This window comes from Canis aureus, chromosome 6, assembly GCF_053574225.1.
Source record: "Canis aureus isolate CA01 chromosome 6, VMU_Caureus_v.1.0, whole genome shotgun sequence".
In the NCBI taxonomy this organism is placed as follows: Eukaryota; Metazoa; Chordata; class Mammalia; order Carnivora; family Canidae; genus Canis; species Canis aureus.
The window spans coordinates 73,172,805-73,244,893 of NC_135616.1; the positions used below are offsets into that span (position 1 = coordinate 73,172,805).

Here is a 72,089-nt window from a genome sequence, read left to right on the forward strand (position 1 = left end):
GGCCATCCGCTCCCCTCTCCTGCTCTCTGTTCATTTCTCAGGCTACAGACCAGCCCATCTATTGTCATCTCTTTGATTTGTATTCCGTCTTCCTCTGACGCCTTGCTGTTTTCTCATCCTTGTTTTCTTTTTCTGCCTAATGGCAGGTGGCAGTCGCTTGGACGGGACTCAAACTACAGCTATTTCTCCTTCTGCATAGATTTCTTACATTATTCCTACCAAAAGCTATTAAATGTTGCTGTTGACATTTTCTTGTTGGCCACATGACAATAACAACATTCAGATCTCTAGCCAAACACCTGCTCAGGAAATATGTTGCTGAAAAACTTGAAGCCTTTCTTCTCTCTGTCATTCTTATCCCAAACCCCTGGGCAACATGGACTCCGGGACATGGCTCTAAAGTTCCCACTTTTTGGCCTGGCACTCACAGCGCAGGGCGAGGTAAGGAGCTGGGTCAGGACCAGAACCCGGCTCTGATTTTTTGTTCCATGTGAGTCTCTTTTCACCATCTGGTCTACCTGCAGCCTTCCTCTGCAGCCCATGGGGACATCTCTTCCTGATGATATCCTATAGCGTGCATTGCCTAGGCCTCTCCTGTGGCTTTTTTCTGAGGGAGGAGGTAATCTTATTTTTTTCAATGGTCATACAGTACAATTGACCTCTTTTTCTTCCAGTGTACAGTTTCAAGTATTTTATTTTTTTATTTTTTATAATAAATTTATTTTTTACTGGTGTTGAATTTACCAACATACAGAATAACCCCCAGTGCCCGTCACCCATTCACCCCCACTCCCCGCCCTCCTCCCCTTCCACCACCCCTAGTTCGTTTCCCAGAGTTAGGAGTCTTTATGTTCTGTCTCCCTTTCTGATATTTCCCACACATTTCTTTTCCCTTCCCTTCTATTCCCTTTCACTATTATCTATATTCCCCAAATGAATGAGAACATATAATGTTTGTCCTTCTCCGATTGACTTACTTCACTCAGCATAATACCCTCCAGTTCCATCCACGTTGAAGCAAATGGTGGGTATTTGTCATTTCTAACGGCTGAGGAATATTCCATTGTATACATAGACCACATCTTCTTTATCCATTCATCTTTCGATGGACACCGAGGCCCCTTCCACAGTTTGGCTATTGTGGACATTGCTGCTATAAACATCGGGGTACAGGTGTCACGGCGTTTCATTTCATCTGTATCTTTGGGGTAAATCCCCAACAGTGCAATTGCTGGGTCGTAGGGCAGGTCTATTTTTAACTCTTCGAGGAAGCTCCACACAGTTTTCCAGAGTGGCTGCACCAGTTCACATTCCCACCAACAGTGTAAGAGGGTTCCCTTTTCTCCGCATCCTCTCCAACATTTGTGGTTTCCTGCCTTGTTAATTTTCCCCATTCTCACTGGTGTGAGGTGGTATCTCATTGTGGTTTTGATGTGTATTTCCCTGATGGCAAGTGATGTGGAGCATTTTCTCATGTGCATGTTGGCCATGTCTATGTCTTCCTCTGTGAGATTTCTCTTCATGTCTTTTGCCCATTTCATGATTAGATTGTTTGTTTCTTTGGTGTTGAGTTTAATAAGTTCTTTATAGATCTTGGAAACTAGCCCTTTATCTGATACGTCATTTGCAAATACATCACAATACAAGCATCCATTCAAAAACTGGAAAGAACTCAAATACAAAAGCTAACCTTACACATAAAGGAGCTAGAGAAAAAACAGCAAATAGATCCTACACCCAGCAGAAGAAGAGAGTTAATAAAGATTCGAGCAGAACTCAACGAAATCGAGACCAGAAGAACTGTGGAACAGATCAACAGAACCAGGAGTTGGTTCTTTGAAAGAATTAATAAGATAGATGAACCATTAGCCAGCCTTATTAAAAAGAAGAGAGAGAAGACTCAAATTAATAAAATCATGAATGAGAAAGGAGAGATCACTACCAACACCAAGGAAATACAAACGATTTTAAAAACATATTATGAACAGCTATACGCCAATAAATTAGGGAATCTAGAAGAAATGGACGCATTCCTGGAAAGCCACAAACTACCAAAGCTGAAACAGGAAGAAATAGAAAACCTGAACAGGCCAATAACCAGGGAGGAAATTGAAGCAGTCATCAAAAACCTCCCAAGACACAAAAGTCCAGGGCCAGATGGCTTCCCAGGGGAATTCTATCAAATGTTTAAAGAAGAAACCATACCTATTCTACTAAAGCTGTTTGGAAAGATAGAAAGAGATGGAGTACTTCCAAATTCGTTCTATGAGGCCAGCGTCACCTTAATTCCAAAACCAGACAAAGACCCCACCAGAAAGGAGAATTACAGACCAATATCCCTGATGAACATGGATGCAAAAATTCTCAATAAGATACTAGCCAATAGGATCCAACAGTACATTAAGAAAATTATTCACCATGACCAAGTGGGATTTATCCCCGGGACACAAGGCTGGTTCAACACCCGTAAAACAATCAATGCGATTCATCATATCAGCAAGAGAAAAACCAAGAACCATATGATCCTCTCATTAGATGCAGAGAAAGCATTTGACAAAATACAGCATCCATTCCTGATCAAAACTCTCCAGAGTGTAGGGATAGAGGGAACTTTCCTCAACATCTTAAAAGCCATCTACGAAAAGCCCACAGCAAATATCATTCTCAATGGGGAAGCACTGGGAGCCTTTCCCCTAAGATCAGGAACAAGACAGGGATGTCCACTCTCACCACTGCTGTTCAACATAGTACTGGAAGTCCTAGCTTCAGCAATCAGACAGTTCCAAGAATTTTAATAGATGTTGAGGTTTGTGTGACTATCACCACACCTAGGATACAAAAGAGTTCTAGTACTCCCCTAAAAAATCCTTTGTTATCCTTTCTTATTGACATAGACACTGTATAAGTACAAGGCATACGACGGGTTGATTTGATATATGTTGCAATGTGATTACTCCCACCAGCACCTCTACCACATTACATAATTAGCACTTCTTTTTTTTTTTGTGGTGGGAACATTGAAGGTCTAGTCTCCTAATAGCTTTCAAGGATATACTGCCGCGCTGTTAACTATAATCACCATGCTGTGTGTTCGATCCCCAGAACCTACTCATCTTCTCCCTGCCAGGTTGCACCCTTTGACCAACATCTCCCCGGTTCCCTTGTCCCCGGCCCCTGGTAACCACTCCTCCACTCCAGTTTCTCTGCATTCATTTCTTTTAGATTCTCAAGTGACGTTGGAGCAAACGGTGCTCTGTATTCTCGGTTAACGTTGTCCAGAGCTGATGTTCAGCTGGCATTGTTCCAGCGTGGTCATACAGGTTGTGAATATATCGAAAGGCTTCTGTGGTGCTGTGTCAATAACCGTGACTTTGAATCCCTAAGTAGACTTGCCCCCACTGGCTGTACTGACCCCCCACCCCAGGACCTTCCCAGACCTCCTTGTCACCTTGCTATTAGGCTTTCACCCAGCCCAGTAAGAGGCTTCCAAACCCTACTCCAGTCCTGTGGCTGGTGTTTATTTTTACTGGTCGATGTCCCCGGCATTCGGGTCAATAGACATTTTGAACAACAGTCATGACGTTGTGTGATCATCATGTAAATAGCTGCAGGGCTCACCAGCCTGTGCGGCCAGGGAAATGGGACTAGTATGTACACCCAACTTGGGACTTTCTACCCACAAAGTTACTGGATTTCAGCAATACCTGTTTAGATTTCTCTTGCCCCCCCCCCTCCCAGAGCACTCTGAGCACAGGAGCCAGTCATCCAGCATACTGCTCATGCCACAGCCTTCACTCACCTCTTAGTCACAGCTCCATGAGCGTGTGCATTGTTACTGGTGCTGGTGCCTTCCTCAGTTTCCACCCTCCTCCCTTCACCCATCAGGGGCAGGGGTGACTGCCTCTGCTGCTGCTGCTGCAGTCAGACACGGCCAGCCACCATCCTGCCATTCTTTCTGGGAGTCTGCCCGAAGCTAATGTGCCCCATTCCCCTGCCACTGACCTTCCTCCTGTGGCTGCATGCACTTGTTCCACGTGGGCTGCCAGTGCTTGTCCATGCAGCGGCTCTGCCCACTGCTGCACCCCCTGAGCTGCTCCCTGGCGGTACCCCCTGTTCTAGATCTCCAGTTGTCACCTCTCACTACCTGCGAGGTTTCAGAGGTTAGCCACAGTGGTGTTGCTTGCACCTGTCCATGTTCACATACAAGCTTTTGTTTTCTTGGAATATGCCCGTGCATCCAGGGGGCTGAGTTCTCTTCTCTGGTCCCCTCGCCACGTTGCTAGAACCACCTCGTCATGCCAGACAGATTTTTTTTTCTTCCCTTAGAGTAGATTGCGTTCCAGGAGTGGATCCCATAGTCCTCCCTTGCAGCTTGGCCTTCATCAGCTCCTTCCTCAAACCCATCCCAAAATTTCAGAAAAGTGTCTTTCTCTCTGAAGTCCCAACACTGAGAAGTGAGGGTGTTTTTCTTCTGGAGATGGTCCCCATTCCCACATGAAGCGCCCTGTGGAAATGAACACTGGGGAAGGAAAACATCAGCTCTCATTGTTTAGTTCAGCTCGGATCTCCTCTTGGCTCCCTCAGACCTGTCGCTTTATTGGGGGCAGAGAAGAGGCTCCCCTGCCTCCTCATATCATCTAACATAGGACGAGGCGCCTCGTAGGCATTTAATACAACTTCATTGAGTGAATGCATGTGTGGATTCATTTCTCTGATGGGTGTCACCACTGCAGCTTATTACACTAGCGACTTCCTATCCTGGTGTGTGTCGTGTGGCTTCAGAGATCTCCTGAACCCCTTAAAATTATGAGCAAAGATTCTGTATATGTGAGGTTTTTTGAAAGGGAAGCTTATGTATATAGCTTTGTTCCCCCTGAGGATTTTCAGACAAGTCTATGCCTTTCTAGTTTTAAGGTAGATCTTAGGAATTTTCAAGGGGGGCGGGGTTTATTACTCATGAGAATTCATGATTCTTAGTGTCTCAAAGTCTACTGAGTTCTGGAAGTATGTGGGTGCCTAGGTAGGATTATTCTTAGAAGAAAGGACTCAACGCTTTGCGTACTTACGGGTCACATCTGGCACTCTGTCTTGGCCTGGGTGTTACTGATTTAGAATCTTTGTGGCTGCTGTCCCTTGTCAGCCTGGCAGTCCACCAAGTCATGCTCATTTCCTGGTCTGTCTGTGTCCCTGTTATCAGTGTCGCCATGAATTTTTCAAATAGGCTGTCTGTGCTTGCTGTTTAGATCATCTATTTTTGGGAATCCACAGAAGCCTCCCCAAACAACGGCCTGAGTCCTTTCCTCCAGAATTACACACACAGAGGGCACGGAACAACCACAAAAAGAGATAAGTCATGTGTAATGACATCTTGGGTTGAAAATATATTTGAGATTATCCTGTCGATGCCGTAGAAGCCTAAAAATCAGGATACCCTGAATCCGTGATGCTTTTATTAGACTAGGGTATTGTAGAAGTAAACTATCCAAAGTGGGAATGGAGATGGGGTCTTCAGTTATGAAGCGTTTCATCAAAATGATGTAATTAGAGTGCTTCTCACACGGGAGCTAGCTTCTCCAGCGTATGAGGTATCATGACCTGGCATTACTCCAGCCTTTCGAAGCAGCCAGCAACAGTTTACTTTTGCTGGCAACTAAAAACAGTATAAGGACCCCAAGCACTTCAGGAGCTGAAATAATCACAACTCCCTTCCTGTAATAATACCTCCAAATGGGGCTAGACATTCACAAGACTTTTCGCCATCCTTGTACTCACTGTTTGCAGGAGGGATAGATAGACACAGAAAAAGGGAGAGAGGGAGGTAGGAATTGCAGTCAAAGCTCTCAGCAGAAGGCAGGCCTCAGATGGAGCCTCCCTTCTTTTCTTCCCGGAGGATGCTATCTGGATTATAAATTACCAACCCCAGGGAATCAGCTTGTCCCTTTAAGGCTATTAAAGGGACCAAGATGAGCTGGATTCCCAAATGAGTTTAGAGGATTACTGGACCAGGTGGAAGGTGGCTGCCCAAGGGGGAGGGAGAGAAATTGGCTTCTAGTATATCATTTTGGAGTTGTCCAAAGTTAATCCCCCAGACTGATTTAAGCAGGAGGAATTTGAGATAGTAATGGCCAATTGGTTATTGCTGCTTCCTGATAACAGCTGGCGCTCTCACGACAGACGCTTAACCCAGGTGTGGGGAATGTGAAAGGTGGGAGCCTCAGATGTGGGCAAGATGATAAAGGAGTGAAGTGGGCGGGCCGGGGGTGCGGGGTCGGTGGGTTAGGTTTGGGGAATGCAAGGATCTTCTGCTTCTCTGTGACTGAATTCTGGGAGGAAAGAGCAGGCCTGCTCTTGTTCCTGAGAGGGACTACACAGCTTCAGGGCAGACGCCACTCTTCAAAGGCAGGAGCTAATTTTCTCCCTGGATTAAGGAGAAGATTCATGAGGTCAATGGTGTGGGCCGTGCAGCCCACTCAGAGGCCGTCCTGGAAGCATCCATCAAGCCGGGGACCAGCCGTCCAGTCTTGACCATTGGCAAATATCTATTTTAGGTTGACCCCATCCTCACTTGCTGGAGGCAGGAGATGTTATTTGGTATGTCAGGGAACTTATTAAACTACTAGATGGCAATTTTTCTAAGTTAACTTTTTTTTTTTTTTTTTCAACTCCTCCTTGGCATGTGAGCTCTGAGAGGATCTTAGTATGGGTTTTCTGACAGGTGGGAGCCCTAACACAGGCCTTTGGCTGGCTGGTTGGGTTAGAGGCTTCACTGGCCCTCACCGGGACCATCACAGTACCCATCTCACCCCACTGGCCTGGTCCTCTGAGCCCTCCCCACCCATACCAATGCCTCTTCCACACAGCCGCCAGTCTGTGCTTTCTCCAACAGCGCGGTGTGAAAGGCCTTTGCTTAAAAACCACCAGACACTCCATTTCTGTCCTTGCTACCGTCCTCATTCCTTAGCACATCTATTCCCTTTACTTACAATCCAGTTCCAACTTTCTTGTCCAGCCTTGTCTCATGTCACTTCTCCGAGAAGCCACCTGCTTTTCTGTGCCCGTGTGCCTCTCTTCCAAACATTTGTTCAGCTGGTCTAATCAGAATCCCAGCTCCTCTGGCTCTGCTCAGGCACCAGTTCCACTGCTAGCTCATTGGAGAAACCTCCTCTGTAACCCTCCCCAACCCTTCTCCTTGCCCTGCCCCGTTCAGGCAGATTTCACCCTGTTCTCTGCTGTTCTCCCAAAACCTTTCCAACAGATTTTGCTAGAACACGAATCCGGGCTGTACAGACTACATTGTAATTTTGCATTTACAGATGTGTCTTCTCCACATGTGTCTTCTCCACCACACGGGGGTGTACTGGGTCATCAGGAGGGGGTGTTTTCTAAGACCACTAGCAACCCAGCCTCAGCCACATTTTTTTCCCCAGCTTCAACACCTACTGCGCTACTTGGCAGAAAGATACGCAGGAAATATTGGAAGAGAACATGAATGGATGCTTGGGGGAATGTAGCAAGTGGGACGCTCACACAGAGGTTTAGCATTTTTAGACGGAAGGGACCCACCGAAGGTCACACCACCCCACCCCCATCAGTGGCCCTCCCTACCCCTCCCTGGGCAATTTGCACCTAGCCCTTTCTTTTTCTGTTCCATCATGTCTTGTTGCCCTCAGTTGCTTTCATCTGATGTTGACCCCCCATGGCAGGCAGATCAACCCCTAATCTGCCAGCACCTCAGTTTCCCTGGGATGTTTGAAAGCTCCTGACTGAACCGGAGGAGAGGCAAACTGTCAGTTCTCACTTGTCAGCTCTCTGAGCAGCCCGTCCAACGCTTAATTTGCACCTTGAAATCCCCCGAGGCCATCGGGGCTCTGATTGCTGGTTGAGGCCCCTTCAGTAGTTTCTCTTAGGAGATGAGTAGACAAGAAGGATGGAGGGTGGACCTGCCTCCCAGTTTCCTGCTGCATCTGGTGATGGGGCCCGGGGTGGGGAGACAGGGTCATGGGCCGGGGAAACAGAAAGTGAGCAAAGAACAGAGTAGTGTTAAGTTTCACATCCAATTGGCCTCCTGATGGGGGACATCAAGTGGGGACACATTTGAAAACCAGAGAGGGATCAATGTATACAGCAGTGGCCAAAAGGCAGCAAAACATCCGCACGCGAAGCCTGACTCAGTGATAATGAAGGAGGCCGCTAACGCCAAGCGATCTCCCCCGTCTGCCCGCTTTCTATCGCTTAATCAAAACTGACTCCAACTACTGCAGCTGCAAAAAAAATGTTCCCAACCTTCCATTAATTTCCATACAATAACCCTCTAATGGGGGAGCTGTTCAGGGGAGGAGGACAATCAATCTGGCCTAATGACACACCCGAGACCTGGGGAAAATGCAAACTTGGAGCGATTTCATGGCAGGTGCAACCTTGGAAAGCATTACCATTTTTCTAAGTTAATTTGTTCCTGATATGTTTGAAATCCATATTTGTACTTTAAAGGTCTAAAATGCGAGATGATTAAAAAATATAACCGGATTTTTGTAAACCTTTCAGCGGGAGCAGGTGATGTATTAGCCGTCTCCATCCTTCCCCTCCCCTGTGAGCAGGGACCACTTTGCCTTCTTTTATCCTCTGCTGTCATCCTAGACACTGTGGAGTCTGTTTTGTTTACTGTTTTTAGGTTCCCCCCTCTGGCTCTGCTGGCTACAGCCCTATGGTGCCCTGGGCAGAACCAATCCAAATGAGCTGGTTCTCCAGATGGGGTCCCAGGACCCCAAGGAGGAGGAGCCAGGAAAGCCCAGCCCCGGATTGGTTGCCAGGAGGCCGTGATGTCTTCTCCTTGTCTCCAGTTCAGACTCCTTAGCCCGGCTTTTCCTCCCAAGGAGGGTGAAGAAGGGTCCAAGGAAATGGCATCAAAAGTTAGCACTTGAGGGATCCCTGGGTGGTGCAGCGGTTTGGCGCTTGCCTTTGGCCCAGGGCGTGATCCTGGAGACCCAGGATCGAATCCCACGTCGGGCTCCCGGTGCATGGAGCCTGCTTCTCCCTCTGCCTATGTGTCTGCCTCCCTCTCTCTCTCTCTCTCTCTGTCTCTCTCTCTCTCTGTGACTATCATAAATAAATAAAAATTAAAAAAAAAATTAAAAAAAAAAAAGTTAGCACTTGACCTCCATTTAGTTTCTGGATTTCTTGGTTTCACTGGGTGTTGCCTGGCCTTGAAGCTGGTCAGGCTTGGCAGCTCGGAGCTGGCCTCCAGAGGCACACTTGCACCCTTCCTGGCAGGGAACCTGGCAGTTCTCTTTCCTCTTAGAGCTTGTCCTAGGAAATAAAGGACAAGTGCTCTGCTCCACTGAAATGTGCCTCCTCTCTCTCTCTCTCTCTCTCCTTTAAATGCCTATTTAGAATCAAATGATAATGTGCAGATTTCTGATCCCTAGACTGTCATCTTGCCAGAAGTAGCTGCAACTGGCTGTGTTTGTGGAACATGAGGTCACTTCTTTCTCTCCCATCGACCTTTGCCTGGGGAACCCCACTCTGAATGAACCCTTTCTAGACCCTCTGGGATTCCTCTTCCTGCTTTTTCAGTCACTTCTCCCAGTCCAAAAGCTCCAGGGGTGTCTCACTGGAGAGGGGGATCAAACAGCCAGAATCTTACAAGTTTATTCAGCCTTTAGAAATAAGGGGACATTTCATGCTTTTTAATGCTAAGATTTATGGATTAATCCAGAAACCCTTTGAGGATTTGGAGATATTGTGCTTGGAAATTTAGCTCCGAGGCTCCTGATGGTGATTAGAGTTCAAAAGTTGCAGGGTGTTTCACCCTGTAGTACCTTGTGCTCTCGGATGAGTTGCCTCTGGAAAGAAGCACAAATCTTTGAGAGCTAGAAGCTGGAGATAGTTTCTTTGGAACTTGCCTTAATTAGCTAATTATAATTTCTTGCTCAGAAAGAGAACGTTAACATTTGTCATGTACTTGGAAAATACTGTCTTTACTAACATGCATTAGTGCTATCCCTGCGTCATGAGAATTCTCATGCAGCAACCATGAGAATGTCCCTTGCAAATCCCCAGCTCCAGGGAGTGTGGTTGACCAAGAGTCCCAACTGCTAGACTCTGAGCTCCTTCGCTGCATTCATGCTAAGGCCACATCTCCCACAGGTGGCTCCTAGCTAATGACTGAAGGTGGCAGGGATGCCAGAGCAGGTTGAGCCTTGGGAGATACTGGACTCTTCTGATTTGGGCTTAGTGACTCTGATGAACCTTCTAGAGACTAGATGATGGTCTAGGACACTTCCTTCTTCTCTGCTTCCTTTGGAAATCTTAGACTTGCTGCAGGATCTGATGGCTCCCTAGTTCCCTTCCTATTTTCTCTAACAAAATTCCTTCCCCTTGTTTAACATCACTTTGGTGTCTCTTCCTCACAGGACCTGGATAAACAGACATAGTCACAGGCACCAGAGAACCATATCTCTTTCACTTGGTTAAAGTTCTATTTGCTCCAAGAGTTCAGGTGATATTATTCATTTTGCATGTAAACGTACAACCTGAAATATGAAACAGGGACCAAAGAATCTGCTGAAGTCCTAGACTTTTCCCTGGATTTCGGAACCTTCTATTTGTGTGCAGAATTCACTTTATTCCGGAAATGTGTTGCCTTTCAACTCCTCCCCATGTGATCTGTGTACGGCACTCTAGGTAACAGGAGTTGACATTTATTGCTAAACTTGCCTCTTGAATCACTCTGAGGGAGACTGTAAATGTCTCAGATGTGATTCCATATAGAGACTTAAAATGGCAATGTTATCTATATGTGCAATTATGATTCTCCTATTCCTTTCAAAAGATTACAGGTGCCGGAAAGAGGTTGCAATCTTCTTCCTTGGTGAGGCGGGGTAAACAGTAAATTCATACAAACACTGTAGGGTCATGAAAACATTATCCTGGTCCAGCATCTGGGACCAACCTTATTTATCAGGAACACTTCCCTAGATCCAGAGTTGAAATAATCTGGATTGATTCCAGGAATTGTGGTAGGTGTTCCATCTGGCATAGTTGGGGATGCACCAGTTTCAATGCTATCTTTTAACCTTTGCAGACCACACATGACCCAATTTTGGTTTGAATCCTACAGGAGAATCCAAGGTACTACTGTTAGCTGCTCTGCATATCTCTTTTGATATTTTACCATTTATTATCATTGCATGAAACAACAGACATGCAGATAGGGCTGTGGTTCCAATCTCTGTGTTTTTCTCTCCTTCCTTTTTCTGGAAAAAAAAATGTCTGATTTCACTGGGATGGGTAGTATTTTATTTTGTAGCAGAAGCCAATATTTGACCAGAATACTCAATCAGAGAAGTTTTATCCATTCATGGCTTCTTCCATTCTTTGGAGCAAAATACCTCTGACATAGTTTACGTCTTTGTAAGATGGAAAAATTTAAAAACAGCTTTCTCTTTGTTTTCTTATTATTAAAGAAGTATTGCATGTCTGATTTCCGGGTTCTAAAATATTAACAGAAAACAACTTTGTGCTCACTCTGAATGAAAGCATTGTGGCTATTGCTCTCTAAAATTATTTATCTAGAGGGCAGGCTTGAGATACCATGCACTCATTTGTCCTTTCTTCCACAAATATTTGTTTAAATTTGATCCAACAAATGTTTATTAAGCACCTGTCGTGTGCTAAGTGCCAGAGATTCTATAATAAACAAAATGAATAAAATTTCTACCCTCATTGAGCTTATTCCTAGTGGGAGACACAGACAATGAAGAAAAAAAATAAGTCTATAATCACGTAAGACCAACAATATTTCTGACGGATTTGCTGTGGGGTATTAGAAAAACGGGAGTCAGGGATGACTGCAGAGAGGGAATTTAGCTTAAGAAATTGGGTAAATTAAAAGAAAAAGAGAGTACTAAAGGAGATGCAAGTCTGGCAACAGGCTGACTGGGAGTTGGATCAAGAATCCTGTTTTGGATACGTGAAGTGGGAGATGCCTATGAGATAGTCTGGTAGAGATTTCATGGAGAGAGTTGGATGGATAAGTCTGGAATTTGGCATCTGGATTGAGACTGATGATATATATTTAGGATGGTACTGAAGGCTTTGGGATTAGATGAGAATCTCAGAAGTGTGTTGATGGAGGCAATAAGCATTCCAAAAACTAATTTTGGGGCTCTCCAACATTAGTAATCAGGCAGGGGAAACAAATTCACCACAAGAGGCATTACCATGTGCCAGGCACTAAGCTAAGTGGTGGAGTTACAAAGAAGAAAAGAGGTTAGCTTTCGGTTCTTTGAAGACAGGAAACGTGTATTATTTTCTTTAGAATTTAGCACAATACTAGCCACACGGGACTTTGCTTTACCAAAAAGATAGAGTGGAGGGACCATGCAGAGTTCAATGATGAGCCAAAGATCCTGAATTTAATTCTGTGTATGTGGGATTCTATTTTTTTATATAATAAATTTATTTTTGATTGGTGTTCAATTTACCAACATACAGAATAACACCCAGTGCTCATCCTGTGGGATTCTATTTGAAAAAAAAAAAAAGAGAGAGAGGGAGAGAGAGAGAGAGAGAGAGAGATCATAGTCCAGTGTGTGTGGGGGGGTTGCAAATAGGTGAACAGATAAGGAAACCGTTACAGTGCCACGTGATTGTTTTTCAAAAGGAATTTAGTATATTATGGGAATGTAAGGAGGGCAGAGCTACTTCTGACCAGCGCTGTCACCAGAAAAGGTGATGCTTCAACAAAAGAGAGGGAAATGGATTCTCAGCAGGCAGACAAAGCTGAGGACATTTGTCAAATTATTGAAACCTAACAACTTGGTCATATAGCGTGGTGTCATTGTTTCCTGGGTGGAGTGAAATTCTCCACTACAAACTTCCCTACATTTGCTGACTGTGAGCTCATCCTTGGCTCATTTTCCACTACAGTTACTGTTTGTCTCTTTTAAAAATGGATTTTAAACAAACGTTTATTTGGTGCCTATCTTATGCACAAAATCCCTCCCTGTCTTCAAGAGCTTCAAACAATGGGATGAAAAAATAGATGTTACCCATCAACAACAAGCCAAGGCAAAATGAGAACATTCTAAAGAGATAGGAAGACGTGCAACAGTCATGCATAGGCATGAAGAGTGGGTTCTGACCAAGGATAAAGGAAGACTACGGAGCGGAAGCAGCACTGAGCTGGTAAGTGGGGGTTTATGGGATGAGACCGTAGGGTTTATTTTAGGCTGAGGAAGCAGCATGAGCAGGAATAAAGGTAATACAATGTTCGGTGTGGGAAGAGCAGTGAGATATGATTGTTGATGTTTGGAGGGATGCTTCAGGGAGATTGGCTCAAATGTTGTTTGCCTTCAAGTCATGGAGGGCTTAGGATACCACACTGGGGTGTTTGGCCTTTAACCTATAGGCAACAGTGATGCTCTTTCAGAAGGAGAGAGAACTTTTGCACAACCCCTCAAATACCAAATCAATAGGAGAAAATCCTGGGTAAGTCTGGGAAATTTTCTTATAAATAAGGAGAAGAGTGAGAGCATTACAACCTCCCTCCACTAGGAAGAGTTTTTATAAATCATAATAATGACTTTTAAAGTTTCATGAACTCTTGTTTTTTGGTCAATTAGTTTGGGGGGTGTTAGGCTGACATGTTGAGTCATGGGATTCCCCATGTGCTCTCAGAGATATTCCTGTATCCGAGATTTACAAGTAAACCCTGAGCCCGGCCACAGGGCTTCTGGTAAATATGGTAGCTAGACAACACATTCATCTCGTCTTTGCTAAAGCCTCCGGAAACAACCACAAGGAGCAAGAGAACAAAGTGATTGAGGGAAGTGACTCTGGGTGGACAGACTTGAAAGTTCTATTTTTATTTACTTACATTTCCCTGGAATCTAGGACACATTAGGCAGGTGATTTTTGAATTAATGAAGAGGTGAAAAAAATAATTAGATAAAGTCATTTGCAACAGCAGGAGCTGATGGAGTGGTATCTGGACGTGGTGGAGAGGAGGTGGCTTCAAGCTAGGAACCTGCGGAAGGGGAAATGCCGATACTGGGAAAGATCCTGCTCTTTCTTGATGTCTTGCTGCCTCTCTAGGGCTGGAGTGTGTAATCCTGTTGCAGTTGTTAATCTTGTCGCAGTTCACCCTTAGCCAATTCAGTATGCTCCTTAGATCCAGAAACAGGCGTGCTATGTCCTGTGTATGTATCTGCGCCGCCCCATGACTGTCACTGCCGCCCAAGTCAAGAATTCACTGGATCCAGTAAAAGTTTCACATTCGGTCTCAGCCACACAAAAAAGAGAGAAGCAAGTTTTCAGAACTTGGGACCCGTGGGCTTTGCAGACTACAGGACACCACTGTGACCTTGAGCCTCTGTGTCCTTGAAGTGACTGGAATCGTGTGGCTGGCCACTCAGGGCAACTTTTTTTTTTTTTTTCTTCCTCATTATTTCCCTTCCAAATCCGAAAAATATGATTCTTCTTTGAGAGTTAAAATAGTGCAACCCATACACGAGGCTTACGAGTGTCCATCTTTTGAGGCAATGGGAACGATGTTCCGTAAATGGGCAGCTGAGCGACCCAGGGATAAAACTTGGAGGGGGAGGCTTTGGTGGGCTGACCTTGCAAGGCCCAAAGAAGTGAATCGATTCCTTCCTGAAGAGACCCTATAGCACGGTGCTCAGGAGCACAGCCTCAGGAATACAGGTGTAAATCAAATCCCTGCCAGCCTCGGGGAGGCTTTGTGTAGCCACTTACCCTCCATGGGAATCCGTTTCTTCATCAGTTAAATGAAGATAATTGATATGTCTCTGGGGTTGTGCACTGATGAATGAGGTGATATCTGTAAAGTGTTTAGCACGGTGCATAGTGCATTTAACAAGCGATCCTGCATGCGGTCGAGAAAAAAAAAAAAAAAGAGGACACCAAAGGACCGGAATTTGTCATCATTCATCTCACACATCCAGACGACCAAGACGCTGAATGCAAAGGAAATGAGCATTCAGGTCCCTGGAGGGTTGAACTCTTACGGGGCAGGAATGGTTTCTCAGGATTTTCTGTGGCCTCTAGGAGTCATCTTTCAAGACTCCCCGTCCCCCACTTTATATACTTATCAAAATAACACTGTGGTAAATTACTTAGCTTCCAGGTTTGCCGGGGTCTGGAAGAGGAAGCTCTAAATATTGGATTCCGGTATTCTGGTTACCTAGTAAGGGTAATTTTCCTTCTGAATGCATGAATCGTGATTTTGATTTATACATTAGTCTCTTGTGAGTTTAGTTCACATGAGTCACCATCTAATCTCCATCCTGTCTGGAGGTGAACTCCAGGGAGACCCGTGTAATCATAATTTTTTCCTGCAGTGTCTCTGTTTCTTCCCTCTATTTCTGCCCTTTCCGGGGATGATCTATGTCCACATGACATTGTTTTCTCTCTGTGGATTCTCCCACTGTTTATCCTGTCCTATTTTGCGGCAAGTCAGACCCTCTCTGGTATCTGGAGCCCCTGCTTGGTACCATATCCTTTTTTGATGTGGGGGCAGCAGCTGCTTCTATGGCTCGTTTGGCTGTGGGGGATCCATGTTCCAAAGGGACACCTTGAGCCCAAACAGGTCTGATACTTGGTGTGCCCAGAATGCACACATATTTCACTGATGTCTCCATACCTATTGTCTTACTGGGCCGATTCTTCCAAACCTGGTGGTTGTCCTCCTGTCGGAAAGAGGACGCAGCTCCTGCCTCTGGCCCTCTGCGAGCTCTCCCCCTCTCTTAGCCCATTAGAGCTCACAAAATTTCCCCAAATTTCCATTTTACTTTCCTACGTAAACGAATGTGATTCTACCAGAGGGTCGAGATCCACTGCCTAGGAAAGAAGAAATCCCCCAGCTTCCCCGAGATGTTGGCCACTGCCTCCTGTCTCCAGCCAGTTCCTTCTTTCAGACCTTACCAGAATTTGCTGCATATACCAGAATTTCATTTCTCGAATAAATATATCTTTTTCAGGGGAAGTCAGCTTCTTCCATGATCACTTTTCGTATCACATCCGGCCTTCCACTGCCCAGGACCCCAGATGTTTGTTCTCATTATTTTCTGGCCAGGCATGCAGATAGGTTACAATAGTTCGTCCCCTTTTGTTTTTTCTCCACCTGCCTGCTGCTTTTGAGATATTATTTACTCCCAGGAAAATTTACCCATTGAGCTGCACAGTTTGGTGAATTTTTGCAATCACGGATGATTGTGTAAACCATCACCACGATCCAGACAGGGCAGTTTCCCTACCCTACCACGTTTCCTTTTCCTGCTGCTTCTAAAGCTGGCTAACATCCTTGAAAACACCATGTACCTCATACTTAAGATCCTTTACAAGGAAATATGTTAGGGGAACTTTTATTTAAAGGCTTTAAAAAAAAATAAAAATAAATAAAGGATTTAAGCTGGTTGACAAGGTCAAAGTTCTGACCTGGGGACACTTCCAGGGCTGAAGTTCCAGTTGGATTTCTGAGCTTCCTCTCCTGGGTAAAGGCCACATTTGCCATCTACCTCTGCTGTCGATGTGGAATATTTTCACAGATGGCCGGTGTCTTGGGCAAAGACTCACCCACTGGCCTCATCCCCTCTCCATTCCCGCCAGCTGCTGTTTTAATGGTTCTGGGTCAGTTTCACATTTGAACCATTAATGTCTGGTCTTTCCCTCACCTATGGACTGAAAGAAGTGTCACCAACCTTAGCAGCTTTGGAAAACTGCTATCCAGAGATGGTATGCTCATTTCAGATCTCCCTAGGGTCTATCATTCCATTCACCATTCCAGCTCTTCTTTCGCCAAGAAAATGGAAGTGTTTGTTTTTTCCATGGTTCTTTCATTTCATACCAATATGATCATGTTTGACCTTAGCAGAGTAATGATGCCTCACCGCATCTCCATTTCCACTCACTTATTTGTTCATTCACTCGTCAATAAGCATCTGGTACGTGGCAATAAGTGGCTTGCATGTGGCAGACATCGGGCAGCATGGCACGTCATATTGCCATCTAATTGGATCCTTAAAACAACACTGATTTTGCACTTGGGGAAACTGGGTGGCTTGCGTAAGGACACTGATGACCAAGAAATGATAGTGCCATAACTCAACATTGGATTCTCTGTGATTGCCAAGATTATCATCCTTCCCGAGTTGGTTGTGTTGTAAGTGCGATGCCCTGGTGGAGATAATCAGTAGAGATCTGGCTCTCTGAGTCTGAAGTTCAACTGAGATATCTCAGAGACAAAAATAGAGATTTAGGAGTTATTGACATACAGATGATCTTGGAAGCTATACACACAGATAGGATCACCATTAGAGAGGGAGAGATGAGATCAGAAGAGGTGATCTGACTAGAATTATAGCGCAGACAAGGTCTACGCTCCTCTGGACTCCACATGGTTGTAGGATTGCTTGTCTTTGTCAACGGTTTATGCTAGTACAGAAAATCTAATCAGAGCAATAGGTATCCTTCTGTTGATCCAACAGACTTGTAATAGTTCAAGGTTGTGCTTCACTCACTCAAAGGAAGGAGAAGAATGCCCTGTTGGGTGCCCATCTTCTTAGACCCATACCTTACCCACTAAGGGTCTGTTCTATGCACCATTCCTCCCCACATCCTTTTCCATTGCTCAAGGAACCTTTTCCTGACCCGAGGAACTATTCCTCCTCTCCCTGATTGAACCTGGATGAAATTTGAATTTGCCATGGGGTTCAATTATTCTGGGAAACCAAAGTATGGAAAAATCCCAAAGCATAGACATGAATGCATTTTTAAAGTACATATTTTAGATCACAGTTTATTTATAATCAAGCCAGAGACTTGCTTATCTGCTCTTCCTTATGAAGCCCTTCCTCAAACTTTGCTCTTTCTCCCTTAACACTGTTTGCCAAGTCCCACTTCAATTCCATATTTGGAATTTTGGGGATTCTCTCTCCAACGCGTTCCTGTGGGAGCCCTAGATTTATCCTGTGTTGGTTTTGGGTTAATGAGAAACTTCTAGTAGAAGATGATTTTCACTTTTGTCTATCACACTTCAGACTCCCATGGCCCACTAATGAGGCTGTTTATCCCACCCATGTATATTACATGTATCCAGAGATGCCTGGATGTCTTTATTACCCGAAGGAGATAGCCTAGGCCAGGTGGATCCCCAATCCTGGGACCATGCTATGTGCATAATCAATGTTCCTCCTGCAAGAGAACTCCGTGAAATCGAGAATAGGAAATACGTTTGTGTTTCCTTAGAAAGACTTAAGTTAGATATTTAGAACTTTTGGATCCTGAGGAGGAGCAAAGCCTTCCAGCTCAAGGGACTTGTGGCAGTGCTTGTTGATATTTTTATTTAAAAAAAAAAAACAAATCCCTTTCCAAAGATAGTTTAAATGTCATCCTGCCTGGAGGAAAGGCAATGGGGCTAAATGACTTCTCAAGGTCTTTCTTAACCCATGGATTTTTATAACCACTCACCCAGAAAATGTGCTCCTTGTGTTAAAAACCAGCGAGCTGTGCTTTCCCAAGTAAGAACTCGAAGTCACTGTTTCTCTCTAAGTGTGCAGGTTTCGGTGGTATATGAACCCCAGCACCTTCTCTGAGATGCTGGATCTGCGGTCACCAATATGAGCAAACGCCCATTTCACTCAGACATCTGAGCGGCTCCCAGGCAACGTGGGGACAGCCAAGAGCTTTGGTGCTACTTCTCCAGCTGGGTGGCTGTGTGCCCTGAGGACCTGGGAGAAACATGTGAGACTGCTCTTTCTGGCACAGGAATGCCCTGGTGGCTTAAGGGCTCTACGTTAGGGGTTGGGAGACTTGAGGCTATGCCTGGCTCAGCCCCTGACTATCTGTGACACAAGTGTCTGCAACCCGGTAGAGGTCATGCTGCAGCGGTTAGGAGGCCAGGCGCTGGAATCCAGCTGGGTCTGCCACTTACCAACTGAGTGAGCTGGTCCCCACGATCCTTTAAATTTGGTTTGCAGCTTTGCCTGTCATAAAATTTTGGTGGCAATACCCACTTTCTAGAAGCCTGGTGAGGATCAGCGGGCATCATTTATGAATGTGGGGTGGACAACCACTTGGTGCAGTAGTAGGCACTCACCACCTGTTAGATGCTGTCATTAGTTTTGTTTTCTTATTTGTAGAACAAGGAGGCTGGGCAAAAGACAGGAAGTCTTTTTTCACCTAGGACAGTCCGTGAGGCAAATGCTACTTTGTCTACAGGGCCACCTACTTCATTTTCCTCCTCCATCTTCTTGGGGGACGCCAGTGTCCCCCAACCACAAGGTTGGCTGTCACATGGCCTGCTGTGCTGACTTCTCCCTTCCCCATAGCATGGGGCCCCTCTCTTGCCACTCACTCTTCCACATGGAGGTCCATGTGTTTGATGAAGGATCCTGTCAGGTCTACAAGTGTACGTTCTCCTCCTACTCAGCCATTAATCCCGTCAAGTGCTGAGCAATGGCCTTGCCAAGCCTTCCTCTCCTGTGAGCAATCTGCAAGACTGCCTGACATTCATAAGTTCCGGAGCTGTTTTTCCCACTGAAACAAAGTCATCTCCAAACTTTTACATTATAGATCATCCTGGGGCTTTATTTTCACCATCACTGAGCTGGAAAGAGGACTAAGATATCCCATATTTCCCTCCTCCTCAAAATCAAGCATCTCAAATAAAAACCCTTCTGATTCTCATCTTTTCCATTTGCTCTCCTAATGCTCAAATAAAAATGAGACTTTGCCTTTTGATTTTCACTCCTTTGTCAATTTTCCAGTGGCTGCCAACCCAAGACTGCTGGGGACAAGCCTCAGCAAGTCCTCATGGGCGAGAATGTGATGGTGGCAGCTCTGTCACCAAGCAGACAGGCAGCCCCAGTGTTCTCTCGGGACCAGTTTGACTAATACCCCAGGAATAGTTTGACCAAATATCGTTCCCAGTGGTGAAGTCTGTGAGGCGGTGTGGGAGCTAGACTATTCTAAATGGCATGAGGGCCATTGTGTGTGTATATATATATATGGGGTAGACAAGAAGCCAGTTTGAATTTCCAACTCCTCCTGGGCTTTTCTGTGGTTTTAGGATAATTTAACCTTCTGATCACTGGGAGAATGTAATCAGATGTCCTAATCTATGGAAAGATGCTACTAACTGATTGCGTTGACCCTAATAAAGGTATTTGCCATTTCAATGAGGACCACATGAAAAAAGTGTTTAACCTCCAATATGCTTCTCTAAAGATGCAATTTCAGGCAGTCTACTAGCAGATTGAGGGAGATATATTTTCCCTGGACTGTGTCCCTGGTGTTTCTCAAATTTCAAGTCACACATGTGTTTCAACCTGATTTTACAGACATGCACGTGCACATACACACACATACACACACAGATGCACACACACCTGCTCTGGGTGAGGATCTCTCCCCAGCCTGCCTGATACCCCAGTGGCCCAGACCGGCAAGAGCTTGTTTTATTACTACCTGATTATTAAGCTTTGTTCTTCCTTTCCTTTGAATGGTTGGGATATTGGTTTTTAGTCTATGTGGCTCTTCCCTGAAGGAAAGAGAAATTTATTTGGCAGGTGCAGTTCTTTGTTTTAAAATAGAATTGACTGTATCCTTTTGTCTTCTTCCCTGAGAAGCACTTATTTACATGTGTTCTCACTATTTCTTATTTCCACTTTCTTGTCTTTTTCATCATCCCTTCCTCTGTCTTCTCTCTTTTTTGTTCGCACATGTACACATGCAGTCACTTTCTTGGTTAGGTCTCTCTGGTTTTCATAGAAATAATTCCTTTTGCCATGTTCTGTAGCACTGATGCTGAAGTGATGTCAATTGATGAATTCTCTGATGACTGTTGGCCCCTTGGAGGAATTACTGTTCATGGTTAGAGAGGGCGTCTCTGGATCCTAAGATTCTTTCTGTTTCTTTCCCTTAGCTTAGACATCCAAGTTCTTTTGTGCTGGGAAGTTTCAGCTCAGGCTTTATTGACTCCTACCTTGGGATTTACTCTAATGGGGAGTAATGACTTGTATGCTTGAGATAGAAAACTTTGGCTAATTTTATTAAATGAGTTAGCTTGGCAATGCTAAAAGGTAGAAGTAGTCCAGATTTGGGTGGAGGGAGCCAAAGCTAATACAAGAAAATTAATTTAAAACTACCAATAAAAACATTATATGCAGGACCTTAATAGGGTTTCGTGCAAGTGAGGGCACAGAAGTTTAAACTTCACTCACTTCGTGATAAATTTGTTTCTTGTAAAATGGGGTCCTCATTGCCAGACCCTAAAATATTTTGCTCCTCCAAAAATTTTGTTTGCTTTATTATAGTTCTTTGCGATACCCTCAATCATCTACCTGCCACATACCCACTTCACTTAAAGACAAGAGAATCACCGTTTGACTTTTGAGCTTATTGTTCAGGACAACCTGAGTCATACTTGCTCCAGACTCATGATTTTGGCTTCAGCTTCTGGCCTCTCTGGTCTTGTTTATCTCTAGGTCCTATCACTTTCAACTCTTCCTTTCTCTAGATTTGGTTAAATTGTCCTATATTTCTGACTTCTGTAGAAATTTCCCACTATAATCTCAGCCCCAAGAATTCAAATCTCACTCAAATTCCATCCCCTGAAGGTCGTATCTAGATAGGCTAGATCTGTTGATCTGGGTAGAAGTGGGGGAGAGGTTTCAGACAGTTATAGAACTTTAATTACATCCATAATGAGTTCAGGCCTGTCTCTTGACTTGGCTCCATTGGTCAGCTTCTTCCACCATAATAAAGAAAAAAACCCCATCTTTTTCCCTTTAGCAAATACTGCCGTCTTATATTGTGCAAGGGCTAAATATCTCCTGTTGAATCATGCAATATGAAAAGTATGTCCAGGGATCTCTGGGAGCACAGGTGAGGGGAACTGAACCCATCGTAAGGATTCTGGAAGACTTCGTGAGGTGGTCACAGAAGACTGTGAATGCCAAGTCAACCAGCTTGAACTTTATCTTTAGGAAAATGGAATCCACTGACCAGGGTGGTGGCCTCACAAGCTTTTCCTTTCATAAATATCCTGCTAGCAGCTCATGGAATATAGGTTTGAGGATGTCATACTAAAGGCAGGAGAAGTAGTTGGTCAACCACTGAAGTCCAAGTGAGAGACTAAAACACAGTTGATGGGAAGCAAAAAGAAGCATAGGAGTTAAGAGGTATGGATTTGATAGTTAGGAAATCAAATAAGTAGAACTGATTAATTCAGAGCCTGAATTCTAAGTCACAGCCACTGGCAGGCCTACATGAAGGCCACATCTTTCCTGCCAACCTTGCTCTACTTCATCCCTTTTCCAGCTAAGACTGAAAGAAGATGGCAGAAGAATGGCATGTTTCCTTTTTGTAAGATGAACTGTGTTTATTTGATAAATTTTGTTATCAAATAAGGCCAGCGGCAGGTCTGAGGTGAGTGAAGGAAACTCTGCTCCAGGGGACCCCAAATTCTAATCAGCTGGAGACCTGCTTTAGCTGCCATGGCTGGGTGGCCTCCTCAACCATCTTCCCTGCCCAGCTCTTCTGTCTGGGTTTGCTTTCCCTCTCAGGCTGCTGATTTAAGAGAGCAGCCTTGCCTTTCACTAATGTTTACGACGGGTGAGACATGGGCTCTTGGGACTGAGAAGCACTGTAATTCACAGAGCTCGCGGCTCCCACTGGGTGAAGCTCAGATATATAAAGGCTGGCCGGGACACCAAGGCCTCCTGGATTCTAATCAGACAGGCCTGATTCCTCTCCTTCCAGTGGCTTTTATGACCCATCCTTGCCTGAGATGACAAAGTTCCTCATTGTCCACCAAAAGGTAAAAATCCGTAAGAGGCAATTCAATTTCACAGGTCATAAAGTTATATGTCCACTTCTCACACTTCTTCTTCTTGTTTATTATGGCAGAAAACTTCTGAGTTCACCATCTATATTTTGTCAGTGGATAGAAATTGTTTTATCCTACATGTTTCTCCTGCCTCCTGCCACCCTCTCTCCTCACCCTGGCCTTGCTTGTATCTCATTCTATTCCTTACCTAAGAGATCCCTTAAATCAAGGCTTGCCACTTGCTGGCAGATAAAAGCAATCTGCCTGTTGCTGAGACTGGGGATGCATTTCCTCTGGGTGATGGGATTTGTGGTGGAGTGAGGGGCAGAGAAGGTAAGCAAAAAGAGGGGCAGATGCTTCCTTCTCTGAGCTGCACCTAGGGTGACTGTATAGTTTTTCTTTTCCCCTGGGTCCCCACTGTTTTACATACACAGATATTGTGTTTTCATCCTGAATGCAGTAAAAATCTAGTTCCACATGTTTATTGATCCTTATTCTTTTTTAAACTTTATTTATTTATTTATTTATTTATTTATTTATTTATTTATTGGCTGTGCAAGTGAGGGGAGGGGCAAAGGAAGAAGGAGAGAGAATTCCAAGCAGACTCAGTGCTGAGCATACAGCTCAACAGGGACTCGATCCTACGACCTGAGATCATGACGTGAGCTGAAACTAAGAGTCAGATGCTTAACTGACTGAGCCACCCAGGCACCCCTGTTCACCTATTCTATACAACTGGTAACAAGGCATGTTTCATGGTATCAGTCTTGCATACAGCCCCTTGAGGGAGGAGCTTTATGTCTCATGTAGCTTCTTGCCCCCGTGGCCATGGCTGACTAAACCAAGAATAAACCCTGGGCCAGAAGCTGGCCAGTCAGCTCATTACCTGGCTGAGGATGTAAGACCTGAGCTAATCAGATTATCCCTTTTGAGAATTGAGGTGTTTTTTCCCCCCATAGTTTTATTATAAAAAGTTTCAAACAGATGAATCACTAAATTCTACACCTGGCATTACTAATACACTATATGTTAACTAACTTGAATTTAAATTTTTAAAAAACTAAATAAATAAATAATTTAAACATTTAGAAACATTGAAAGAATTGTACATTAATTACCTATAAACCCACTACTAGAGTCTATAATTGGCATTTCACCTTGTCTTCTCATGTAGCTATCCATCTAGCCATTCTTCTCGTGATCCATGAGTACCTAACAGTTTTTTATGCATGTCAAAGTAACTTGCAGAGATCACTACACAATGAAACATGGTACAGAGGCTGCTGTGAGTTGGTAGAGAGTATCGGAGCCACAAGGTCATGTAGAATGTAGAACTGGGGGCTGGAGGTGACAGGGTTTCAGTCATGAACAACTGATAAGTGGTGGATCCAGTTTGCAGAGAGAAAGAAATGGAGCAGTCATGTAGTGAAAAACAGAGGCTTGTAACCATATTGGGGCACAGAGATGCAGAGAAAAATTGCTTCAGTTCAGAAACTTCTCCAGGGCCAGGTTATAATTCCTATGGGGACCAGCTGTATTTATTTTTTAATTTTTGGTTCCTTAGATACAGTAAGACTTCAGGGTCCTTTATAGAATCTCTTTTTTAAGCTTTATTTATTTATTTTTATTTAGAGAGAGAGTGAGGAGGGGCAGGGGTAGGTAGAGAGAGAATTGTAAGCTGAATCCATACCCAGCGCCAACATGGGGCTCCATCTCATAACCCTGAGATCAGGACCTGAGACAAGACCAAGAGTCAGATGCTTAACTAACTGAGCCACCCCCAGGCACCCTTATGAAATCTCTTTTTACTTCGGCTACCTTCTGGCAACCTACAGACTCCCATTTTGAGCACCTTTTTTATTTCAACATAGTAATAGTAACGAGACTCCTATCATGGTCCAATGAGTGTTAGGCACTCTGAAGACATGGTTCCCTCTTCTTGAAAGGCCCTGGCTCCAGGATTCCATGACAATCAGCACCTGCTCTTCCTTTAGTGGCCCATTTCCATAAAGCCTTCCCTCACTGGCCAAGCCAGAAGGAATCAGTCTCTCGTTCGTGCTCCTTGAAATCCTTATAAATGCTTACACCACACTGATCTCAACATTGTGCCATCGTTAACATTTTATTTGTCTGAGTCCTCTGTAGATTATGAGTCACAATGTGATGTAGTCATTTTCATATCACCATGTGCTAACAATATTTAGCACACAGTAGACCTGAGATAAACGTAGCAAGGTTGGTGTGTATTTTCTTCCATTGGTATGACTAGAAAGCCTTCTGAACCTTTTACCGCTTGAGGGTTGCAGCAACCATGGAAGTGTACTGCTCAGATCTCTTGATCTTCTTAAAAGAGAAGCTTAAAAGGAGCACGGTGAGCCAACAGTCTCCAGCTGCAGTGTTTTGGGCTCTATCATGATGTATGAGCTGAAGACATGCATTCTTCTAGCAGCTCCTGGCAATGATTGAGAACTGGGGTATGTATATGAATGGAAGTAATGGGATCCACACATTTATGACCAACAGGGGGCTGGCCAGTACTTTCTCAGGACTGCTCTGCAGTCTGAGCCTCTTCCTACCCAATCCCCTTTCCTTCCTTTTCTTCTATCAGAGTTGGTAGACTTGCATCATGGCCTGAAGACCACTGTGTTTATTTCTGTTCCCTCCATTATCTTTCACAAGTATTATCTTCCAATAAGTCTCTTGCATTTATGTCTTGGTGTCTGCTCCTTTGAGCATCCAAACTGACAGAGCTATTACTGGAAGTGGTAAAAAAAAAAAAAAAAAAAAAAAGTTAGGTGGTAGGAGGGGCTTTGGGACCTGGATCCCTGATCACCATCTGACTGTCCAAAAGGATCTCAGCTAGAGTGGTATGTGGTTCACAGACAATTCTTGCAACAAATTGACAGCCCAGTTGGTAAAATTTCACTAGTTGTGGTTTTGGAAAATGCCCCACCAAAAGGAATGCCTTTCCTGGTGTGATGATTCAAGTACTGGAAAGGTATAGGGTAACAATGCACACAGGACAATGGAATTGGCTGGTTATTACTACATTGCTGTGACCTCCTACAGAGGGATAATGAGAAACTGAGGGTAGTTAACAAATAGCAAAAACATTAGTGTGTTAGCCAGAGAGCCTTTTGGTAGCTTAAAAAGCTCATTATCTCCTGTGGCGGATAATTAGATGAGGAGGTAATGCAGGTTCTGGTAGTTATATTCACAGAGGTTCAAATACTGAATTCTCAGCCAAAGTTCAGGTCTAATATAGTTATAGGGACATCTAGGTGAATATCATGGGGATTATGACTCTGTAGGCTTCCCTGAACCCTCAGAGCATGAAGCAGTTCACTACTCCTCCTATTAAGAGATTGCATCTCTCCTGTCGAGAAAGACACTGCAGACACCTTGCCACTGCAAGGCAACAGGTGGCTCCATCAGGAGCCGTACTTCCTTTCCCAGTTGCCAGACCAATTACCAGGGTTAAATTCTATCATAACTGACATGGGGATGGGGATGCTGAGCCTGATAAGGAAGGAGAAGGCTTATATCCCACAGGAGATGCAAGACTTAGCCAGTGTTTCCTGCCAGAGGTCATAGAGATGGATATGGAAAATGTTCAGAGGCTGGAACATAAAACAGACTAAGAAGCATTCCCTGACTTGGGGTTACTCTCTTAGGATATAGTTTTACATCCTGGAAAAGATTTTAGGGTTTGGGACAAACTCACGGCTAGAGTGAATCTTGGAAGCCCAAAGTTAAATGACATTTTGTCCACACCGAGCAGGACAAAAATGCCTGAGTTGCTGTAAGAGATAGTCTAGGAATGATTTAGGAGGGTTAGAATGGATGCATTATCAGAGGCCAGAACACTCACTGGAAGATTTTGCTCCATGGCAGAGCCAAGAGGTCAGACACTCTATTCATGAAGGCTATCAAAACTGTGCTAAAGACGGGGGCACAGCATCACCAACAAGTTCAGTGGTGGCTTTGCTCTGCAGGTCAGGGCTGACAATAGACGGGGCTGTCTTGGAATTTGGCTTATTAATGCAATAGAAGTGATGGGGTCCCAAAGCAATAGAAACCAGGTAGCAGTTCTTAATCTTCAGAAGCTGGTAAGATTAGGGAGCAGCCAAGGGGGGTTGACCTACAGGGAATTAAAGAGATATTTATTTCTTCCCAGAATCTTTGTTATGATGAGAAAAATCTTTGATTTTATTTTTCAGCCCTGCGAGTTATGGAATTTTTTGACTTTCTATATTTCTCTTAATTCTGTTTATACCCAAGACAATTCTTACCCGAATTCATACCTCTCTTGTAGTATCTTATTAAGTGCTGTCAGCAGAAGCCAGCTCATATTTCCCCATTTTGCCTCAAAATCATTCAGCTTGATCAGCTCATCAGGTACATTTTTTTTTGTCTTCCAGTTGATCACATGAGACAGTTTTACCACACATTTCACCACCTTAAAGCACAGCCACCTCTTCAGCTTTATTTAATAGTTTCCTTGAGCCAGATCCATGTAGTTTAGGTTTTTGCTAGCATAAGCACTTATTTCTAGGTCCAAATATCTGTACCAGTCAGATCTTGTGTAATAAACCATCCCCAAATTCAGTGGCATATAATAATAACCATTCATTATTTTGCTCACAAATCTACAGGTTAGCCCCTGGCTGCTCTGCTTCAGATTGTGTACCTGCAGAAAGGTTGTGATGGCTTTGCTTCAAACTGCAGGCCTGTGGGTCAGCCTCTGCTCCATGTGAGTCTTTTATTTTGGAACCAGTGGGTTACCCAAGACATGTTCTTCCTATGGCAATGGTAAAAGCCCAAGTGATCAAGTCCTACTGCAGACGCAGCTTAAATATGAATCAAGAATAATTAGAAAGCTAAATGCTCTATAAAACTTAAAAATATTGAAACCAACTTCCTGTAAAAATGACATCTTCCCATAAAAATATCACCCAGAAGTTTTTTTCTCTTTTCCTTTATGTCAATCATAAGATTCAAAGAACTATTTCTGTATTTATACCTGAACTCTAGTAGAATATAGTAAAAAGAGAACACACTAACTCATTCGTGAGGTTAGCAAAATTTGATACCAGTAACTAAACAGCAGTAGAAGAAATTATTATTCTAGGTCACTATCTCTTATGAATATAGATGCAAAATTCTCAAACAAAATATTTGCTAATATTTTAATATTCACTTCTGCTGCATGAAAAAAAGATAATGTGCAGTGACCAGTTTGGATCAAATTCTACAATGTGAGTGTAGTTTAACACGAGACTAGCAATTACTAAAATTCAGTGGATTAATGAATTAAAGGAAAAAGTAAAAAAAAATATGTTTCATATAGATGCAGAAAAAATGTTTTCTAGAATTTTGTACATACCCGTTATTTAAAAAAAATACTCTCAGAAAACTAGCAAAAGAAGGAAATGTCTTTAATAGTTAAATATAATCCATAAGAAGCCTAAAACAACCATGTTAGTTTAGTGGTGAAATGTTGAATTCATTCTTAATAAAATAGACAAAACAAGGGTGTTTATTTTCACCACTTTTATATAGCACTGCACTGAAAGTCCTAGCAGAACATAAAGGAAAGAAAACATAATAATAGGTAGAAGAATTAGAAAGTAAGAAACAAAAGTGTGATTTTTAAACAATTATGTTTTTGTATATGTAGAAAACCTACAATGATTTAATTTACTAGAATAATGAAAAGAGTTGAGCAAGGGTGTTAGATATAAAATCAATATATGAAAGTTAACTGTATTCCTGTACTCAGCAATACACGTTTAGAAAATGTAATTTTAAAAGGAATCATGTGTTCTGGCTTCTAGTAACAATAAAGTAACTTAGCTGAATTAATCTTTCCTCAGATAACAATTAGAAAATATGGGAAAAAAATGCTTTTAGAATTGTCCGAGTTTTTGGAGAAATAGGAGAGTTACCAAAAGCAGAAAGAAACTAGCAGGAAGTCAACTCTTGAAAGATGAATTGTGAGTTAGATATTTTAATTTGTGATGCTCCCCAATGCAGCAAAACTCACTGGGCAGAGAACCACAGCCTTATTGGCTTAATGTGTTAAAAAACAGAATTTGGGACAATTAACAAACAATAAAAATAAGTAACTAGAACATTAGGTGGGAAATCCTAGATGGTAAGGATCCCCAGAGAAGTGAACCCCCAAATCTGTGTATATAATCCACCAAAATCCTTGGATGACTATTTGCCTTCATTTCACAGGGGAGATTCCAAAAGGAGGTGTGATAAAAACATACAACAAAGAAAAACAGTGGAAACTGACACAATTGAGAAGAAATTTAAACTTCTATCCATAACAGGAGAGACAAAATTTGGAGTTTGAATGCAGCCAAATTAAAAAAAAAAAATCACTCCTGGGACATCTGGCTGGCTCAGTGGTTGAGTGTCTGCCTTTGGCTCAGGTCATGATCCCGGGGTCCTGGGATCAAGTCCCACATTGGGCTCCCATTAGCGTTCTTACAGGGAGCCTGCTTCTCCCTCTGCCTGTGTCTCTGCCTCTCTCTGTGTCTCTCATGAATAAATAAATAAAATCTTAAAAAAAAACACTCTTCAGGGTACAGTAACAGAATGTAGATCCCTAAACAATTTTCATAATGTCCAGTATCAATCAATTATCAATAGACAAGTGAAAGTAACAGAAAAATCTGGCCCATACATGAGAATAAAAGAAGTCAATAGACTCCAAATTCCAGATGATGCAGAAGTCGCAATGAGGAGATAGGGACTTTCAAGCAGCTGTTGTGAATATGTCCAAGAATTTAAAGAAAGATATATTCATAATGAACAGATGGGAAGTATAATCAGAGAACTAAAACTTATAAAAGAGAACATGGAGATTCTAGAGCTAAAAAGTATCTTTACCGGAATGAAAAATTTGTTCAGTGAGTTTGAGAGCCCATCAGAAATGGTGAAAGAATCAGTTAAGGTAGAGCTAGAACAGTAGAGGGAGAAGGTGGGGGATGAACAAAAATGAGTGGAGGGGAGCAGGAGGCACAGGAGTCCAGGTAGGGACTGAAGAAGTCACCGAGATGAAAGATATAGCAGAAAATTTCAATGGTACTGTGATAGCTTGAATGGTGACAGATGACAGCTATACTTAGAGTGAGCAGAATATAACATACAGAGTTTTCAAATCACTATGTTGTATACCTGAAACTAATGTAACATTGTGTGTCTGTTATACTTTGATTAAAGAAAAACTAAAACAATAGAAATTACACAATCTGAGAATTAAAGAGAAAAATATTCAATAAAAAGAAACGAAGCTTTACAGATCTGTGTGGCAATATTAAAAAATGAAATGTATGTGTAATTGGGTACCCAGAAGAAGAGGTAGAGAATATGACAGAAAAAAGGTATTTGAGGGATGCCTGTGTGGCTCAGTGGTTGAGCATCTGCCTTCAGTCAAGGGTGTGAACCCTGGGTCCAGGGATCGAGTCCCACATCAGGCTCCCTGTGGGAAACCTGCTTCTCCCTCTGCCTGTGTCTCTACCTCTCTCCATGTCTCTCATGAATAAATAAATAAAATCTTTAAAAAAAAAAAGAATGAAGGTATTTGAAGACATATTGGGTTAAAACTATCAAGACAGAACAGAAAATTCAAAAATATTAGGCACCTGGATGGCTCAGTAGGTTAAGTGTCCGACTCTTGATTTTGGCTCAGGTCATGATCTCAGGGTTGTGAAATCAGCCCCATGTCAGCAGTGGATGTGGAGTCTGCTTAAGATTCTCTCTCTCTCCCTCTCCCCCTACTCCTGCTTTCTCTCTTTCTCTAAAAAGAAAAAAACAAAACAAAAACAAAAAATATACCCACAATTACAGAGTAAATTGATTTTTGACAAAGACACCAAAGCAATTCAATGGGAAAAGAAAAGTTTTTTCAGCAACTGTGCTAAGACACCTGAATATCTATGTGGGGAAAAAATGAACCTCAAACCCTTACCAGAGAAAACAATTCACTTATAGATCCAAAATTAAAAGCTAAAACTATAAAGCTTTCCAAAAAAAAGTAGAAAGATCTCTTTACAACCTAGGGTTAAAAGTTTTTCTTAAGTAGTGAAATAGCAATTATAAAAGAAAGTAACAGATAAATCAGATCTCAAAATTTAAAATATCTAATCATGAAAATAAACTGTTATGTAAATAAATGATGAAGCATAGACTGGGAAAATATATTACACATAGACACACCATCCAGTGAAACTAGATTAAGAAGTTTTATCTTTCAAAAGACAGCATAAAGAAAGTTTAAAAGACAAGGTATGAATTTGGTAAGGATATTTCTAACACATGTAAGTACCAAAATATCAGTATCTAGAATCTACAAGGAACATCTCAAGAATAACACAACATCCATAAAAAAATGAATAAATTATAAGACGACAAAGATTAAGAATCCAATAGAAAAATGGGCAATCACTTCCCAGAAGCAGTCAATTAAAAAAAATCAACCTCTTTAGTAGGAACATACTCACTGAAACCTGAAACGATGAAATGTTTCACATTTTATAGATTGACAAAGAATTTAAAAGTCCAACCAAATCAACTTTGACAAGAAAGTGGATCAATTAGAACTCTTATACACAGCATGAAAAAAAATGAATATTGGCACTAGTATTTTGAAGAAATAGTGTTATCTTGTGTACTTGAAAACACACATGATTTTTAACTTAGCATCTCTCTTCCCTGCTGTATACCTAGGAAAAACTCTGGCACATACCATCAGGAGACAAGTACAAGAACGTTCATTCTAGTAGTCTTTGTAATGGCAAAGTATTAAAAGCAGTTCAAATATTTATCGGCTACAGAATGGATATATTGTAGACCAGATGGAATACTATACACCAGTGAAAACAAACGAACTAGGGCAAGATACAGCAACAGAAGCAAAACTCAGGAAAATGAAACTGAACAACAAAAAAAGCAAGGTCCAGAAATGTACAATGGGATTCTATTAAAAAAGGTCAAAAAACATGCAAAACTAAAGGATATATTAGAAAAGTAACTTAAAAATATTAAAAAGTAAAAGCAAGAGACTAATAAACAGAAGATACAGGGCAGTGATCTCTAAGAGAATAGGGGAATGGACGAGGTTGGTAATGGGTGCAAAGGTGGCTTCATGAGTAATGGAAATGTTCTATCTCTTAAACTGGCATGTGAGTATGTGGATGTATTCACATATGCTAAGAATATTTATGTTTATATTCATGCTCATTCAATAGTAAATATAAATATAAATAGTAAACAAAAAACACATATACATACCTCTCTCTTGGTAATGTTTATTGACTTTATGGCATTCACCACGATCACAGTTCTGGAACTGGAGACTCTGGGGTATGAATTCCAGCTCCTGAAACAATTTAATGGGGCTTTGTATGTTATATCGTTTTCCTGTCTCTCAGCCCTATTTACTTTTTCACTTCACAACCTCCCCTCTCCCCTAATAGCACAAAACCAAACCCTATCACAAAGTACTTAGGCATTATCAAAAGAAATGTTAAGAAAACTTAAAAGTGAACTTATTATCCTTCTCTTGGAAGGTTTTGAGATATGTTTGTTTTCAAGGCTCTCACTAGTGGTTGGGCTGTCCCTTGATATAACTGGCCAGAACTCACACTGGAGTTGAGGCTTTGACTTCTTAGCCTAGAGATAGAACCATTGCAACCATACAAATCTCTTTTAATGTACAGCCCTAATTGATAAGGTCTATACAATGGAACGGTGATAAATAAAATAGTTGTATTATTATGAATATTCTAAGGTCAAAGGAAATGCTGGTATTACTAAATATCCATATTTTTTTATTATTTTTTATTATTTTTAAAAATATCCATATTTCATAGGTAAAGAAATGTAGGGTGTTAGAAGAACAGAAAGATATTGTCCTGGATTATAAATGGGAGCAGAATGTAGGTCAAGCTATGCTGACAGCAGGTAGGCCCCTTAAATAGGATTAATATAGGTCATCCAGATTTATGTCTCCCTAATTATTTTTTCTCTTTTGCTCCTCTCTCTGTCTCCTTCCTTCCTTCTTCCTTCCTTCTTTCCTTCTGCGTCTACCTCCCTCTCTCTCCTCTGTCTTCAGAACAAACAGAACAAGGGCAAGATGTACCACTGCTCGGGCACTAGGTGCTATAGTGCTACACAGAGTGGTAAAAGCAATCAGCAGTGGTGCCAAAGGAGTGCTGGAAAGTGACAAGAAACCATTACCAAAAGTGAGAAAGAGGATCATTCGATCTCTAGTGTTTTTGTTTTTGCTTTTGTCTTCTGTATCTAGAAACATGACCTTCACACTGAAAGAAATAGAACAAACACAACCCAGGAAGAATTAAATCCCAAGAGAGGTATGGAGCCTACCAGAGAACCTTGACACCTTGAAAGAGTCAAAGTCCCCAGGTTCAATACACCACTGGAGTTCTGATAGAACTGGTGTTGGTCCTTACCAAGCTGTTGTTCTGCATCTGGGACCAAAAATATCAGCTGCCCACACTGGAGAAGTAGGAGCTCTGCTATAGAAGCTCAAGATTAGGTGTTATTAGTTGACTGCATGCTGAGTGTGCATCTAGCATAACAAGAGATACCAAAGGGACTAATGTAGTCTTAGGCTGAGCTGATAGGAACGTGATGCCCAGACAAAGAGGGTTTAATCTCCCTCTGTTTATTGCTGACATTTCGAGAGAAACATTGACACGCTCAGTATGCTCAATCAGAGGAGGTTAAGTAAATTGCTGGGAGGACTGGAGACCACAGCACAAGAGGACTAGGTACTGGGTGTGTTTATGATCATGAAAAAACACAAGCCTTAGATCTGAGGAAGGAGTCCAATAGCTGTCCTCCAATATTTCAAGGATTGTAAAGTACAGAAATGATGAGACATTTTGCATAAGCTTCAAAGCATAGAACCAAGACCAGTGTTTGGAAGTTATGGGGAAGGAAATTCTACTCTGTAAGAGAAATTCTAACAATCTCTTAAATTTATGTGATCTTGTACAATCCACGTATATTCTCCTGTGCATCATCTCACATTAGGAAGAACTCCTGAACAATCGGTGATTGAATCAACGGCCAGGCAGGTTTAAGCAGGCTAATGAATCACATTAGACTGGATGGACGAAAAGATCGTTTCTAACTCAGACTGTGAATCAACCGAGAGCTACTTCCAAGCCAGCTTCTAAAATGAGAAGAAACAGGGAACAAAAGCAATAGGACCTGTAGCAATTCATCCTTGTCTGTCTCAACTCACACTTTTCAAAATAGAAAAAAGTGAAAAGATCTATGTCTGTGTTCACCATAAGGTGAAATAGGTTGATTAGGCAATGTTTTCCCCCATGTTTTAGGGTATTTTGGAGGATGTTGACCGCATCTTTTCTGGTGCTTTCTGCGTTGGTAGGAAGATGGACCATGGCACCCTTGAGTTCCCTTCTAACACCAAGATTCTCTGAAAGCTACATTTCACATGTGGCTCTGTTACTTCCTAAAATGGCTTCAACGAAGTCATTTTTACTCTCTGGGTCTCAATTGTCATTCTCATTAAATGAGATATTGTGATTTTTTTTTTTTTTAAGGGAACTCACATTCTACGATTATAAGATTTTGTGAAGGAATTGGGAGAGCTTAATTTTTCCACATTCTATCAAAAAATAATTGATCTCTGGGGCACCTGGGTGGTTCAGTGGTTGAGTGTCCGCCTTTGGCTCAGGTTGTGATCCCAGAGTCCTGGGATTGAATCCCACATCGGGTTCCCCTCAGGGAGCCTACTTCTCCCTCTGCCTGTGTCTCTGCCTCTCTCTCTCTCTCTGTGTGTCTCTTATGAATGAATAAATAAAATCTTTTTTAAAGAAATTGATCTCCAAGTTCTGGTCCTGGTAAGATCAAGGTAGTTTCTGAACTTTTTCCAAAACTCTTCCTGAAAATTAGGATAGTGTGAGGAAATACATAGGAGTTATATATTTAAAAATACTAAGTGATAAGAACCCCCCTAAACTTTAGAGTAGGTGGGATCCAAACTGCATACAGCAATGGCACCTAAGGACGACTGGGAGGGGGCAGGAATACCTGACTATTCAGAAGGTGGGAGGGGAACGAGATGAGGAAAGGTAAGAGTGGCTCCAGGGAAATCTCATGTGTCCGCTATAGGCTATGGAAGCCCAAGTCACCTATGAATATTCACCCTCAAGAAGAGAAGGCCTTTACCTGGAGTCAAACTCTGAAGAGGCCTGAGAATAACTGTGAGCTGGAAGTTTTAATATGCTATGAATTGCAGATGAAAGCAAACACCTCCATGTTGCATTGCCAAGGGACCCAGCCATGCTGGAGTAAAGCAAACTCTTGATGAACTCCAAAGTGTCCAGCCAATATCCTTTTCCAGAAGTATAACATCTCACTCTGTGGGGGAAACTGCTAGAAGTAGGTGAATTGAGCAGGGCAGTAACACTGGACAGGTGAGAGGAGGGGATGGTGGCTCCAAAGGAATCAGATCACGGAAAGTAACAGAAAGACAAAAGCATTCAACTAAGAGTGAGAGAGAGAGAGAGCATGAACAGGGGGAGCAGCAGAGGGAGAGGGAGAAGCAGACCCCGCTGAGCAGGGAGCCCAATATGGTGCTCGATTCCAGGACCTTGGGATCATGGCCTGAGCTGAAGGCAGATGCTTAACAACTGAGCAACCCCGGCATCCTGGTTTTACTCATATCTTAAAAGAAAAAAACATTATTCTGATCTTAGCAAAGCAAAATCCATGCTGCCCTACAAAGCATACTAAGAAAAATAAGTGAATCAGAAAGTTAAGAATCAAACTATAAAGATACACCCGTTGATTGGAAGTAAAAAGAAAGCTGATGACATGATCTTAACATCAGAAATATAGATTTCATGCCAACAAACATTGTAAAATATGAAAGCCATTTTATGAATTTAAGGAGTACAATTCATAGTAAAGATACAATAATTACTAATATCTATGCAGGAAGTAAAATTGCAACATTGATAAATCAAAACTACAGGAGATAAAAGAAGGAATGGACAGACAGTAATAACTTAAAATTATTATCACATCTCCTTCAAGCCAAGGGGATTAAAAATTATTAAGAATATACAAGACCTAAAAAAATTAATAAGGTAGTTCATATAGCAGTATATTTAACTGTAAACCAATAATAAATAAAAAAGAATACATTGTCTTTTCAAGTGCATTTGGGTCATTTACAAGCACTGAGCATGTATTAAAACAGAAAAACTTCAGTTAATTTTAGAAAATAAAAATCACAAACCAGACTTTTTGACCAAAGCATGTAATTAAACCAGAAATAATTTAAAAATTCTCAAAGTTCTCTATTAAAGACTCTTGGGTGAAAGGGAAAACACAAAACGAAATTGTAGAATTTCTAAAAGTAATAATGAAGATATATATTTGGAAAACTCAAGAGAACCAATGAAAAACCCTATTATAACCAATAATAGACTTCAGGAAAAGAGCAGGATATAAAATCAACTGATGGAACTCAACAATCATGTCATAAACAAACAGTAACTGTTTTATTAAACTAGAAGTTTAATAAAAGAGATATCCATTTATAGCAACAACGAAAAAGAAAAAAATACCCAGGCATCAACTTACTAAAATGTGCAAAACTACTTTTTAGAAATCTTTTATGCATATCTGAAAGGTACAAAAGTGATATAAATAAGTGGAAAGCTATTCCATCAAAAATGATAAGAAAAAAGGATGATAGATATAGCAAGTACGGTAAAACCTTAATGATTGTTGCATACGAGTGACGACTATGTCAAGATTGATTTTACTATCCTCTCTACTATTTTGTACATTTGAGAATTTATAATAAGGTAGCTTAAAATAGTTAATCCTGGTGTTAAAAAAAGAAAAGTATTTAGGTTCTAGCTCCATGCTATCAAAGCACACCTAGATTAATTATATGAGTTAATTAAATTGATTTGATTAATTTTTTACAGTCAGACTTAGTTAAGCTCAACTGCTTTAGAATCCCTTCTTAATATAAAGTTAATTGTACAGCCATGTATTGGATACTTTAAAGTGGTAGCTATTTCTCTCTACTCTCTTCCAATTTTGGCCAAATGAGGAATCCCATTTCTTCCTGCCTCAACTTCCTAAAACTATATAAGGTGAGTGGAGAGGCAGAAAGAGAACTTCCCAGATCCACAGAACTGCTGGCAGGTGGCCCCCAAGTTCTCAGACTGGGAGGGATCTTCCAGAACATCCTACTGTAGGTTCTACACGGGGTCATGTGAAATCCAGATTAATGTCCAGGCTTTTGCCTATTCTCCTCTGAAGTGTTACCTTTGGAAAGGTAAACCTGCTCAAATAATCCTAAAAAAAAAAAAGAAAAAAGAAATAAAAAGAAAAAAAAGTCTTGACTACTACATCCCATGCTTATCCCGACTGAATAATTTTACTTTTCCTTGGAGCTAATGTGTGTTATTCCTGAAATAATAGGCATTAATGCTATTAAAATGACCTTCAACAAACCAAATCAACCCAAAGCAACAGAAAGTAAGACAAGAGCTAACTTCTTAGAACTGGACAAAGCTTGGTCTCCTCACCCTTGCCCGGTATGTCTCTAATATGTCCTTTTTATTGATATTGTCTATCATATATCACAGCACTACTAAGGCCCATAATCCAGACAAACCAAGAAAAAAAGAAAATTATAAAATGTAAAATTTGTTTAATGTTGTTTAGTTTCCAGAATGTTTTTAATATACTTCTTTTTTTAACCCTAACAAAAGCCTTAAGAGCTGGGCATTATTTACTTTCATTTTATTTATTTTTTAATGGATAAAGCCATGCTGGAGGACCTTGAGCTTTGCCCAACATCAAAAGCTAACATGTGATAAAGCCAGAATTGTTATTTTGCATTCTGTGCTCATCCTACAGTAATATATTACCACTAAACTAGGTACTCATTAATCCCTGAGAACATTATGAATTGAACCGCCCGATTTTGCTACCAGACTTCCTTCTTCTACTTTTTTTTTTTTTTTTTAGATTTTTAAAAAATGATATATTTATTTGAGAAAGAGAGAGACAGGGAGAGAGAAAGAAAGAGAGAGAATGAATGAGTGGTGGGAAGCAGCAGAGAAAAGGGAGAAGCAGACTGTTTTGCTGAGCATGGAGCCTGGCATGAGGATTAATCCCAGGCCCCCAGAGATCATGACCTGAACCAAAGGCAGACGCTATCCGACTGAGCCCCCAGGCACCCCACTACCGACTCCCTTCTTATGAGACTCCATTTTCTTCCTCATCCAGGGCTCTCAAAATTCCATTTTCTTCCTTTCTTCCTTCCTCTCTCTTTCTTGCTTGAATCCTTGAAGCTTGATTCCTTGAAATTCTTCTTGATTCCTTGAAGCTTATGTGCTCTCTTTCCTTTGAACCAGCAGAGGGCATTCTGTGTCTTTCGGGTCACTTGACATAGTCTATCTGTTGTGTCATTCTCGGCACTCTTGCCTTACAGGCAGAGCCTACATCTCTGTCTTATTCATCTTTTTGTCCCTTCCATGTTGCAAGTACATTGGCATATAGAAGGTGTTATACTTAGCAAATGTTTGGGAAACTACATGAGAATTTGGTTTAAAGTAATTGGAAGACCCGCCTTCCTTCCAAAAGCATTCTTTGTGATAAAACTCATATGGTAAGGAGAAAGCATTTTCGTAATAAGTAGACAGATTCATGTGAAGTATAAAAATAAAATAATACTGCCGATAGTTATAATCAGTGATATAATAATAATGGTAATCTTATAAGCTTGAATTATAAGGTTCCTTCCTTTCAGATTATAATAATTCATATCAGCCTCATGCATTTTCTCAATATGCCTGCGAGCCAAGGAAAGGGTTGAATGGTATAGATTAGAAATTTAAGAATGGGAGCCTGGGACTCCTGCTTGTGTTGGCGGGCCAGCTCCTCCACTTACTTATTTTGTTTTATTTTTTTATAAAGATTTTATTTATTTATTCATGAGAGACACATACAGAGAGAGAGAGAGAGGCAGAGACACAGGCAGAGGGAGAAGCAGGCTCCATGCAGGGAGCCTGATGTGGGACTCGATCCCAGGTCTCCAGGATCACGCCCTGGGCCGAAGGCGGTGCTAAACCGCTGAGTCACCCATGCTGCCCTCCTCCACTTATTTGAACAAGTTATTTAACTTTCTGAGATCTCAGGCACCACTCCACCCTTTACAAAACTGGGATAATAAAATGACAAAATTTGCAAGTTCATTGTGAAGAATAAATGAGATTAAATAGGCAAAATTCTTGGCACAGCTTCTGGTGCATAGTAAGTGCTTATTAAATGGTATCAATAATTATTGTTATGAGTGAAGAGCATGTGATCTAAGGCCCATGATGATTAAGTGGCTTGCTCAAGATGGTATAATGAAATCTAACTGGGACTCAGGTTTTGCTCATAGTCTCCCACTGTGGCTTGTTCCTCTCCCACTTCCCTGCTCACTATCCACCTTAGCCCTGGATAACAAAGAATTTGTTTGGCCTTTGTCCCCACGTCCTGGGAGGTAGGCTCTAAACCTTGGAGTTTCCCAAGTAAGAGGAGTGTCTATGCTATTCAAGGTGGGACCTGATCGGTTTTGTTTACGAGGTAGTTTACGTGAAGAAGAAGATCCAGGATGGTGGCTGGCCATGCCAGAAAGACCAATCACTGATGTGAGAGGTTTAGGGCTTTGAGCCACTTTGATATCAGACCTTCAGGGAGGGGAGGGGAGGCTAGAGATGGAGTCACATGACCGATGATTTAATCAGTCATCCCTACATCATGAAGTCCCAGTAATATTTATGGACACAGAAGAAGTCTGAGTGAGCTTCCTTGGTGGTGTACTCCACACACTGCGACACATTGATGTGTCAGGAAGGATGATGCATCCTGACTCCACAGGAGAAAATAAAGGAAGATTGGTGTTTAGGACCCTTCCAGACATTGCTGTACGTGTCTTCCCTTCAGTTGTTTCTGATCTGTAGCTTGTTGCCATAATGCAATTATAATACTAAAAATAGTGTTTTCCTGACTTCTGTGTGTCCTTATAACATATTATGGAAGCCTAGGGGAGAGCGGGAACCCCTGAATTTGTAGCCAGTTGATCAGAAGTGAGGGAGACCTGGGGACCTCAGCCACCCTGTGGCTGGTGTCTCAAGTGAGGACAGCTATGCGGAGGACTTTGACCTTAACCCATAACGTTTGACTCCTCTGGGTAGCTAGGGGTCAAATGCCTTGCTCTCCCCTTTACCCAGAACCTCAGTAGGAAAATCAATGTTTCATAAGGCACGTACTTTGCAATCTCAGACTCAAAAATGAGGTTTGTTTAAAATCTATAAGTTTATTTCTTGTGCATTTTGGGTGCATAATGTTGAGATGTGGTCATTTGGCTCTCTACAGCTGTTCTTTTAGGTAATGCTACCCACCTGAGCCCCAGGCACCCCACTACTAGTAGTATTGAAGTAAGAAAAAAAAAAACACCTGGACAATCGCTCATATCTCTACTAATCTATCAGACACTCTTTTCTTTCCAAAAGCCCTCTTCAACCTCCAAACAAATTAATTCATCTGCATAGTGAGAGGAGGAGGAAACCAAGCAGAGGCCACCCCCGTGAGGGACACCAGGAGGACATTCACCAGGACAGCTGGTGTGGTTCTTGACAGCCTACTGGGGGAATAGCCCACTCAGCCACAGTATGGCAATCATAATTAGCACCCTGTAGCGGCTTGGGGCCTCAAACCCACCCGAATCTGTTTGCAGCATTTCACGATTTACTGAGAACAGCATCTCTTATACTTAGGTAGCTGCTTCCCTCCTGTCTGCTCCGTTGGCTCTAATGTATTTAGATAGATTCTTCTTCCATGAGGCAGAGCCCAAGTTCATTAGAATCATGCGTTCTGCTTCAAAACCTCCCTTAATCTCCCTAGGTGCTCTTTGGGCTTTACCAGTTGTATTCACTAACCTTGGATGTGGGTATTTAGGAACAATGCTAATGTTCTTAAATTGCTTTGCAGTCTCCTCTCCTGGATTATACTGGCAGGCAAAAAGAAAGAAATACCAATTAAGCCCCAAGAGCCATTTTGCAAATGCTCTTTTTCTTAAACCAGGGAACTGTCTGACTGCGAACCCAAATGGAAAGGATGCAGGATGGTGCTGGGATGTGTTATGCATGTTGACTCTTTTCTTTCAAAGGGATCTAATCTTTTGGAGTGGGCATTAGGTAATGCTTTCAATGTATTAGTAAGGGCCAAAAAAAAAAAAAAAAAAAGAGAGAGAGAGAGAGAGAAAGAGAGAAGACACTTCATACGTTTTGGATAATACCATGTTGATGCTTTAATAATACTCATCTTAAAAGGGTATTTGTTATTCATTATGTACAGTGCATTTCAGAGTTTTGTGATCCATTAACTCCTTCTCTGAGCAGACTGCAGACAGTTTTAAAACCTTTCTTTTAGGAAAACAGCTTCAGCCTGGGTATTAAACTTGCTCAGGTTATAGGGGTGACTTGGGGGTGCTGTGATAGAGCAGTGTAAGTAGTAACATTGGCTGCCTGTAGATGGGGAAGTAAGTGTCATGGAGACAGGAGTAAAAAGTAAATACTTTGTCATTGGTGTTGTGTTTTGTACCATGTCAGTATATCAACAATTTCAAATTTTAAACATAAATAAATAAATAAATAAATAAATAAATACCATGTCAGTATATCAACAATTTCAAATTTTAAACATAAATAAATAAATAAATAAATAAATAAATAAATAAATAAATTTATTTTGAGGTGATAAGAAAAATGATGCGGTCACTGTGGAAAACAGTATGATAGTTCCTCAAAAAACTAACATCAAATCCCCATCTGGTTCTGCAATTTCACTTCTTGGCACATACCTGAAAGAACTGAAAGTGGGAATTCAAACAGACATTTGTACACCCATTTGAACAGGATATTACTCACAGTAACCAAAAGGGGGAAGCAACCCAAGTGACCATGGATGGATGAATGAGGAAATAAAATGTGGTATACACAATAGAATGGAATATTATTCAGCCTTAAACATGACAATAAAAATTTGACAGAGGCTACAACGTGGATGAACCTCAAAGATATTATATAAGCCAGTCCCAAAATGGCAAATATTGCATAATTCCACTTAACGGAGGTCCCTGGACTAGTCAAATTCATGAAGTGAGAAAGTAGAAAGGTGGTTGTAGGGGCCAAGAAGGGAGAAATAGTGGGGACAGTATTCTCATTTGGGAAGATGAGAAAGTTCTGGAGGTGGATGGTAGTGACGGCTGCAGAACGAAGTGAATGTACCTAATGCCACCCAACTGTACGCTTAAAAATGGTTAAACTAACTCATGTTATGCTGTTCTTTTAGAAAAAGAAAAAGGAGAAATGTAAGAAAGATTTGTTGTTTTCCCCATTGGTCACTGCACTCACATTTTGCCTTTCCCCATTGTTCCAAGATGGGCAACCCCCATCTTCTCTCCCTGAGACCTCAGCAAACCCCCAGTTCAGCATGGCATTTGTGGAGTGATGGGTAGAAAGATTCAGCAAAAGAGAATGTTCTACTTCTGTCTAACCAGGCAAGCGAAGACAAGCGTCGGGAGGTAGTTACTGGGGACCTCCTCAGGACCTCACACGTGCTAGGAAAAGCGAGGCCATGGAAATGTGATAGTTGCATTTTGTTACTTCAGTTTGTGTGATTAATAACAATCAAAACTAGATTCCTACTGTGTTTGGGGCACTGTGTTCGGTCCTGGAGACACGGAGCTGAAAAGCCAGGGTCAGATTTTGAGGGTTGGACATTGAGGGTTTGACAGTCAGATTCGCATACTGGTAATTAGAAAGTTTTTTTTTGTTTTTTTGGTTTTTTGGTTTTTTTTTTAAGAAAGGTTTTTAAATAGGGTGCTGTGGGTGCACAGATAGGGACCATAGGATTCTTCAGGCCTGACTCTATTGAACTTAGAAGTTTCAAGATCTTGCAACAAGTCTAATGAACGAATGTTTTTGGAATACCTACTATGTGTCAGGTGCTGACCTAAGTTCTGTGAGTGATTCGGATCACATATATGTGAGACTGTGTTCCGTTCCTCAGGGAGCTTACTTCTGGTTGTATGAAGACGAGTCCAAAAAGACAATAGGGCAGCATGTAACTGTGTGGGATACATTCTTAGCTTTTCCAGAGACTAGAGAAAAGATAGATCAGTAAGGGCTGGGGTTGTCAGGAAAAGTTTTACTGAAGAGGTGAGACCAGAACTGGAGCCCTGGGGGTAAAGCAGAATTTCAACTGGTAGAAAGTGGGGACAGGAGAGACAAGCGAGCATACAACATACCCATAATTACCCGAGTAGACAAAGTAGGTTTGCCTTTCCTGTATGACGCCACTAAAAGCATCCTACTAGCATAGGCTTCTGTTAAGCAGGGACACTTGTTCATGAATTAAGCATCTACCATATGTCAGCCACTGTTCTAGACACTGGAGGCATACCAGTGAACACAAAAAGCTCACGCCCTCAGAGAGTTCATGTTCTATTGGGAGACACAAAGAAATAAAATATATCTGATACGTGTTCTGGCTAAAAGCAAAGTAGGGCATGGGGTGACTATTGGACAGGCTTGTGGGGGAGGGTATTAGGTGTCCCATCAAGAGACAATTTCAAAGCTTCTGAGATGTTTGGGGATCCATCCTGCTGCAGATGGCAGCATGGATTCCATCTCCTGTGGTTTCCAGTCCCCAAAGTCTGTGAACTTTGAGCCCAAGAGAATGTTCCACCAGGTTTCCTACTGCTATGAAAATGTAAGGTGATGACAGTCTCAGAGACCATATATCTTATCCTGAAAGGACCCTTCTGTGGCTTCTTTACTGGGGAATACTCGAAGAGGGTGTCCTGATGCCAATTTTCTGATAGTAACTGAGTGTCCTAAGATTAAACTCAATGATGACACTAAAATACCGAAGTTAGGCTCAGACTCCAGGAGCTAAATAAAGGGGAAGGTCCCCAACAGGATTGCCCTAGGTTCAGATGCCAGCCTTAAGTTCCTAGATTGCCCACACTTCTGTCTAGTTGACTACAATTCTAGAGTTTCCCATAGCCTCCTCTGGTTTGGTAATTCTCCAGAGTGACTCCCAGGACTCAGAAAAGTGCTACACTTCTAGTCACCATGTTATTCTAAAGGATGCAAATGAACAACCAGATGCAGAGATACACAGAGTAAGGTCTAGGAGGGTCCTGCTGCCGGAGCTTCTGCTCTCAACCGGGAAGCTCACCTGGGGTTTGGTGTCCAGAGTTTTACATGGAGTTGTGTTAAGTAAGCATGTTGGTCGGACCAATGACCATGTGGTTGAACTCAACCTCCTGTCCTTCTTCTCTCCCTGGCATTTGGGGGTGAGCCTCTAGGTTCCAACTGTGTAATCACATACGTTGTCTTTCTGTAGGGGTCAGCGTCTCTCCTAAAAGTATCTAGGGGCCTGCCATGAAATCACCTCCTTAGCATAAACTCAGATATATCAAAAGCGCTCCTTGTAAATAAAAATACTCCTACCACTGTAGAAATTCCAAGGGCTTTCCAAGTTCTGTGCCCAGAACTGGGGACAAAGACCAGATACACTCTTTATTGCGTCACAGCTAGCAATAACTCTGTCTTGATTTCTCTAGCTAATGCTTATGTAATGGTCATATAGTTGGCTATACTCTACCCAGGATAGGACTTGTTCCTTTTTTTTTTTTTTCTAGCTCTCAACAAAGAGATACTAAGAAAGCAGGGCCCCAGCAAAGCCATGCTTTGCTGCTGATTTAGAATCTGTAAGCTAAAATGTGATATAACTGTGTCCTTTGTCTTCCTGGCTAATGACCAGTCATGGAATACCAATAAGAGTTCCTACTTTTAGCCTCTTGAGCCTGGCCCCCTCTTGCTGGTGAGCTCCCCAATCAACATCCCTCTGATACCTCTTTAAGCATCAAGCAGCTGTTTAATGCAAGGTTCTCGTCTGTTCTTTTCCCTTTTTCTTTATCTTGGTCAGTGGATTAGCCAAGATTGATTTTTCTGCATGGCTGGGGAAGGCCTAAGGTTAAAAGATAAAAGGTAGATTTCTTTTAAATGTAATTTATATTTCTTTTCTTGGCATTAGTTTTGATAGCAACCACAGAATCACTTCAGTGTTCCAGAAACACCTGGGCCCCAACCACAGATGCTGGAGCATGGCAAGCCTGGACTTCCCGCACAGCACAGCTGGGTGGTCCAGGTGGAGCTGGGTCAGATGCCATCCTCTCTCACTCTCTCTCTACCCCTCCCTTTCCGTCTTCTTTCTCTCCACCCCCATCTTTCTTTCTCTGACTCCTTCCAAATTTGATTCTGCTTGCAAAACGCAACGAGACATCACACATTTATCCTACGCTACTGTTCTTTCAGGTCAGTGTGTATTTATCTTTTGCAAGATTGGACTAAAGAGCTCAAGGGGAACTGTTTCTGAGTCAACCAGATGACAAAAGAACCAATTGATTCATCCAGAAAGCCTGTCAATTCAGCAGGACATCATTGGCAGGAGTGGTGTTGTGGACAAAGCTGGCCCCTGATGGACTCAATTTTCCATTTTTTGCCAGACTTCTCTTTGGCAGCCAATAGACCCTGTCCCAATGCCATGCCAGGTGTGATGAATAACCCTCTCCACCACTGGGTGTGTATCTTTCCATTTGCCCATGTAGCAATCCTCCCTCTGTTAAATAGCAATGGGCAATTTTATAAATATTCTCTGCTAAGGGCTGGGCACTCTCTGGAGCCGGAGGCAGTGTGGCGGTGGCAGTGGTAACAAAGGGGGCGACATGAGGCTAGATAGCAGGAGAAGGAGAGAAGTGTGCAGGGTCGGAAGCTGATGTTCAATGCACAGGGCTAAGCAGGGAGAGAACGTTTGAGAAGACGGGGAACTTAAGAGCACAGGCAATTCAAGCTGAGCAATGCTTCAGGGGGTAACTGAGGCCATGCCCCCTGCTCCACCACTTCCTTTCCTCCTTCCTCCTCTCCTCATTTACTTATGCTAAGATTGGAAAGGGACATTCGAGTGATCCTTACATGTGTCTCAGCCACACTTAGTTACATTCAAAGAGCTGGCTTTGATCCAGCCAGCCATGAGAGAGTTTCTAAATGCCAGGATGGGGTTTCAGACAGCCAACTGGACGTCAGTCCTGCACGTTGAAGCTTCTTCTGCCATTGGGTCAATCGGTGGAGATGACAAGAGGATTTGGGTGGTTTATCCAACCCAGTGAAGCTACAACCAAGGAACAAAATGGAAACCTTCACGTCAGTAACGGGAGATAGAAATAGGCTCACGGGCAAACTGGTTGTCAACACAAAAGGGAAAAACTGGAGAAACCACAAACTGGATCAATTAGGATTCTCTTGGTTGCAGGTAATAGAAATCTACTGTGTCCAAGCTTCGGTGAAAAGGAAGTGTATGGGTCAATCCAGTTAAAATGTCCAAGGGTACACTAGCTTCGGGCACACTGGACCAGATGCCCCATCACACCTGGTGTGTCTCTCTGCCCTTCTCTGAGCTGCCTTCATTGTCAGGCACATTTTCCCCTCATAGTGGCAGCCCTCCAGCATTTCCAGACTCAAGCTCCATCTTGTCAATACCAGCAGAGATTGAGGATAGGCTCTCCTTGGATCAATTTTGCTCATCTTTTCTGTCTGGAATAATTACTGTGACCTGGGAGACAGGATGCTCTCACCGATCAGTTGTTGGTCAGCTCCAGCTAACATACACAGTCCAGGAGGGGGCAAGGAATGGTCCTGCTGAGAAAATAGGGGTCTTCTTTACCTAAGAGGAAAGTGCTGGCAGGAAACAAGCCAACAAGCAAACCAAAACAGATGTCCACCCCAGATGCTCTAAAAAAGCCAAAATCATAAAACTTTGAACCAAGAGCCGTCATGCACCAGGTGCTAGAATCTAGAAATAGGTCAGATCTATATGGGGACTCTAGGCTTCTGTGACAACTGCCCAGACCACATTTGGTACAAACTCGTTCAGGGCCTTTCTGGCCTACTTCTGGTTGCTCGTATTTATTTATTTATTTTTAACTTTTAAAACACTACTATAGTTGAATATTGAAACAAAAACAATAGCAAGTAGGGAGCTATTATTATAGTCCTTTGCTCATTCACTACTGCATATCAAATGCCAGCAGCAGTGTTACTCTCTGGCCCCATTACGAGGTCTGACACTGAACCACCCCCCCCATCACCAGGATGATGTTCATCATCTTCATGTGCTTCCCCATTGTAATGGCGCCGTCTTTCCTGATTGGGATCAAAGTCCACCAGTTCCACCTGGTCCATTTCATCAGTCTCTTCTACTTCCTTCCTCTCAGGTAGGAGTTTTTCCAGCAAAGAAAGTTTATCAGGAGAGAGAAAGCCATTCTCAGGGAAGTTTACCTTAAATTCGATGATTAGGTGACTCTTCTCGCATTGTCTATGATTAATTGGCATGCCTTCGTTTAGCACACACTTGATATCCCCATGTTTGACGATCTGACGTGGATGAGAGGTGATGACGATGGTTCGGTTGTCAAGAGTAGATATTGGCTTTTGAAAGCCACACAGGGCTTCAAGCAGCTGTATATCCATACACATGAAGAGATCTTCGCCTCGTCGAGTCAAAACAGCATGGTCCTTCTGATCTAGAACAGTGATAATAGCTCCTGGTTCCAGTCCCGGTTCTTGGTCTCCCTCACCATGGAATGTTATTTTCTGGCCATCTTTCATGCCTTTCTCAATATGCGCTTCTAGAATCTTCTTCTCTCCAACTATCTTCCTTCTGCTGCAGCTTTTACATCTCTCTTTAGGACTGATCCGTTCCCCATGGCCCTGGCACTCCATGCACAGAGATTGAATTTGCTGAACCATTCCAGGTCCTATCTGATGAATTCTTATTTGCATTTTAGTACCTCGGCAATTGGGACAACATTCAACTGCTCCTTTCTTACCACCTCCGCCTTCACATTAATCTCAAATCACATTTTTTTTGCAGAGCTAGTTTTTTTGTTGCACCATTAAATAAATCTTCTAAGGTTACTGAGAGCTGATGTACAACATTTTTACCTCTCCTTTCTCTCTGCATCCTTCCTCGTCCTCCAAAAAACATATCAAAGATGTCCATGGGGGAGCCAAAACCACCCCCAGTTCCACCTTCTTTAATTGCCTGTTCTCCTCCTTTGTCATAGAATTCCCTTTTCTTTGCATCAGAGAGCACTTCATAAGCTTGAGAAATCTGTTTAAACTTCTCTCCTTCATTTGGATTCTTATCAGGGTGGTACTTCAAGGCCAGTTTCCTGTAAGCCTTTTCCAATTCCTCCTGGGTGGCATTGAGTTTGACCCCCAAAACATCATAGTAAGTGGTTTCTTTCACCATTTTCTATAGCCGGTGAGAGGGCTGAGGCTGGTGTGGGGGAGCAGGAAGGAGCGCATTGCTGGGCTCAGCTTGGGCAGCTGCCACCCCTCCGCATATTGAACGTTCTGGAAAGTTCCCTCTGGTTGCTCTCAAAAGGAACTTGCCATTTCCAGGCCAGACCCCAGACACCCCATTCCAGGAGGGAATCCCTTTATGGAATTTCAGGGTGCCCTTCGGTCTTTCTCCTTTTCATCCTTTCACGCTCTGGTCTCATAACCTCACCACCCCTCCCTGCTCCATAGGCTTGCTCATGGGTTTCTGCTGCTTCACACAGTAATCAGAAAGGATCATCTGTATGGCCATTCTAGTGAATGTAGTCACTGAGGCAGACCCCACTCTCACAGACACACAGTAGATACCTGAGGACCTGAGTGGGAGTTTAACACGGTGGCCCACGTACTGTGGAAAATAACTGGAAGAGAGGACAGGAGGGCATAGCTACATAATCTCATAGCTGCAAAGCATAATTTTGGTCACATTTACCAAAATTTTGCAAGGAGAGGGAAAAAAGCCCGTACTTATTGGAAGAGTGATCTTTATTTACACAGCTCCCAGGATTGGTGGTCTCACCCATAGGCCAAGCCCTGACAAAGGACACACACCAGTGAGGACACAGGGAGGGGGAGCAGAGCTGCGGGCCATGGTGCTCAGTGGCCTAATTATCAAAGCTGCGTCTCCATCCTGTTGCTATCCATCCTGGAGGGGCATGGTGGCTGCTGCCAGCAGAGAGGAAAAATTACCCGGGCTGACGCCTCCAAATAATTGATAATTTGCCTAAATGAACAAATCAAGTAAGATTTAATTGTTGGCAGGGATTACCACCCAAGAATGGCAAAGTATATAATTGCTTAAGCATCACACATGGCTTTCCATGAGCCCTTCTGCCCTCCCCCCTTTCTTTCTTCTAAACCAAGTATAATTGTTTAATGACATTGATGGGAAATAGACTTGTGACATTATAAATGACACTTATGACAGAACTGTCAGCTGGTGACAGCTCGCTGACAGCCCCAGTGAGAAATGAATCATTTTAGATGCTTTATGATTTGCTCATTTAATGTCACAAATAAGATCTTGCCATAAAACCACACAGAATCTCATCCCCTAAGGGACAGTCGGGTTGTAGTCCTCGCTCCAGGATGGTGGAAACTGGTGGGGTCTGGAGTCCACGGCTGGGGATATTTGGTAGTAGCTCCCCTGTACCTCCAATTCCAAGGAGAGGCTGAAGTTTCCCTGGGGAAATCTGCCCCCGGACAGAGTCTGAATTTAGTTTGCTCTCCTGCCGCTTGTTTAAGGAAGCTTTCAAGAGGGAAAGAGCTAACTTGTTGGGACTGATGCTAATAAAGACAGAAAGCTGAAAAAATGGAGAGGTTATTTTTAGCTGGGTAATGGGGAGTAAATGGGGCCACCCTGTGATATGCTAAGAGATGCTTGCTCTCCTTTCTGCCTGGAACTCCCACACTCTCTGCTGGGCAGACATCTGTTAATTGCTTCCTGTTGGACTTTACTTTGACACTTGGGGAAATGGAAAGAGACTGTCTAACCATCTTTTTTTTTTTTTCTCCTCCCCACCCTCCCCCCAAAGATGTCTCTGTGGGATTTTGGAGACGGAAGAAAAGGAAGCAGGGGTGAGTTCAACACACGGTGCCTAAGGCAGCTTAGCCTGGATTTTATTGAAAACCCTTGTGTGGGGCTCCCGACAATCAGAGTCACTCAAGTTTTTCTTTCCACACTCCCCTGGCCTGAGCTCCATTTAATCAGAACACATGCTTATCTCTCGACCCACCTTTCTGTATGTTTTACTAATCTTATAAATAGACTCTTAAGAAAATAACAAAATGAACTTTCCAATTTGTAATCAAAAAACCCCATGCATCTCCATGCACCTGCACCAGTGCTTTCTTGTGGGGGCAGTTCTTGCGGCCCAGCAGCAGGGGGCTAAAAGCCAACTTTCAGGAGGTGAAGGTGGTCCTTTCACTGGCACCTAAGCTTTTCTCTGACTTTTTCTTCACGTTTAGGCTGAGTTTGTGCGCGCTGGTGTCTATTGCCTTTGGGTGGGTGACGTAGTGTGACCAATGCCCACGAGGTGGCGACAAACGACCTCCTGGCCGGAGGACTGGATGGATGCAAAGAGGTGGGTGAAATGGGTTTGCTTTCTGTCCTAACCCGAAGGATAACCACTTACTGGATGCTGACCACGTGGCAGGCACGCCCAGAAGTGCTGTTTATACATTAACTTACTGATTTATCTTTGCAGCAATCCCTTGAGTCTTACAAAAGATAAGGAACTGGTTTGCCCCAGGTCACATACTTGGTGGTTGGCAGAGCTGACATTTGACCTCCTCTCTGACTGAGGACATGGGCTGTGATCTTATGTACTACACTCTCCTGGACCCTAAAGGAAATACCCTATTAATTCGGGGAAGAAGTTGAATGGCCCAAACTATGTCTCACCCTCACTGAGGTCTGTAGCTCCCTTCATCCTTCACTGTCATAAAATAAAGGAGTCCAGAAAGACCAGGGACTTAGAATCCGAGAGTTAGAAAAGTCTTGACCATCTACTCCAGGCACCCATTCAGTATAGGACTTTTTCAGGCACAGGCCCGAAGGAGGATAAGATAGTCTCTGCTGGATCTCTTCTGGGGCCAGGATGTCAAATGAAGATGGCATGGTTCCCTCTCTATCTTCCCATGGTCACCTTCCTCTCCAAGAAGGGAAATTCAGAAGAATGAGACCAGAAGGAAGATTCATAGCCCCTGTTCATCAAAGCATTTGTCGGGAACACTGTGGATGTGATGCTTGTATGTGTCAATATGATTGGGCCACAGGGTGTCCAGGCGTTTGGTTGAGTCTTATTCTGGGTAGGATGTTTCTGGGGCAAGGTTAACCTTTGAATTGGTGGACTGAGTAAAACAGACGGCTTTTCCCAGTGCAGATGGGCCTCATCTGAAGCATTCAGATGGGAAGACCTGAAAAGAACAAAAAAAGGCTGATCTCTTGCAAGTAGGAGAAAGCTCCTCCTGCCTGACCACTCTAGAGCTGCAACATAGGTTTTTCCGTTTCTTCAAACTCAAGCTGAAACATAGGATCCCCCCAGAGCTTAAGCCTGCTGGCTTCAGACTGGAACTACATTTGACCCTTGAATAACAAAGGGGACACTGGCCTCCTACACAGGCGAAAACTCATGTATGACTTTTGATTCCCCAAAACTTAACTATTAATAGCCTACTGTTTACCAGGAGACACATTTTGTCAACCCAAATTTTAACAGTCAACACGCATCTTGTATGTTATAGACTATATTCTCACAACAAAGTAAGCTATAGAAAAGAAAATGTTACTAAGAGAATTATCAGGAAGAGAAAATGCATTTACAGTAGGATACTGTATTTATTGGAAAAAAAATCCATATGTACGTGAACCCGTGCAGTTCCAACCTGCGTTACTTAAGAGTCAACTCTATACTATCGAGTATTGACTACTGAGCCCACTCTTGTGGGTTTTGAGCTTGCCCACTGAAGATCTTGGGACTTGGCCCCCATGATGGCATAACCACGTGAGCCAACTCCTTGTAACAAATATAAGAGACACTACATGCATCCATATAGGCACATACATACCTATATGGGCCGATGTGCAAACATCACCTAGAATGCTACATTCTAAATTCGAATTTTTTTTTTCAATATCTGTATCTGCCTGTCTTCTGTTAGTTCTGTTTTGAGTCAGCAAGAGCAACTGGACAGCAGACCAATGCAAAGATTCGGTCATTCGGTCAATAAACATTTCCTAGGGGGACGACAGAGAGCCTCCTAGGAGAAGCTTAGCCGCAGAAACAGTAGTGACTTCTCTGGCACAGCTCAGTGTATTCGAACAGGAAAGGAGAGTGGAATGCAGATTTCCAGGAAAGGACGTCCTTGGGATGGACCGTATACAGCTTTGCCTTCTTGATGGACAGGCCAGCTTTGGGGGCCTCCCTTAGTTTAAAAGATGACCCCTGAAGAACAGAAGGGTCTCTTGGCGTGGGTGTAATATTCTTTTAGAGGTAGTTACCCAAACCTGGTAACTACCACCTGACTGAGGAGCTGCAAATGTGAATGTTGAACATCTGAGCCAGAGATGGTTCCTTTCTGCCCTCCCCATATCCTCTCTCCCCCTAATTCTTGACCCTCCACTCTCATTTCTTGCCTGTCATGGGGGAGTTTGTAGCATCTTGTGGCTTTGGCTGACACCTCTCAGGAGGAAACTAGACTGTCACCTTCGTGCAGTACCTAGCAGGCCAACCATCATCTAGATTTCTACATTTTAAAATCAAACACTTTTGTTTTAACCATTAAAGTGGCCGCTGGCCGCCACACACCCCCAAACCAGGTTTCTGTCTGGGGTGCCCCCCACTCCCGGGGACCTCTGGGCTGATGGGCTCCACAGTCTGAAATCCCCTCCGGTGCACCTCCCCTGCTTCATCAGTTGCTACCAAGGCCTGCTTCCAAACGTCTGTCAGATTCACCCTTATCTTTGGTTTGTGCTGTTGGGGTGTTTAACACTGCACACCTGGGTGCCTTCAATGGCCTCCTGGGGGGCTCCCTGTTCCTCACTGTGCAGCTCAAATAGTTCTGGTCAAATGCCCCTTGAACCTCACCTCTCTCCTGCTCCAGACCCTACACATGCTTCTCAGGGTCTCCCCCTGCTCGGGGACACACCCCTCGGCCTGGCTTGCAGGTGATGCCCCCTGTGTGCTTACTCACTCCTTTCTCCCTTCATTTCCAGCCTCTGCCCATCCTCCAGGGCTTCCCTGTGATGTGTGTGAGGAGCATTCCAGAAGCCCGGGTGCGGGACTGGCCAGTGTTTTCTGCCTTCCATGTTCCGCATCCTGCCTGCCGCCCACCCCCTCTGTAGCCCACCAAACCCCTCGGATGCCTCATCTACATTCTGATCCCATTTTTGTCTAATTTAAAATTTAATTACTCAAGTGATACCATCTCCATAGCCTTTAAAGACAAAATTTCGTAGACAACACTTAGGCCCCCTTAGACAACTCTCCCTTGTCCAGAGGCAGCATGGTGCAGTGGTTGAGGTGTGTATTTCCAGATGTTTTTTGATGTTTTTATACACATATATGTGCCCGTAGAGAATACATGGCATTTTCGCTGCATGTGGCCATTTTTCACATAAATGGCATCTTACATTTATTTATATTTTGTAAAATTCCTGGAGATCTATCCCTGTGAGCCCACCTGGATGAGCCTCACTCTGGTTAATGGTGGCTACTTTTCTGTAGTATGAATCCATCACTGTTTATTTGACTGCTGCCCTTTGCACAGGCGCTAGATTGTTCCAGGGTTGAGGTTTACAAACGCTGTTTACTGAACAACTGGAGGGCACGTCCTTATGCACGTGCGTGAATTGCTTCCACTGGTGGCATTTTCTTGTCAGAATCACGCAGTAAGATTACGATGGGAGCTGTGGTCCCTCCAGAGATTCTCAAGCACCAGCCCCTGAGAGGCATTTGCACAACAAACTTGGAGCTCCGTAGTCTCATTCCCATTTTAGGGGTGAGAAAACTGAGGTTTAAAGAGGCGCAGTGGGTCAGCCTTGAAATCCCATCCCACTTAATGTTCTTCCTCCTACCAGTCCCTTGTGCCGAGTCCTTTCCTTCCAGCTCTGCTGTGAATTTCGTGACAGCGGGAACTACTCGCCTATTCCCTTTCATTCTCCACTATGTCCTGGATACACAATAAATCTCAATAAAACTTGATTGATTATTTGGAAGACAAATTAGCGCTATCATCTTAACTAGCAGGATATTTTATTTAGGTATTTTAGCAACAATAAGAAGATACCAGCATCATAGAGTAGCTGGTTAAAATATTATTAGAAGTTAATTCATATTTTAGCAGATAATTCCTAATTAATTCGCTGTAGTTATCTTGTTAAACGTCAATTAAATCTCTCCACATTCCTTACAGGTTTCTGCTATTCATAAAATGTAATTATACAGCTATTGCCCACGTATTCTTTATTGCTTATATAATCTACTAGTTAAATACAAGTCAAAAAGATTTATCTTCCAAGTTCTTAATAACATCACTAAATGTCCTAATTAATAATCAATAATCCATTTGCATAATTAATTGGGGAAAGAGTCCTAATGAGATGGTGCCTTGCAGCAAGCCAGGCTGAGGCTAAAACTTCATCTCCTATGGCAATCGTTGCTCAGAGTACAAGAGATTTTTGAGCAACTCAGAATCCCTTAATGCTCCAGGAAGGGCGGCGCGTAAGCCCTAATGACAACAGTTCGTGTGATTCTGTTGGCACATCCTGATTGACATTGTTTCTTAACAATATGTAATGTGAGTATCTCCGTGGAATAGAGACTATTTCTTAGATAGGAATTTTCACGGACACAGGCTCAGGTGAACAAAAATACATTTCTTCCCTTTCCTGAAAGACAATTCAATTCCCTAAATCGGAATCCTTATTCCACTTGGTTCACAAACCTAATGTAGTCACTCTTTTTTTAAAGATTTTATTATTTATTTATTTATTTATTTATTTATTTATTTATTTATTTATTTATTTATTATTTGAGAGAGAGAGACAAGAGAGCACAAGTGGGGAGAGGGAGAAGCAGGCTCCCCACTGAGCAGGGAGCCCGACGCAGGCCTCGATCCCAGGACCTGAGGCGAAGGCAGGCGCTTCACCGACTGAGCCACCCAGGAGCCCCTAATCTGGTCCCTTTCAAGTAAGCTCAGTCCTACGTAGTATCTTCTCTGGCAAATAGGGTTATAATTCTCCCACATTCTAGGTTTGAAAAGCAAAGCAAAACTCTCCCTTTCAGCTTCTTCCCTCTCCCTAGTCCTTGGCACCGATTTTTAACTGGGAGGAGGGGGTTTTACAAGACATGCCACCGTGATGTCATCTGGACAGGGGCTGACAATTTCCCAGGTTTCACCTGTTTGGGTCCCGGCTGTCATCCTTAGATATAGGATGAGAATGTGGGGTCCTCGAGGAAGCCCCTTTCATACAGGTCCCACTGCAAAGTGTTCAGTCTACACTAATCTTATTCACTGAAGGATTTTTGGGTTTACTGTAGCCTCCAGCTACCCAGGTTCATGAAGGTTCCTCTTCACATCCTTGTTCCTGGGTATCCATCCACCCTTCTTCAGTCCTTCCTAGCCTTTCTCGTGAGCTTGGGGATCACTTAGTTGTGTGTCATTTTTTTGACGATGGAAACACTATGTGGCAGTCAGGGATCCCCACTCAATCTTACTTTTGCCCCTACAGCTGGTCTTCCTTATTTTACCCACACTCAAAGGGATAAGGATCACTGAGGGGATGTTGAAGACTGTAACTCCAGATGGGACCAGTAAAAGATTGATCTCTCGTTGACCCCAGAAAATCTGGATCTTGTCCTACTCCCCTCTTCCAAATTATCTAGGTGTGGTGGGCATGATACAAAGATGGACCCCAGCTCTGCTTTTGAAAGGCTCTTCAGTTCTTCTCCCACCTCCTATATGTGCAGTGGAGTGAGCAGTTCTACTTGTGAGCACTCCATTTCTTACACTTTCCATCTTACACTAGAAATCTTGGGATTTTTTTATCTTGGAGGTTGACAATATGGCATCTTTGTTTCCTGGCTCTGGAGGTAAAGGTGGCCCCCTGTCAATAGCAGGATGGGGAGTGCTCACTCACAAGGGAATAGAGAAAATAATATGCCAGTAACATCTCAAAGTGTTACTCTGCTACATCTCTGTCTTGTCAGAGCCAAGATGGGGAACATTGGAGTGTAGGGAGTCACCGGTGTTCATGCCCAAGAGGACCAGCTTGAACCCATGACATAGAGTCAAGGAAGCATTGTGAAGTTTCTGAGGGTTCCATGAGATTGGGGTTCACCCAGTTACACGGTTAGTCAGAGGGATTCATGTGTGGATCCCTCAAAGGGATTTTCAGTCTCAGGCAAGTTTCCCATAGAGAAAAAATGTTCCTCTGATTTGCTTTTTATCCCAAGTCTCTGGCTTCACTTATAAAAAATAAATAAATAAGGCTCTATGCTTGGGGGCTTGGGGCTGAGAGTTGCACATTCTAAGAATTTTCAAAGAACCAAAAAAAAAAAGATTTAAAATAAAATTCCATCATTGTTCAATGAGCTACAAATTGCAATCGGTGAAAGAAAATAATATTTTGATTTGGAAGAAGCAAACTCCCTCACCCGAGCACGTCGTGAGCCTCTTAACGCGGTTGCCTCTCTTCAGACAACACTGCCTGAACAGCTACACATCAGATCAACCAGAAGCATTATCACCTTATTGAAAAGACTATTGCTTGTCATTTTTTATGAAACATCTGCCCCTTTCAGTTATCAACAACGAAGAGCTTTCCCCCTTCTTTCCTGCTTATTCTTTCTCCCCGCTCTTATCACAAGGGAATTGGTTTTTCACACCGGCCCTTCTCACGGAGAGGAGCTGCTGCTTCTGTCCATAATAACAGAAATAAGATGAAACAGGATGGATCTATCTCACAAAGCTCTGAAGGGACTGTCAATCAGCTCAGCACCAGCGCAGTGGAGACCAGCGTGGGCAGCCCCATCTGAAGGTCATCTTGTCCATCTTCAGTCTCCTGGCAACATGGCCTTCAACTCAACCAAGAGAGGTCTTGTCTCGAAAGTCTCCAAGGAAGGACACTCCTTGGCTTTTTGAGGTTGGCCATACCCATGTCTTCTATGTAGGAGGGCTTTATGTCGAATGGAAATATCTGTCTTACCATTTTCCTTCCTCGTCCCGAGATGTACCCATGAAAACCTGGTGAAGTAGCTAGTGGTTGTTTTGGGGGCCTGCTCTTCCCTCCTCCTCCATTTTTATGCATCTTTTGCTCCCTCCATCTCCTGGGCTTTTCTGGGTCTTAATTGTCATAGAGGAAAATAGATGGATGCACTTTTTTTTTAATAAAGATATTGCAAAATGAGTCCTGCAAGAAAAGAGCGGTGCTTAATACAAAGTGTTGAATTATTAATGATGACATTTCAGGCACCTCTGAAACGGAGACTGGGGTCAGGGCGAACTTTGCTCACATCCCTCAAATAATGTCATGCTTGTAAGATCAATCATCACTATTGAGTTAAGGCAGCCAGCTATGAACTTCGGGAAACCTGCATCTGGCTCTCCTTAATAGCTATGTCACTTCGTCCTGCTTATTAAGTGTCTCTTAGCCTCATTTTCCCTACCTGTGAAATGGAGGTAAACAGCCTGCTTCATGGGTCATTGTGAGAACCAGATGGGATGACGTGGGGGATGCACTTTATGCAATGCCCACCAGACACATTGTGCTCAGTATAAACTGGCTCTTATTACGACAATCCATGGCCACTCGTAACGGTTATAATCAAAAGCTTTTCAGACAGGCTAGTGCAATCCTCAGAAGGGCCAATGGGGAGTAGTTGCTCTTTCTACTGATATACTTGATAAATATTGCCTTATAATCGACAAATATTTTTCTCCCAGCCCAGGATAAGGTAGCCTGGCAAGTAGTGAAGGAACAGAGGCCCCGGGAAGGGAGAGGCTCCCCGAGGCACCACAGGAGGGGATGGTCAGGTGAGGGTGAGCAAGGACAGCTCCTGGGCCCTCTGCCGGCCCTAAACCTTTTGTGATTCTCATTAGGTAGCGCGAATGTCAGCAAGGGCTGGGAGTTGGGTTGAGCCAGTGCACATTTCACGTCTCTGTATTTTATATTTCCCAGGACTGACCCATATGACCCATATACAGCCTCTTGCGTCGTAAGGCAAAGGTCTGCTTAGCATACAGTCAAGTAGACAGACAAGTCATGATTTGGGGAAACCTGAAAGAATTATGAACTGTAGTGAAAATAGCCAACTACGGGATAGCTAAGGCATATTTTCCTTTCCCCTTGATATCTGTGGAAATGTACATCTTCAAGCATCACGGAAATAATCACCTACTCTCTATATTCCCCCCTCCCCTGTTTTTATGGTTTTTATTGGTATACAACATTATTCAGACTAGGCTTTTCCATCTCCCAAGCCAATTTCTTTTGCATCTGTGTTTATATTGATGCTATTCAAACAATGATCCTCCACCTCCCCTGTCAGCTTCCATTGTGCATTTCACATATTATGAACTTATTTAAACAAAAATCATCCTCTCCGGATACATTTCTTTCCCATCTGCTTCCCCCCTGCCCCATACTACCAATTCTCATTTCAAAGCAACATTGTAATATCATTTATTGTTATTCTCTCTTGTTTTCCTGAGCTTCTTCTGTAACATTCCGAGTGGGAGCGGTGGTGGCGGAGAAATATATGGTATTATTGATTTATAGTCAAGAAGGTAGTTCTTACTCAAAATGCTTCTAAAAGGATTCATATCATGTTTTTAGAGCAAGGAGGCCTCGGTAATGACTCTGCTTTAGATTTTTAGGGTGCATACAGATAGTTTTAATATACTTTCACTAGTGTCATTTCAGGGAGTTTAGAGGAAGAAGAAAGGAAAAATACAGCTGGCTATCCAAATCATTCTAAATATCCAGATTTTTGGCAACATTGTAGACTGGCATGCAGATGTTTGACTGAATTTTTCACCCTTCTTCTAGATGTTTGGTGTTGGGGGAAACACAACTAATTGTCTGTTAGAACCAATATGGGGCAATGGTGTAGGGGTGGGAGTTGTTTTTATTTTATGAAATAATTTAAACATGGAGAGGAGAATCTGTCTCTGAATACATTGTTAGCCTAATAATGATTTTTTAGTTTCCATTTGTTCAGAGGGTAGTGTTCTGTTTCCCAGGCTCAGAAAGACCGGCTATAAATACACTAATCCTTTCTAAATCAAGTGTTTTGTGTACCTATTCCCATATAGATATGTTAGGGCCATGAGAGATAATGTATTCTTATAATCTGTCTACAAAAGATGAATGTTCTTCTTGCCGGCACCAGCCTGGCCCAGATGAAAGGTCCAGAGCCTCGTGCATGCTCTGAGGCCAGCCGTGGGAGATTGGCTCAAATCTTTAAAAAGAAATAAGCCCTTTTTCACGTTTGAAGAAATATCTGTGGAATCCACACTCCAATCGACAACTTCCAGAGGTCACTGAGTCCTACTTGGAGTTTCTAACTCATTCACAAATGGGCCATGGCAGACCAGGAAAGTTAATACTATCTCACAGAACACTTATCCTTGCAGTGAGAGGTGGTTTAATGATTCGGAGGCCTTTTTCAAGAGTTACTGAGCTTTGTGAGTATCTCTCACATGCAGGAAGCACAGTGGTGAGGTGGTCATCCTCTCTGTCTCAATGCTTACTGCTACCGTGAAGCCCACTACTCCTGAATTGGACCTCCAAGCCTAGTAGACATTGGAGACCATCTGCTCCACTTTCTCTGGGTTAAAGGAAACACGAAAAGCAAGATGCTTCAATTGTTTTCTGTCTGTGATGGTTTTATAAGTGAGGAAGAGTCTATTCATCTCTTTTACAGTTCATTACACCTGAGGAAACTTCTTTAGTCAACGGAAATTGCCCTCTGGGGAATGGTTAGGATTAGCAAGGAGTAAAATCTTTTGGGGTGGAAAACACTCTCCACATGTGACAGAAAACAAGACCCAACTTGCAAACCTGCTCTATGATCTGATCTCCCATTAAAGGGTCTTTCCTTTTCTTAACTCTTTTCCTGTAGGCTTTATATCAATTCGGTTGCTGTTCTTTTGTTCTAGTTTTCTCTTTTCCTTGGGTGGATCAAGTCTGCTTTCAGTTCTACGGAAACCTCAAAAGTGGGCAGATCCAAACATAAGATGTACCTCCTTGAGTAGTCATGTAGTCACTGGAAATTTCTGTGTGGGGTGTTGGAAAAGTCGAGGCAGGAGATTCTGACCTCAGAAAGGGCATTGGACCTGGTGTTTTTGTTTTAAAAAATATTAATTTATTTATTTGATAGAGTGAGCACAAGCGGCAGGGTGTGGGGAGGAAGCGTAGAAGAGAGGCAGAGAATCCTCAAGCAGACTCCCTCTGCTGAACTTGGAGGGAGCCTAATGCAGGGCTCATCATGGGGATCCCAGGACCCCAGGATCATGACCTGAGCCTAAATCAAGAGTTGGAGGCCTAACCGACTGAGGCACCCAGGCTCCCTTGGACCAGCTGTTTATGAGTGAACCCTTCTTATCAGGAAAGACTAGAATCCTGGTATTTAAAGTAGTTCATTCTTGTCACAAGTCATCATGACCGTGACCTTGGTCAAGTCATTGCTGCCATGATCTTTGTTCCCAAAATCTTCCTCTATTTCTCTAGTTCTTCCTGGCTTCTTCCAGCTTGGAAAGGCTCAGTCCAGAGCCATCAAGGTCTATGATCTCTACTTCCCTGAGGCAGCTTATGTTGCCTCCTTTCCCAGTATTGATTATATTCTGGAAGCTCTTCTTCACTGTCCTGACCAAATATGCTTATGCAATTGAAGGTATAGGAATTTCTGAAATCAGGAGGCTCAGAGATTTCGGTCTGATGTGATGTACTTAACCACAGGTATAGGACCGGAAGAGGGGGGTCTCCTGAACCTCTCAGCACTGAGTGGGAAGTCAGTGTCTTCCTGAAGTCTCCACGTCAGGGTTAAGAAATTTTTTACTGAGCACTTGGACCTGTGCTGATCTATAATTTGAAGAACGTCTGGAAGATGTTCTGTTTTTTTTAGGCAGTTTCAATAGTCATTTTAGATGAGAGGGCTTCTGGCTTATGTCATTCTTTCCTAAACACATTCTGAAGTTATGGGGCCACATCCTAGTTGCGAGTCAGGAAGCGGGTTTTACAATATTCTCTCTTCTGCTACCCCTTTAGCGCGATCTTCGGTAAACCACACTGTGGCTCTGAGCTGATTCCAGATCTGGGAAATGGAGGGAGGCCTAGATGATCACCAAGGAGGCTAATTGCTGGGCAAGCATAGCACTTCATGTCGGTTGTCCTAGGATCAGAAGTTCATACACACTGTTGGGCTTTACAACCATCAGGGCACTTTGTTTAAGGTCAGATTTCTGGACTCTCCGACAGGTCTTATTTGGTAGTTTTTGGGGGAAGAAGCAGTCCAGCAGACTCCGTACTTAGTCAGTGTGCTAGGTGACACAAACCATGCTCTGAGAAACACTACTCTGGGAGGTGTAATTGCAGAATTGCAGAGAACCTCTCCTCCCCGACTGCTCACAAACACTCGAAAGGTCCTTACTGGAGTACCAAGGGAAGACTTCTCATTGAGCTTAAAGCCCAGATATCCTAGATAAAAATATAATCATGCCAAAGAATAAGTGATAAGCAAGTCCTTTCTAGAAGCAGGTTTTGATTGGAAAAAGGGTTGAGGGCACTGAAAGGACCGACAGGAATAGGGAAGTGGCAGGTGTGATAAGTGGAACAACTTACAGGTGAACTTCCCTGACTTGAAAATTTTGCTACAAGTGGCCTTCGGAGATACAGACAAGGAGTTGGTGAGAGGTGGGGAGATGTAAGGGGTTGGGGGACTTGGCTGGAGTAATGCACCCAGAAAGTAAATGCCCAGGGGTGTTTCCTGAGGGGTGCACTGGTGAGAAGATGGCTTGTTCTGACTGGGAACCTGTGGTGCCCGGCTGGAGCCTGGAGACGTGGACAGAGCCATTTGATGATGTGACATCTGTGGGTTGATGATAACCATTAGCTTGAAGTAGATAGTGCACGTGTGCTGCGGCAGGTGCATTTGTGTGTGGAGGAGAGGTGAGAGAGGCGAGTCCTGCAGGACAGAGTGGCACCGAGCAGCTCAATAATCCTGTCTGAGGTTCGGCTCCATTGGTGCAAGGGCAAGGTAAGAAATTAGCCGCCCATTCAGTTTATTTGTTGTTATCTAAATTCCAATTTATTTTTTTGTCAAGTCGGTCTATTTGCATGCAAGGTGCCTAGCTCTAATCTACTCTGATAATGATTTGGGTAAGCAGGTTGGAAATTTCTAACTCCTCCCTGAAGGCTCACAGTGTGGGAAGGGTAAAGCAACCTTTTCATGATTCAACAGGGGAGAAAATTATATCTTGTTTTTATTCTTCTCATTTTCTTTTTCCATCTCTAATGACTCTGGATGCTGAACTAGGCTTGGCAGGGACATGGACTTGAAGAGGTCGGGTGACTTGTTTCTTGGAATTCAAACATCTCTTTATCATGAAGTCTTAGTAATGCTGCCCAGCCAATTTCTGCATTAAACAAACACAAAATGAATGAGAGGAACGTTATTTAATCTCTACATGGCCAGCACCTATTAATAACTTTGATTTTCCTGAACCTAAATGTTGCAGACAGCTTATTCATCTTTTTATTTTAAGTGTTTGATTCTTCTCTAAGATTTATTCTTAGGGATACTTAATTCTTACATGGCTGAAGTTATATATTCCCCCGATAAAAATTCAACATTCCTTCCAAGTCCAATCCATTTCATTTGGTTCTGTTCCATTTTGTCCCATTCTCCTTCTTGTTTCATTCTAGAAATCACTGGAGTCAGACCTGGAACTTAATTCTCTTTTCGGATGCCTGGTTCAGTTACCAAGACTCCATTTTAATGGTGGGGTTAAATCTTTGCAAAGGTTTGATTTCTTTAACCATCCCAACCCCGTCCCCCAACCCTGCCAGACACTAAGCATAGAGTCAATGGGGACACATTCACTTAAGAGGCTAGGATCTAGGTGAGTGACCTTACAGTGCCAGGGCATCACTGAAAAACAGTTAATAGAAAGAAGAGGGAGCACCTGGCTGACTCAGTTCATAGAGTATAATACTTTTGATTTCAGGGTTGTAAGTTTGAGTCTCATGTTGGGTGTTTGAGTCTCCTTTAAAAATGAAATCTTTTTTTTTTTTTTAAGTGATGTTAAAAAAAAAAAAAAAAAGAATGAAAGGAGAGTGCATCCAAAGGAAAATTTGAAATAGGTGAAACTTATTTAAATTTGTTCAATCTCCTTTTCTTTCCTTTTTCTTCTCTTGTGGGGTCCCTATTCACTTCCCCATTTCTCTCTCTCTCTCTTTTAAGATTTATTTGTTTATTTTAGAGAGAGAGAGAAAGAGAAAGAGCACCAGTCGGGGAGGGGGAGGGGCAGAAGGAGACAACCAGACTCCCTGCAGAGTAGGGAACCAGACTCGGGGCTCAACCCTAGGACCCTGAGATCATGACCTGAGCTGAAACCAAGAGTCAGACGTTTAACCAATTTCTGCCACTCAGGTGCCTCTCTTTTTTTTTTTTTTTTTAAAGACTTATTTATTTATTTGAGAGACAGAGCACAAGCAGGGAGAGGGGCAAAGAGAGAGGGAGAGAGAGAATCTCCAGCAGACTGCCCACTGAGCACAGAGCTCACATGAGGTTTGATTCCACGACCTAGGAGATCATGACTTGAGCTGAAACCAAGAGTCAGACACTTGACCAACTCAGCCACCTGGGCACCCTCTACCCTGTTCTCTTTCCTAGCCCCAGTGCACTTATGCTACATTCCTGCTATCCTGGACACTCCTTTGTGGCACCATATTGGATGCCCGGTCCCTTCTTCCCATCCAAACACCAGTTCTCTACTTTCCTAGGTGAATGCCGGTTAACTGATAGGCTAAATTATACTGAAGAATACAAGGTTAATATGTTATCCTCTCTTGTGGAGGCTTCAGAAATTATTGAATCCAAATTACTGGACTCAAATGTGGAGAAAAGGGAATGCTTGTGCCCTATTGGTGGGTATGTAAACTGGTATAACCACCTTGGAAAACAGCACAGAGTTTCCTCAAAAGAAATTAAAACTAGAGCTACCATGTGATCCAACAATTCCACACCTAGGTCTTTATCTGAAAAAAGGAAAAAGCTAATTTGGAAAGATATGCATCCCCATATTCAGTCATTGTTATCTAAAGTAGCCAAGATATGGAAACAACCTAGGTGTCCATCAATGGGTGAATGGGTAAAGATGTGATATATAGAGACAATGGAATATCATTCAGTCATATAGAAGAAGGAAATCCTGCCTTTTGTGACATCATGGATAAACCTTGAGGGCATTATGCTATGTTAAATAAGTCAAAGAAAGAAAATCATTGTGTGATTTCATGTATATGTGGAGTCTAACAAAGTGGAACTCATAGAAACAGTAAAATTGGTGATTGCTAGGGGCTAGGGATGGGGGAAATAGGGAGATGTGGTTAAAGGGTACGACTTAAAGTCATAAGACAAATAAATTCTGGGGATCCAATGTACAGCATGGTGACTATATTAATAGTACTGTATTATATACTTAAAAGCTGCCAAGAAGGTAGATCTTAAATGTTCTCACCACACACACGCAAAATAAATGGTAATTATGTGATGGGATGGAGGTGTTAGCCAACATTACAGTGGTAATCATTTTGCAGTATACAACTGTATCAAATCAGCAAATTGCCTCTTTTATCTTAAACACCCACAAAATTATATGTCAATTATATCTCAATAAATCTGGGAAAAAAATTAAAGTGCTGCTTGTTTACTTCGAAAAATAGATGACTTAACCCAAAGGAATGAATCTCTTTGTAATTCTAGGCATCTTTTTAGAAAATTTTTGAACTAAGCATTTGGCCTTGTTGTTAAAAACCCTACCACTGCTTTCTATTTCCTCCCTACTTAGAGTCAGTTCTGCCAGCTGGGACTAAGGGATAGCTTTTAATGAAAAATACTAAGTAAATCACTCCCTTCATTCAATGCAGTGACATGACAATTTATTCGTTCAACGGATATTTCCTGAGCACCTACTCTATTCCAGGCGGTGTGAGGTGTGTTTGATAGAAATTATGAGTAAGATGGTATTCCAGGTAGTGAAATTTGAGCAACCAGAGTTCACTTTCCGACATCCTCTAGGCTAGGGATACTTGCCAAACCCATCCCATCCATCGAGGGGTGGGGGGGAAGAAGGATAGAAAAGATATAGCACCCACTTGAACTTAATTCTTGCTGCTCTCATACTATGGCTCGAGAAGAAAGGGTTTGGAAAAGCGAGATAAATACTTCAGTCGGAGCAAGCTGGCTGCCGAAGCATATTTAAAAATCAAATTACCATTTTAATAGTATGCATCGTTTCCATATCAAATGATGACATTATTGGCAAAGACTAGAAGGTGACACAATTTTGAGTGCTTAAACTGTACCAACAATAGATGAAGCTATCTTAAAGGGACTACAAAGACTTTCTGCCATCTGGCACCCTCTCCCCCTCCTGGTGGGAATGGGAAAAAGAATGCTTCCAAGTGGTGAAATGAAATTGGCTGCTGCCTTGAGAATGTGCATTGAGGAGGGCCTGTTCGCCCATCTGACATTCTTCTCACTGTGTCTGCATAAAGGGTTGACTTCCTAAACAGCAATCTCATAAACATACAGTTTTTTTTTATTATTACGAATATATGACATGTTTTCTGTAGAAAACAGCAGAACACCAAGCATAAAAAAATAGAAATCATTCATCAAACCTACAGGTAGCTAATATTGCTACTTTGGCGTACGTCTTTTCAATCCTTGAAAAATGTCCATGCATTCATGTGAGTGTATGTGTGTGAGCACACCTGAATGTGTGTGTGTGTGTGTGTGTGTACACGTGTGTGTGTGTGTGGTTTTCAAAGCAAAAGTGAAATCAAATGCCACTCAGTGCAGGGCTGACTTCATGAGCGTGTAGCCCATCATCGGTTTCATGTTCTGCTGTTGCCGTCATGAAATTCTTAACAATTTTAGCTTTAAACCTGTGTTTTGTAAGTGAGGTCCCCTGGGACATACTCGGAGCACAGGAGATCCGTGAAGTATGGGCGACTTTCCATTCTTGCTCCTCGATGGCATGTAGCGGTCACGGTGTTCCATGAATGAGCACAGGGTTGTCACAGATCCATGATGCATCACGGGTCTTTCTTGATACTGAAAGCAAGTACTAAAAAAAAAAAAAAGAAAAAAGAAAAGAAAAGAAAGCAAGTACTAGGTAGGAGTGTTAATTCCAACTGAGCAAATAAGAATGCTGACGGGTGTGAGAGGTTGTGCTTCATTCTGAACCAGAGCTTGCTTCTCATGAGGGAAGAAGACAATGGTGTTCTAAGAAACACGAATGGCCAAGAGACCTTGTGTATCCTTCCCCACTCATGCTCCTTCCCTCCATTAGCCAGTTACTTGTGCCAAAAATGATGACATTGAAGAAAAGAGCAAAAATAGGGCAACCCCTTGTTCTTTCTTTTTTTTTTTTTTTAAGATTTTATTTACTTATTTATTCATGAGAGACACAGAGAGAGTGAGGCAGAGACACAGGCACTGGGAGAAGCAGGCTCTCTGCAGGGAGCCTGATGCAGGCCTGGACCCCAGGACCCCAGGATCATGACCTGAGTCAAAGGCAGACATCCACTCAACCACTGAGCCACCCAGGTGCCCCCCCCCATTCTTTTTTATTTCAGTTCTTCTTTACTCATCAGTTAGCTAAAAGTAGAGAATGTTGGTGGATGGTGCATGTAGCAAGAAGTGAAATAAAAACAGTTGGGTTCATTTTGTGCAGCGTTTCCACACTTTTGGCAAGAAAGAAATACATGTGCGTATGAACTAAAATATGAATTGTATAATTTTGGTAATTCTGCTGTCGAGCTAAATGGTTTTATTATTTGAATTTTAACATTGCACTGTACAATAGAAAGATGAATGGTAAAATTCATGTAATAATTTAAAATTTTAATTTTTCTTTACTTAGAACTATACTAAATAGCAAGAAATGGCATGCCAAGTCAATTGAGAGACCATTGAAGAAAGGAAAGTTACTTTTATCCTGCTTATCAACCCTACATTTTCATTTTCTACTGGGCTATGCAAATTATGTAGCCAGCCCTGACCAAACCATATATTGTGATCACTTTTCAAGTCATTAAATAGAATTTTAAAAGATTATTACTAACAGCTGCACAGAAGTAGTTTCCATCGATAAGTATATTCAACTTATCTCCTATTATTTTTTAGACGTTTAATATCTCCTCTTATTTTTTAGACGTTTAATATAGTTTTCAGTGTGTTCATAATTAGTTGATTCTCATAGTAAGATGAAAATTTTTGTACATAAATATTTATATACATCCATGGTTATGTCCGTAAGTAAATTCCAAGAAGCGGGATTACTGAGTCAAATGATATGTGTACACTTTTTAAAGGATTTGAGATATTGTGACACATTGCTCTTCAGAAAGTTTGTAAGAATTTATCATTCTCATCTTAATATGGCAACCTCAGTCAGTTCTTCAATCATGGTTTGTATCCATGCATTTGTCTTTGGCATTTATTCACCAGTTTATGCCTTCATCAACAAAACCAACCATGTGCCAGGCACTGTATTAGGAACGTACTGGGGCTAATGGTGAACAAGACGAGACTTGCCTTCATGAAACTTCCAGCCAAGGTGGAGGGGTCAGGTGTTAAATAATCACATGAATACATACATATTTACAAACTGTGAAGAGCCTATGAAGGAAAAGGAAGACCTTTTTGAACTACTTAGCTGGGGACTTGACTTAGCTGGAAAGTCAGGAAGAGTCCCCCTGAAGAAGTGACATCTTGCTGAGATTGGAATAAAATGGGTAAAAGTTGGTAAAGAAGGAAGGGGAAAGAGATCAGGAGCATTGCAGACAGAGGAGGACGAGCCGGAGCAAAGTGCCGTGGGAGGAGAGCGTGCGGCGATGTCTTGGATCAGGTCAGTGCGGAGAGTGGAGGGGAGAGTGGAGAGAGATGAAGCTGGAGTGGCCAGTTTGGACAAGGCCAAGGGTCAGCAAACTATGGCCTGCCAGCCAAATCCAAATCCCACCTACTGTTTGTTTTGTAAATAAAGTTTTATTGGAACACAGGTATGCTTGCTTTATTTTTGTTTTTGCTTTTCCATATTGTCTCTGGGCTGCTTACTTGTTAAAACAGCAGAGTTGAGTCGTTTCCACAGATATCACATGGTCTACAAAGTCTCAAATATTTACTGCTACTCCTCTATAAAAAGGAAAAGTTTGCTCGCTGCTGGACAAGACCAGGCAAAGTCTTGAAATCTAGGGACATTTCAGTCTCGACCTTGGAGCAATGGGAAATGATTGAAGGAGGGTGGCATGAGGACACTTGGACCCTTGGTGGGTTGGAGGGGGCTGAGGGAGAGGGAGGAGCCCAGTGCAGGCTGTCACAGTATTCCAGGAGAGAGCTAATGGCCCCTTGGAACAGGGTAGTGGCTTTACACATAGAGATGAAGAGACATTTGGGAAATAAAACCAAGGAATGTAACACGATGCACGAGGGGGAGAGGTACTACAAGTTACCCCAGCTTTCTGCCTCGTAGAAGCCCAGGGACCATGGTACCCTTCATGGACACAGGGACAATGGAGATTTGGTGTGCTCAGGGAGATATTAATGAGTTCAGCGTGAGGTCCATTTAAGGTATCCAAGAGGATTTTGAGCACTCGGTTGGATAATGATTTCTATAGCTCAGAAAAGTGGTAAATACTCCTCATTATCATTTGCCCAAAACTCTGCCCAGTATCTCATTACCAGTATTTTCTACTGGGGTTTATGTTTGCCACCGACTTTTTAACACAAAGAGCATCTATTTAGTGTCCGTGATGTGCTAAGCACCTGTGACTTCGCTGCAAGGGCACAAATATGAATACGACAGGCTTTCTGCTCTCAAGACACACACATGCTACAACATTAGGCAGTCACTGATGAGTGCCTTGAGAAGTGAGCCCCAAAATGCTACGGGAGCAAATGGCAAACACAAAAGCAAAGAGATGGGGGCAGAGCACTTAGTTCTGCAAGGGGTGGGGAATTGGCAAAAGGAGGAACTGGAGCTTGGAAGGATTATTGGGGTTTCAGATGGTGAAGGGGGAGATGTACATGGACACACAAGAAGGAGGTGAAGCATGGGCTGAGCAGTGGTTCTGCGAAAGGAGGGCAGCTACTTGTGGCCACTGGTTTCTTTTTCTGTCCTTACCTTACCTCCCCGCCCAACCCCTTCCTTGCCCTAGAGTTCAGAATAACGCTTGGCCCCCTAATACTACCTGTGTTGACTCTAATCTCTAGTTCCTGTGAGCATAGAGGGTGTCATCACCCATGTTACGGATAAGAGATCTTATCTGACTGATCCCTTCCTCCTGCAGCAGAAATAAATTAATTGCTTTCTCTCTTGCAGTTTTATATTGCTTTATATTTTATGCTAAAATTGCCCTTGTCGTGTGCCATTGGGTTAAATGCATGTAAGTCCCTCTATCTATTGGGATTGGAACTTCTTTTTTTTTTTTCTTTTTGAAGATTTTATTTATTTATTCATGAGAGACACACAGAAAGAGGCAGAGACACAGGCAGAGGGAGAAGTAGGCTCCCTGCGGGGGTCCTTATGCTGGACTCCATCCCTGGACCCTGGGATCATGCCCTGAGTCCAAGGAAGATGCTCAACTGCTGAGCCACCTAGGCTGGGATAGGAACGTCTTAAGAGTCTCTACTCTATCTCTTACACCGCTGGACTCCCGGTGCCCAGCACAGTGCATTGTAACAACAACAACAACAACAACAACAACAACAACAAAGAAAGGCCGCTGAATGGAATTGGACAGAAGCCAATAACTCCTGGCTCCCGCTCTGGCAGTCTGAGTGATCTGATGGAAGGTCCCAGACTGCATGCTGGTGAGGACTGGGAGCAAGAGAAGAAATTGGATTTGAATAATTGAATTTTAAGAAGGAGGCATATGCTTCTGCTGTAACCTCCCCACACCAGACAGCATAGCCCAGATGCAAGTCAAAATGCATTATGTATTTAATGTGTCTCATGGGGTTGGCGTTTGAGATAATAGGAAGAGATGGCAGGGATTATAATCAAAGTGGCAACATCTGAAGACATTTAGCTGGTGGTGAAAGGTCAGGGCATATCTTAGATATTTAGTCAACCTTATGCCAGAGAAGAGTGGATATGATTGAGGGCTGGCGTGAACACACGTGCACGTGCATATGTGTGTGTGTGTGTGTGTGTGTGTGTGTGTGTGTGTGTGGACAGTTTAGAGAGAGAAGGAACGAAGTAGCAAGATCAGGATCTTTAGGGCAGCTGTTTCTTGGGGCTGCAGGAGCTGGATGCCAATCCCTACAGTGGATGTTGAAGTTGATGTTGGTGTTGGGACTTGAACCTGGGAAGAACAGAAGTATTTTGCATAGAGGAGTGGGAGAGGCAGAAGGAAGGAGAGATCCAGGGAGAGATCCCAGAAATCCCGCAGCACGGCTGGCTGCGCAGCTCTTTGAGGCCCCCGAGTCGAGTGCTCTCCTTGGCATGGGTGCCCAACGGCATCACACGTGTGGCCTTACTCGTGTCATTGGGCCTTCACTCAGACATGAACGGCGTGATCGAATGGTGGCTGGATAACCACGATGTCGACGTCTGTTGTCTCCACTCATGAAAAACTACTCAGAAAAGAGGAAGCATGCAACACGGAAAAAAAAAAAAAGAAACCAAAGTCACCCTAGAGAAGCCAGACTCCTCTGGGAACTCATCAATGCCATCTTGTCACTGGTCAAAGATGGTGCGATTGAGAAATCAGGAGACGAGAGCTGGATCGTCTGTTTTCTCGGTGCAGAAGGAAGAAAGCAGGCTCAGGCATCACACTGGAATCCCTTAGGTGTCAGGGCCGGCAAAAGGAGCACGCTTCCCGGATCACACGAGCGCCTTAGCATTTCTCGCTGTCTCCACTGTGCTGTTGCGTTGACAATTCTGAAGCCTTGCCACAGCAACCAGCTGTCTCTGTCAACCCCAGTGTTTTTCTGTCTCTCATGCTCACTGGCTTTCCATCACACAAAAGAGTTCTGTTAACTAGAAGCCTTTGCAGTAAGGCAGTGAGGTCGTGGGGGTTGGAGCCCCCATTGGCCAAAGCTGCCGGTGGCTGTCTGGGGCTCCAGACATTTTTAAGATCAAAATCAGGGGAAAAAAAAATATCAAACCCTTTTTGAAGCTGCGGCTCCAGCTTTCTTTGGAGTGCTGGGTCTCCTCCCCACCCACAGCCCCAGGCACTGTCTGACCCAGCCTTTTATATACTTATGCTCTAGAACATTTCCAAAAATACACATGCACTTTAACAAAAAGTGGTCTTAGCCAGTGTTCCCGTGGTGGGAAGAGTCCGTATGTGGGCTCCAGGCCCTGCTGCTGGGAGGGGAGGAATGTGAGAGAGGCTGCCGGTTGCAAAGCGGAGCCTTTTAATTCTCTCCCGACCTCCCCCCCTCCCGGAAAGGACCCTTCTGGCCACAAAGGGCCATGAGGACCCCCCGGATTTGCAGGCAACAGACAGCTCACGGTGCTGGTGCCCTTCTTCCCTGCTGATAGGACCTTGTACCCGTGCCTCAGCCTCTCTGAGCCTCAGCTTCCTCATCTGTACGTTGAGACCGATGCTTCTCTGCTGGATATATGGGGATTAAGTGGGCAACAGATGCTTGGAGTCTCACACAGGGAGCACCTGGTTGATCTGCAAATGCAGTAGCTGGGATTACTGTTACTCCCACGGCTGTGCCACCGCTATGCCTGTTGGTATCGAGAGCTCCCGCTAAGTCGGGGATCCCGTGACTCATCCAACCTTGCGTGTGATAATCTAGGAAAGTACACAAATGAGGAATAAAAACTGCCAGTGGTGCAGTCGGTTGAACGTCCCAGGGCTGTGAGATCAAGCCTCCCACTGGGCCGCATGCTCAGCGCGGAGCCTGCTTAAGACTCCCTCTCTCCCTCTT

General features: G+C 43.0%; 2 long non-coding RNA genes and 1 pseudogene across 3 annotated transcripts; 1 reads left to right on the plus strand and 2 right to left on the minus strand.

Moving 5' to 3' along the window:
- Positions 1–25,787: 25,787 nt before the first annotated feature.
- LOC144315266 (uncharacterized) lies at positions 25,788–44,483 on the minus strand. Of its 2 annotated transcripts, XR_013381010.1 has the most exons (6): positions 44,183–44,483; positions 43,366–43,443; positions 40,876–40,946; positions 32,156–32,243; positions 30,508–30,662; positions 25,788–27,650 (listed from the first exon to the last, which is right to left on the minus strand). It is a non-coding gene; the product is annotated as an uncharacterized LOC144315266 (long non-coding RNA). The 2 variants fall into 2 exon arrangements; XR_013381011.1 differs by lacking the exon at positions 40,876–40,946.
- A 106-nt stretch (positions 44,484–44,589) lies between these two features.
- Positions 44,590–54,055, plus strand: LOC144315269 (uncharacterized). Its single transcript, XR_013381012.1, has 4 exons — positions 44,590–44,997; positions 49,944–49,986; positions 50,377–50,492; positions 53,126–54,055. It is a non-coding gene; the product is annotated as an uncharacterized LOC144315269 (long non-coding RNA).
- Positions 47,118–48,319, minus strand: LOC144315267 (dnaJ homolog subfamily A member 1 pseudogene; annotated as a pseudogene).
- Positions 54,056–72,089: the final 18,034 nt, after the last annotated feature.